At 38.4% G+C, this 72,089-nt stretch overlaps 5 protein-coding genes across 12 annotated transcripts in view; 4 read left to right on the forward strand and 1 right to left on the reverse strand.

The window, feature by feature from the left end:
* Positions 1-1,189, forward strand: part of LOC137036165 (fucolectin-5-like) — a 3,610-nt gene extending 2,421 nt beyond the window's left edge. For both annotated transcript variants that reach the window (XM_067410209.1, XM_067410206.1), the window contains 2 exons: positions 1-267; positions 485-1,189. The exon at positions 1-267 is cut by the window's left edge and continues 16 nt beyond it. In XM_067410209.1, coding sequence (XP_067266310.1) covers positions 1-267; positions 485-635 — 418 coding nt within the window. In that variant the 3' untranslated portion in view covers positions 636-1,189. The remainder of the gene's footprint in view (positions 268-484) is intronic.
* A 5,084-nt stretch (positions 1,190-6,273) lies between these two features.
* On the forward strand, positions 6,274-10,150 carry LOC137036185 (fucolectin-5-like). Its single transcript, XM_067410226.1, has 6 exons — positions 6,274-6,324; positions 6,565-6,641; positions 6,994-7,291; positions 7,390-7,544; positions 7,753-8,032; positions 8,247-10,150. The coding sequence occupies exons 2-6, from the start codon at positions 6,569-6,571 to the stop codon at positions 8,395-8,397; spliced, it is 957 nt and encodes a 318-aa protein (XP_067266327.1). The 5' UTR covers positions 6,274-6,324; positions 6,565-6,568; the 3' UTR covers positions 8,398-10,150.
* Positions 10,151-10,788: 638 nt separating this feature from the next.
* On the forward strand, positions 10,789-12,239 carry pkdc (protein kinase-like domain containing). The gene is made up of 2 exons (XM_067396439.1): positions 10,789-10,845; positions 11,155-12,239. Exon 2 carries the CDS (start codon positions 11,156-11,158, stop codon positions 12,128-12,130), a length of 975 nt encoding a protein of 324 aa, XP_067252540.1. The 5' UTR covers positions 10,789-10,845; position 11,155; the 3' UTR covers positions 12,131-12,239.
* A 1,518-nt stretch (positions 12,240-13,757) lies between these two features.
* On the forward strand, positions 13,758-22,164 carry herpud2 (HERPUD family member 2). Of its 6 annotated transcripts, none has more exons than XM_067410230.1 (9): positions 13,758-13,902; positions 14,638-14,992; positions 15,543-15,620; positions 17,106-17,207; positions 17,325-17,464; positions 17,525-17,671; positions 18,707-19,030; positions 19,128-19,254; positions 21,571-22,164. In XM_067410230.1, exons 2-9 carry the CDS (start codon positions 14,846-14,848, stop codon positions 21,745-21,747), a joined length of 1,242 nt encoding a protein of 413 aa, XP_067266331.1. In that variant the 5' UTR covers positions 13,758-13,902; positions 14,638-14,845; the 3' UTR covers positions 21,748-22,164. The 6 variants fall into 6 exon arrangements, with proteins under 6 accessions (XP_067266331.1, XP_067266347.1, XP_067266339.1 ...); XM_067410246.1 differs by having other exon boundaries at positions 19,152-19,254; XM_067410238.1 differs by having other exon boundaries at positions 17,546-17,671.
* Positions 22,165-27,559: 5,395 nt separating this feature from the next.
* On the reverse strand, positions 27,560-37,001 carry tbx20 (T-box transcription factor 20). Of its 2 annotated transcripts, none has more exons than XM_067396461.1 (8): positions 36,654-37,001; positions 35,473-35,710; positions 35,068-35,232; positions 34,587-34,695; positions 33,869-34,027; positions 33,492-33,568; positions 30,954-31,066; positions 27,560-29,684 (listed from the first exon to the last, which is right to left on the reverse strand). In XM_067396461.1, exons 1-8 carry the CDS (start codon positions 36,778-36,780, stop codon positions 29,344-29,346), a joined length of 1,329 nt encoding a protein of 442 aa, XP_067252562.1. In that variant the 5' UTR covers positions 36,781-37,001; the 3' UTR covers positions 27,560-29,343. The 2 variants fall into 2 exon arrangements, with proteins under 2 accessions (XP_067252562.1, XP_067252553.1); XM_067396452.1 differs by having other exon boundaries at positions 27,561-29,684; positions 30,954-31,069; positions 36,654-37,000.
* Positions 37,002-72,089: the final 35,088 nt, after the last annotated feature.

Here is a 72,089-nt window from a genome sequence, read left to right on the forward strand (position 1 = left end):
AGGAGGAGTAGCTACACAGAGTTCCCTTCATGGAAATGCTTTTGCATTCAATGCCATTGATGGGAACAAAGATGGTGTTTTCGGTCGTGGATCCTGTACACACACTAAAGCAGACCTCAATCCCTGGTGGAGACTGGACTTACTGAAAAAGCACAAAGTGTTTTCAGTGGTAATTACAAACACATTAGACAGTGTTCCTGGAAGACTAAATGGGGCAGAAATCAGAATTGGAAACAGTCTGGACAACAATGGCAATAATAATCCCAGGTAAATTAATTTATCTTAATATGGCTCTTTTGAGAAGAAGTTCTCTGGATTACTGCAGTCTGCAATGTGTCATATAACTTGGTACAGTGTCATTTGGATTTTGTACATTTTTGTTTATTTTGTTCATTTGCGTTTAACTAGTTTGACTTGATGCAGTCCTGAGTTTTGCTTTGACGGTTCAGAGTTTCTCAAGATGCTTTATTCACTCTTTCTTCAGGTGTGCTACGGTCTCTTCCATTTCTCCTGGTTTTTCCACCTCTTTTGATTGTGATGGGATGGAAGGACGTTACATTAATGTTGTTATTCCAGGACGGACAGAGTATCTTACACTGTGTGAGGTTGAAGTGTACGGATCACCACTGGATTGAGAAGCACTTAAACAACAGGATGTAAATAAAATAAATAAATAAATATTGGTGGCTGTAGGGCTTTACTTTAACCAGACATTTACTGTACCAGAGTTTGCAAAACACTGCATGTATTATTTTAAGCCTCTGTGCTTTAACACACTGCATGCTGCAGAAAGTATTAGACAGATTTGGGTGACTATTGATCAAACGACACTGGGAAATGGACAATATGGACACTTTTTTGTAATGTAATGCAGCTGTGAAAATTGTAAGTTTTAAAATGAATGATCCTTTTGTTATTAAGTCTGTAGTGTCTTGCAAATGCGTTTGTAAAATAAAATAAAAATAATTTAAATGCTTTTCTTGATGGTGATTTTAAATAAAACACTCTCTTTGAGCACAAAAGAATAGATAACACATGTGGCGACCAGTGCGGGCGAGAGCCGTGAGGGAACGGCGCGAGGCCGGTGACGCGAGTGGTAATGAGCGTCACCTGCGAGGCGTGCCGGCCTCGAGTCTCTCACGGAGGAGCTCCGGAGGCATAAAAGGAGGAGCGACGTCAGTGAAGGACGAGAGAGGACCAGGCCTGGACTTTATTTTATGTTTTATTATGTTTGTGTGGCCGGCAGACGTCAGCGAGGGTCTGCCGGCATTACTTTCGTTTTGTTCTTTGTTTATTTTACATTAAAAGTTACGTTGAATGTTCGCCGGTTTCCGCCTCCTTCTTCCCACAACTACTAACCGTGTTACATTGGTGCCGAAACCCGGGAGGAAGGAGGGACATGCTGTCGGAGAGCCCTCACTGCTGAGGGGGATCGCGGTGCTGCGGAGTTCAGGCAGCGCGGGAGTGAAGACCGCGAGAGGCTGCCCGAGGCGGTGGTGCTGGAGCCTAGTGAAAGGTGGGACGGAGAGCTCGAGGCCGTGCTCCTGGGACGAGGTGGGGTGGCTGCCGTCCAAGAGGGAGCGGAGGAGTCGCCGCCGTTCGCCGTGGGCCGGAGCCTGCTGCCGTCCGCCATAAAGGGGAGGAGCAGGGAACGGGGGACTCGCTGTCGGCTGCCCTCATTAGGAGGAGCCATCGCCGGCCGCCAGGAGGCGGTCGAGGATCGGGCCGTCCACCGAGCGTCCAGTGCCATCGCATGTGGCACCGCGAGGAAGAGCCTCTTGGCAGGCTGAGGACCGAGCGGCAGTGTGTCGGGGAACCGGACCAAGATTTTTCTTCTTTCTTTTTCCTCTCTCCCCTCTCTCGTCCTGACACTCCCCTTGCTTCCGTCTCCTTTCTCTCGTCTCGTCTGTCCTTACCCCCAGGTGCTGCGGCCGCCGAGACAGGCCCCGGGGGGGAGTAGAGCGCAGTCTCGGAGGTACCCCCCGGCCTGTGAGGGGCGATGGGGGTATGTGGCGACCAGGGCGGGCGAGAGCCGTGAGGGAACGGCGCGAGGACGGTGACGCAAGTGATAACAAGCATCACCTGGGAGGCGCACCGGCCTTGAGTCTCTCACGGAGGAGCTCCGGGAGCATAAAAGGAGGAGCGACGACCGTGGAGGACGAGAGAGGACCAGAGGACCATTTTATGTTATATTATGTTTGTGTGGCCGGCAGACGTCCGCGAGGGTCTGCCGGCATTACTTTAGTTTTGTTTGTTTATTTTGAGATTAAAGTTTTGTTGAATGTTCGCCGGTTCCCGCCTCCTTCTTCCCATATTTACGAACTGTGTTACAACACACATGACTGTAAACAACTGAAAGTACATATAAGCTGTATGTCACATTACAGTAGACTTTAACGTTTCAACATTGTTTGTAATTTGGCATTTTGGTGGGCTTTGTAAAGCTGTTGGTTTATTTTTTTCATGCATTTTTGCTTTAAGGTCACATGCAATAAATTGCTCAAATCTAGACTCAGAATGTGACACACAGAGCCAGAAGTTGCATATACTGTATGGAAGGGAAAGGTGGTGGATTCATGCACTGCAATAAAATGCACAGCACCTTTATGACTTAAATGAGCTGAAATGACCAAAAAAAAAAAAAAAGAGAGAGAGAGAGAGAGAGAGAGAGAGAGAGAGAGAGAGAGAGAGAGAGAGAGAGAGAGAGAGAGAGAGATAAATATATGCCTGGTTTCACAGACAAAGCTTAAGCCGGAGGGAGCCCTCACCCGAGTACTAACACATACTCACACTACATTTCCCATAAGCCCACATCTTGGACTAATTACTTCATCAGGTGTTCCATATAAACTGGACTATAAAACACTCAAACATCTCAGTCAATCGCGAAGTCTTGTATTGCCTCGGTGTACATTTCTGAGCATTGTCCCGTTTCTGACTGTCTGCCTTTTATTGAACCTGTTGCCTACCGCCTGTGATCCTCTGCTACCTATCCCTGACCTGTGCTTTGTATTCTGATCTGTGAGTGATATCTGCCTGTCCTGACCCTTGCCTGTATTCTGACCACGATTCTGTCTGCCCTCTGCTATTCCTGTTTACCCCTGCCTGACCCTGCCTGTATAATAACACTCCTTTATAATAAAGCATGCAAATGGATCCCAGCCTTTGTGACGAATCATTACAGAAGACTTTGCCAACACAAGATCCAGCTGCTTTCTCCCACCTGTGTGCAACCATGTCATCTCAAGCCAGCCAGCTCGCGCTCACCAGCATCAGCTTAATCGCCTCACATCACTCACTGAGGAACTGGTGAAAGTGCTGCAGGGTCTTCAAATACCTGTTCCTCCGGTACAACCTCTGCTCGCAGCGGCCACCATTACCCACGCGGCAGAGATGCCGCCACTGGGGAATCCACGCCTCTGTTACGTTGGTGTTGTAGAGATGAGGCGTTCACGGACTTCCACAGTAAATGGGTATTTATTAACATAAAGGAGCTAGAAACAACATCCAACACATCAAATAACATTTAGAACAGACAAGGAGTGAAGGGAGTGAGTCCATATATAAAGGGAGTGCAAACGAGGAAGTCCAGGTGATGACGATAAGTGATGATGGGGAGATGACGAGGGAAGTGAGTGCAGGTGTGGAGAACAGGAGGACTGTGGGAAATGGAGTCCGGGGAACACGGGAACTGTGACAGCCTATCCATGCCAGAGAAATTTGACGGCGATCCCTCGAAGTGCAAGGGCTTCATGTTACAGTGCTCTCTATACATCAATCAACAAGCCGCCCTGTACTCTAATGAAGCCGGTAAGATTGCCTTCGTTTGTTTGTTTACTGGCAAACCGCTTGAATGGATTACTGCTGTATGGCGAGATGATGGAACCGCTTTTCCCTCCTTTGAGTGTTTTATGCAGAGGTTTAAAGAAGTTTTCGATCACCCCAGTGATGGCAAGGGGGCTGTTGATCGTTTAATGGAGCTGAAACAAGGGCGTAAGACCGCTGCTGAATATGCTCTGGCATTCTGTACAATGGCGGCACAGACAAACTGGGTGAGTGACACACTAAAGACATGCTTTCGGAGAGGTTTATCTCATGAGTTCCGTGACGAAGGCAAGAGTCTGGATCAATTCATTGAACTCACCATCCAGATTGATGACCTCATTTGTTCCCACAAATCCAGTATGCGTTATTGTGTACATTATCAGTCGTGACGGGGTGGCGATGGATGATAAAAAGGTATCCACAATCCTCAATTGGCCACAATCCAAAACGCTCAAGGAGTTACAACGTTTCCTGGGATTCTCAAACTTCTACCGCCACTTTATATGTAACTTCAGCGCTACCGCCTGTCTGCTCACAAGCATGGTCAAGAAGGGAAGCAATCTTCTCAAGTGGTCTCCTCCTGCCATCCAAGCCTTCCAAGAATTAAAGAAGCACTTTACTACAGCCCCCATCTTGCATCACCCCGATCCTTCACTACCATTCACAGTGGAAGCACTGGTCTTGGGGCCGTACTCTCTCAAAGGCAAGGTAACCCACCTAAACTGTACCCATGTGCTTTCCATTCCAGAAAACTCACTGCAGCAGAACAAAACTTTGATGTCAGAGACCGAGAATTGCTTGCCATGAAAGCCGCATTCGAAGAATGGCGCCATTGGTTGGAAGGAGCGACTCATCCATTTACTGTACTGACAGACCATAAGAATCTCAAATACCTCAGAACTGCAAAGAGATTAAACCCTCGCCAGGCCCGCTGGTCATTGTTCTTCTCCCGCTTCCACTTTACTGTCACCTTCCGACCAGGTTCCAAAAATGTCAAAGTACACGTCCTCTCATGTCAGCACAAAGGTGAGCTCATCCAACATAACCCTGAAACTGACTTACCTGCATCTCTTGTCGTTGCACCCATACAATGGGACATCATGACAGAACTGGACGAAGCTAATGCCCAGACAGAGATCCCACCAAACTGCCCACCTGACAAGGTCTTCGTTCCTGAGAACTTCCGAGCCCGTGTGTTGGAAATGGTCCACAGTCTACCGGCTTCTGGTCACCTAGGGATAACTGCACACGATCCATCTCCTGCAAAATCGCTTCTGGTGGCCAACGCTGAACAAGGACACAGCCCAGTTTGTCAATCGCTGCACTTCCTGCAACATCCACAAACCATCACGTCAGTTACCTGCCGATCTGCTCCAGCCTTTACCTCTTTCTCAACGCCCCTGGTCCCACATGGCCATTGACTTCATAACCGACCTCCCTGTACCCGACAACCACACCACCACCCTCACGGTAATTGACCGCTTCTCCAAAGCTTGTCGCCTCATTCCATTGCCCAAAACTCCCAACCATGCAGACAGCTGAACAGCTTTCTAACTGGGTGTTCCGTATCTACGGCCTGCTGGAGGATATCGTCTCTGATCGTGGTCCCCAATTCACTTCTTGTCTCTGGTCAGCATTCTGTCAGGCCACATGTAATAACATGAACATTAACGTCTGTCTCACCTCCGGCTATCACCCACAATCCAACGGTCAATTCGAACGGCTTAACCAAGAGCTTACCCACTTCCTCCGCTCCTACTGCAACCGCCATCAGAATGACTGGTCCTGGTACCTTCTATGGGCAGAATATGTACAAAATTCTATCCGCAAACCCGCAACTGGACTAACTCCATTCCAATGCATCCTGGAATTTCAACCACCTTGGTTCCCCTGGTCCGGTTAACCCACCAATGTACCCACCGTTAATGATTGGATGAATTGTAGCGAAGCCACCTGGAACAGAGCCCATAATCACCTACAACACTCAGTACATCGGTTGAGACAACAAGCTGACTGTCATCGCCGCCCAGGTCCCGAGTACAGTCCCGGTACAGTGGGTATGGCTATCCAACAGGGACTTACGTCTCCGGATGCCCAGCAAGAATTTTAGTCCAAGGTATGTTGGCCCATTTCAGATCACTCAACAAATCACACCTGTTTTTTTTTTCTAAGGCATGTTTATTTATTAAAGATACTTAAATGTCCTAATTGAACTAAGGCCTAATCCTGGCCCTGCCAGTGAAACCAGGCCATAATCTGTTTCTGTAAAGTTATTTCAACCTCAACAAACAAACCATATATAGTTTATTACAATTGTGGGAAAGCACATTAATCTCAGATGACCTGTTTAGATAAAAAATCCCAGGCCTTTAAAGTTGCCGTGTATTTATTGCTGGTCCACTGATGTTTTTGATATTTAAAGGGCGATGAACCCTTTTTGCCCATAGAGTAAACTTCATCTTGGGAAGGAAACTTTTTTTTGTAGATTAGAAAATACAGGTGAGTGAACTGCTTATTTAAAAGAATCAAAAGAATGTCAGATTATGTTTTCACGTGCATGCTATTATTTAAATTATATAATTTACTTAATTGCCTTTCAAATTCAATAATACGAAAGTCCAATTACATGCTGTTAAATATTAAAACAAACTCACAGTAAATCCATTATAAAATCAGATTATGAACATAAAATTAACAACACTTATCAGATTTGTTATTTACTTATTTTGCTTCCCATAGGATAATGGAAATGCACATGTTTTTACTACTTTGGATTTTTGTGATGCCTTATTTTACAGACACAACAACAGCTAAAGGTAAAGTTCAAAATTACAGATAGTTTCAATTAAACAGACATTATAAACACTGATGACTGAACATGTCATATTTTTATCAAGGCAAGTTGTCACTTATATGTTGTACTTTTATACAATTCATTAGATGTCTTCTGGACAAAACTATGGTTTGATATTTTTGCATGTTCCCTTTTTTATTTTTTTAGGAAGTGTTTATTGCTGTCAAAAATATAAATACAAAAATTAATCTGGAGAAATAATCACTTAAGTCAAAAATTAAACATTATATGGTTAAATGTTTTTTAATTATTATTTTGATCTATCCATTTACTTGTTTTTATTACACATTTTGACTATGCTTTATCAATTTTAGGCAAAAATCTCGCTTTATATGGCAAGGCCACACAGTCAAACCTGGTTGGAAATCCTTGGGCGGCAAATGGTCATGCCAGTAATGCTATTGATGGAAATCGTGACTCAAATTATGAACACGGATCCTGTACTGCTACTGAAATGCAAGATGACCCATGGTGGAGGTTAGATTTACTAGACCAGTACATAGTGACCTCCATAACTATCACCAACAGAAAAGACTGCTGTCCTGAAAGGATTGATGGAGCCGAGATACACATTGGAAATTCTCTGCTGAACAACGGCAACAGCAATCCATTGTAAGAAAACCTTTCAAGAGGAGATTCTCTTAAAGAATAATGTGATGAGGTTATATGTATGAAATCAAATATTGTCCATATGCTGTCATTTTATACAGGGCGGGAAAGATTTCATCCATTCCAGGCGGAAGATCCCTCACTTTCAAATGGAAAAAAGGCATTTCAGGCCGTTACATCAATGTGATCATATATGGTCGGAATCGACTTCTTACTCTCTGTGAGCTTGAGGTTTACGGTTATCCAGCTCCTGATGGTGAGAATATGAACATTTATGATCAGGATTTGATCAGTTTGGCACTAATAAAAATAAACAATCCAAAGAGAGAAACACTCACTAATCTTTATAGTCAATAACAGAAATGTAATAAAACAACTTTATTCTTGAAAATCTTAATTTCTAGACTAAGACCAGTCATTTATCCAAAACTATGAATTGATGTGAAACCCATCTGTTGTTGTAGGTGAAAATGTGGCTTTAGGAGGAGTAGCTACACAGAGTTCCCTCCATGGAAATGGTTTTGCATTCAATGCTATTGATGGGAACAAAGATGGTGTTTACAGTCATGGATCCTGTACACACACTCAACATGTCCTCAATACCTGGTGGAGACTGGACTTACTAAAAAGGCACAAAGTGTTTTCAGTGGTAATTACAAACACAGACAGTGATCCTGCAAGACTAAATGGGGCAGAAATCAGAATTGGAAACAGTCTGGACAACAATGGCAATAATAATCCCAGGTAAATTAATTCTTAATATGGCTTTTTAAAGAATTTAGAAAAGTTCTCAGAATTACTGCAGTCTGCAATGAGACATATAACTTGACTTCAAATTGGTAGAATGTGATTTTGATTTTGTACATTTTTTGTTCTGTTCATTTGCATTTAACTAGTTTGACTTGATGCAGTCCTGAGTTTTGTGTTTCTTAAGATGCTTAATTCACTCTTTCTTCAGGTGTGCTACGATCTCTTCCATTCCTCCTGTTTTTTCCACCTCTTTTGAATGTGATGGGATGGAAGGACGTTATATTAATGTTGTTATTCCAGGACGGCAAGATTCTCTTACACTGTGTGAGGTTGAAGTGTACGGATCACCACTGGATTGAGAAGCACTTTAAAAATGATTAATCTGTGTAAAAGTTACCGAATCAAAGTTTCAATACTAATATTGTCTGGAGAACTTTCCTTTAATCAAACTCAGAATACTAACAAGCAGAGTATAAATAGTTAAATCTTAATCCTTAATATTTTATTTCTTAGTGTAACATGTATGTTTACGTTTTGATGTAGTTTTCATTGTGTTTTATCTAGTTGCAGTGTGTTTGATTGATTATCCCGTTCACCTGTTGTATTATTAATTAGCTCATTAGCTCTTTGTTTGCTCTGTGTATTTAGGCCCTCAGTTTGTTAGCTCTCTGTCCGGTATTGTTTGTATTAAAGGATTAGTTCACTTTCAAATTAAAATGTCCCGATAATTTACTCACCCCCATGTCATCCAAGAGGTTCATGTCTTTCTTTCTTCAGTCAAAAAGAAATTAAGGTTTTTGATGAAAACATTCCAGGATTATTCTCCTTATAGTGGACTTCAATAGAGCCCAAACTCAAAATTACAGTTTCATTGCAGCTTCAAAGCGTTCTATGCGATCCCAGACGAGAAATAAGGTTCTTATCTAGAGAAACCATCACTCATTTTCTAAAAAAAGATCTCTTCTCTATTTGAATTCCAGCAGTGTAGACAGTGCTGAGTGTATTACTGCCCTTCACAGGTCAAAAAATGAACTAAATTGTCATATACAATATGCTGGTGCAAGTATATAACAATTAGTTCAAACTTTGACCTGAGGAGGGCAGTAATACACTTATAGCACTGTCTACACTGCTGGAATTCAAATAGAGAAGAAGAAGAAGAGAGCTAGTTCAAGATGAGCATTTATGGTTAAAACGTACGTAATTTTATTTTATTTTTTTAGAAAATGAGCGATGGTTTCAGATAAGACCCTTATTTCTCGTTTGAGATCGTGTAGAACGCTTTGAAGCTGTACTAAAACTGCAATTTTGACCTTGAACCATTTGGAGGCCATTGAAGTCGTGTTTTCATCAAAAACCTTCATTTCTTTTTGAATGAAGAATGAAGGACATGGACATCTTGGAAGAGGATGAGTAAATTATCAGGAAATTTTAATTTGAAAGTGAACTAATCCTTTAAGTGTAGTTGTGATTCTGTTTCTCATGTGTTCATTAAGGCAGGAGTATCTTGCAAAATGTGAAAATATGTCACATAAGACATGATAAAAATAAGATATCATAATAATATTAATCATAATATAAAGTATTTTATAAATTATAATTGTTTGTGTAAATATGTTTTCTGAATTAAAATATCTGCATGTTTAATTCTTATTAAAGTAAAACAAAAAATATGTCAATAAAATCAAATAGATGCTTTCCAGACAAGTACTTTGCAGTGTCCTCATATGGTTTTAATGTATGAAATGTTATTGTACAATACAAATATAAGGGTGTAAAGATGGAGAAGGCAACCCGATCATCTCATGGACAGAATACTAAAGCCCAGACTGACCCCTAGTGGATGGTTGACCTGCAGAACACGTAAAATATCATGGCCACAGCCAATCAAGCCCAAGAAATGATTGATGGAGCTCAAGAAAATGATGGGTGTCATGATAAGTGAGTATTTCATGATATGTGCATATACCTAGTCTAATCACTAGATGTCAGTAGTGAAGTACTTACCTGTAGGTGTTGGTCCTACCTGAAGGAGACGCCTAGTCATGTTGTGAAGTTGCACCATGTGCGGACCGTTCTGTAAAATAAAAGATGTTTTGTTAGACACAGTTTCATTAATTGAACAACAAACATTACAATGGGAACAGCTAACCCACTGAAATATGCTATCAGTCGTGCTCACCTGATAAAATGTGATATTCCTTTGATGGACTGAAACTGTGCTATATAGCAGGCTACTCTCTGTCTCTGTCCGCTAACCTCATTCAATCTCACTAGACTCTCCATCTTTTACTCTTTTTCCAAATAAAAAAAATACAAAGAAAGCTAATTATATTCTTGAGCTAATCATATTGACTCTACAAAGCCATTATATTATTATGTTATTTTAGCTTCATTAATAATCTGAATTTCTCAAAACAATTATGGTTTTCTTACTCAGCTTTTAGAGGATTCCCAGCATTCTAGGTCATCGTAGATCGTAAAATGCCGTGTAGAAGTTAATTAGAAGCAACATGGACATTTTTCTACCCATCATTTCCACTCAGGGACTTAATAAAATTAGGCTATAGTTAGACTTAGGCTATTTTGTTCCTCCCTTTAATAACTATCCACCACACTTAGCAGAAGCCCTCTTGGTTAGCTTTTCTGAGAAATAATAATGAGAATAAAATTGTCAAAATAATAGCGAGGTTCAGAACATTCATCTAAAGACTACATTTCCCAGAATTCATTGTCCCGTATACCGGAAGGTCAACCTACATTCTCATCGTCCTTTTCCGAACACGTTTCGCTTCAAGATACAGAAGGTAAATGTAAACAAAGGTGTATTGTAAACTCAACAGCTAGCTAATTGTTCGATTCCTCCTTGAATTTATGATTTGAATTATGTTTTGTAATTTGAAGTTTATTTTTAATCATTCACTGAGCTGTAAATTACATATCGTACACTTAAATTATCTCTGTCAATTTAATCCCAAAATTGTTATGTGATTAAATGTTAATATCTGTCTTTTATTCCATTACTAGTCTATCTTAATAAATACTTCTTCACTGCTAACTTGACACTAGCCAATGATACATTATAATACAACTTTTCTGCTCATTTGAATCCCTAGAATGAAGCAGGAACACGAAGATCTCGTTTTGAAAGCATGTGGAGCAAAATCTCTGCAGATTGGTGCAAAGATTCAGACTTTGTGGAGCGGTTATGGTGAAATATTAAGAGTCCACTTGGAGGGATGTGACCGTCCCTCTGTGGTTGTAAAACATGTAATGTTTCCCCAAAACCAGAAACATCCAGGGGGCTGGAACACAGACATATCTCACCAGCGCAAAGTGCGGTCCTATCAAGTAGAAACTTATTGGTACCAAAACTACACTACAAATGAACACTGCAGAGTTCCCATTTGTCTTGCTGCCAAGTCATTTGGTGATGAACAGTTGATTGTTTTAGAGGACCTTGATGTTGCAGGATTCCCGGTGAGAAAAACCTATGTTAATGATGCTGAAATAAAGGCCTGCCTCAGCTGGATTGCCAACTTTCACGCCCTCTTCCTTGATGTCGTCCCGGAAGGACTTTGGCCTATAGGCACATATTGGCATTTAGAAACAAGACCTGAAGAGCTAGAAGCCATGTCAGATCAAAAACTCAAAGCAGCTGCTGCAGAGATAGACAGCATCCTCAACAACTGCCGCTTTAAGACAGTTCTGCATGGTGATGCAAAACTAGCAAATTTCTGCTTCTCCAAGGACGGTTTACAGGTTGCAGCGGTTGATTTTCAGTATGTTGGTGGAGGCTGTGGGATGAAGGATGTTATTTACTTTTTGGGCAGCTGTATGGATGAGAGAGAGTGTGAAAAGAGAGTGCCCGGCCTTCTGGATCACTATTTTTCAGAGCTACGGAAATCCTTGGACATGAAGACCAACTTTCAAGAGCTGGAGAAAGAATGGCGAAGCATGTTCGCTTTCGCTTGGACAGACTTTCATCGCTTTCTTCTTGGATGGATGCCTGGACATCACAAGATTAATAAGTATAGCAAAAGACTCACTCAGGAGGTTTTAAACAAACTGAAGCAATCTCAATCATTGTGAAACTCAGAGGAAGAAAGATTTTAAAGGATTAGTTCACTTTCACATAAAACATTCCTGATAATTTACTCACCCCCATGTCATCCAAGATGTTCATGTCTTTCTTTCTTCAGTCGAAAAGAAATCCAAGGTTTTTGATGAAAACATTCCAGGATTATTCTCCATATAGTGGACTTCAATGGACTCCAAACGGTTGAAGGTCAAAATTACAGTTTCATTGCAGCTTCAAAGGGCTTTAAATGTATTCTTCAAAAGGCTTATGCTGTATGTCCTACACCTTCCCTATTCTACTTACGGAAAAAAACGGATCTGGTGCCGCGTTCGTTCCGTAAGTTGAATAGGGAAGGTGTAGGACATACAGCGTAAGCTTTTTGAAGAATACGGAAAGCGTAAGCACGTGTATGGTGATCATTTGTGTTTACAAAGCATATACAGTTGTATTTTTTTTTAGAAAATGTCAGATAAGACACTTTTTCCTCACCTGGTATGATTTAAAGCCCTTTGAAGCTGCAACGAAACTGTAATTTTGACCTTCAATCGTTTGGGCTCCACTGAAGTCCACTATATGGAGAATAATCCTGGAATGTTTTCATCAAAAACCTTCATTTCTTTTCGACTGAAGAAAGAAAGACATGAACATCTTGGATGACATGGGGGTGAGTAAATTATCAGGAAAATTTTATTTGAAAGTGGACTAATCCTTTAATACTAAAATTACACTGGAGTTTAATGTACTGGAAGATTCAGAACTGTCTTTATTCTGAATGTAATGTAAACACTTGTTTGTGAGATTAAAAAAATACTTATTTCTATTTAATTTTTGTATTGTATATTGATTTTTAATGTTAAAGCATTCCAACACACTCATCTTTCATAGAAATATTTTGTAATTACATTAAAATGATAAAGGCATCATTAAGAACCTTCTTTAATGCAGTATAAAGAGTATGATTTCAGGTCATTTGAATCACTAATTTTGATTTTAAACAATTTGCATATAAAGTGGGGTGGGGGGGGATACTAAAATATGTGCAATTTACACAGGAGTGTACAGCAAGATTATTATTATTTCAGAACTAACTTTATTCAGTATGAAATGTTAACACTATTTTTTTGTATTTGTAAACTCAAACTGTTAATTTAGAATTTGTTATATTCTGTATTAAAAATGTGTATTAAACATTTAATTGTTTATGTTAAATTAACTCAACACACTCATTTTTCATAGAGACATTATATAATTAGATTACCATTCTAAAGGCTTCATCATGTAATATAAGCAGTATGACTTAATTTTGATCGATAAAAACATTTTTAAACAATGTATATAAAGTATTCAGTTTTTATCAACAAATTACCATGCGTTCCCTTTTTAACTTCATAATCCACTAAATACTTAGTTTAGCTACTAAGTTTGGCCGCATTTAATGTCATAAGTGACAATATAATATTTTATTAGCCATAAAGACAAAGGGTTGAAGAGTTATGTGGTATAATCTTTCCATGAACCGGCATTTGTCTTTTGGGAAGAATCCTCGCCTTCATGCTGAATTAGGAACAGCCAACAATACCCCATAGCTTCGTTCGAAAAGAGAATGAAATCGCAAAGCTGATCTGCGGTCAGTGCATACGTGCTCCTTTTATGTATGTGGAAACATCTCCAAATATACGGAACTGTCCGCTCTGTTCTGCTGAGCTGATGACGACATTTCCGGAGTTACGCCCGACTCCATTTTACACGAAAACAATCTTAGGGCAAGATATTTTTTACTCGGGTTCGTATAATTTTTGTTTTGCCTTCAAGATACTATATATTAATATTAATTCATATTAAACGTTGACAGCGTTGCTTTCTGTGGGATTAATGCTGAGTCTGTAGCTCACTGGCTAGCTAACTTAGCTGGTCATTATCGTCTGATGTTTGTTTGTTTTCTATGCATTTACTGTTAATATACGGGTAAACAATCATATTTAAGAGAAGACTTTTTGATCAAGCAAACCAACAGTTATCCTGAGGTCATTATATGTGATGTAGTGTTGTTTTTAGTTACCTAGTATTATTCATCTATCTGTTGGGACTTGGTAGCTGTCACGAACATAATTCATTTATTCTCTTTTTATAAATTATTTTATATTGTGTTGTTTTATATGATTTGATAATTTACTGAAAGGTTTCTCCCATCAACATATATGCAAATGTCAAATTATGAATAGTTTCACTATATGTAGGTGTAGATTTCATCTAACTGCTAGGATCATTTAGGCAAATTAATATTTTTATGTTGCTTTTGAACACATCTAACACACAAAATGAATATTTGACATTGCTGTCAGGTGTTAGAAAGAGTGTCATGTAAGATTTCTATCTAGCACATCTAGTGCATTCATGCCAGTATGTGGTGTATGATTTACCAGGCTTGTTTGCATGCAGGACAGGTATTTTATATAAAAGGAAGTGTCATGTTTTCATTTACGAGTAACATTTCTTCCCCCTCTGTTTTTCTTCATAGGCTGACTGTCTCTGCCACATTCCTCACTGAAGTTGTATGTCTAATGATAAGTGCTGAGACTGCCTGGAAAGCAACATGAAGGATACTTTCACAGTTTGTCAGCCATGAATCAAGTCTGAGGGAGGAAAATACACCTGCCCTTGAACAGGACAACCGGTTCTGTGCCATTTCCTCGTTTCAAAGCTCTAGAGCTGCTTTATTATGAAACATGGACCAGGGTACAGTTGACAGCCCTGTAACTCTTGTCATCAAGGCACCCAACCAGAAATATGATGACCAGACCATCAATTGTTTTTTGAATTGGACAGTAGAGAAATTGAAAAAACACATCTCCAACGTGTATCCTAGCAAGCCGGTGAGTTTATATTATCAAGATTATTGTTCTGTTTCAAAAATATCTCCAATCACCCATATTAGGAAAACATTTCATTTCTATGACCTAGTGTTTAGTATCTAACTAATCATTAGTGCAATATTTGAGCTATTTCCATAGATTTGAGATATTTTCATACCTAAGAATATACCTAAAATAAGCAGTTTAGTGTGTCATAATTCCTCTTTCTTGCTGTTGGGTTCAAGAAAGGTTTATTTATGGCTATAACAGAGATTTCTAGTGGTAAATCACAGAATTAACATTTTAGGCAAGGTTGTCATTGATTTGAAACACTTGTGTTTTGAAACATAGAAGAAGCCTATGAAATTGTGCGTTGACTTCAGGAGATGGCAGCTAGATGCCAAACATTCCTGTCGAGCAGGTGGCATCACTGGTATTTTGCCTCAGAGCCTGCAGATCTGAATGATTTTTTCCATTCCTTTCTGACATTTTAATGTGAGATTTCATTGAATGAAACTCTCAATGCCTTTCTTGCATTTAGACAATTCCATGTTTTTGTTTCCTCTTTCAGTCATCCAAGGACCAGAGACTTGTCTATTCTGGACGACTTCTGCAGGATCACTTGCAGTTGAGGGATGTGCTAAGAAAGGTAGGCTCCTGATCTGTGATTTCTTGAACATCAAATCAAATGCAACATGTACAAAAACAAGTCAAGTTTCTTAAAGAGAAGAGAAGTGCTTCAAACGGTTTATGAGTGTTTCTGATTATTGAGATTCTGAAACCGCCGTTTTACTTATAGATTCCTTTTTTTTTTTCTTTTTTTTTTGTATCTCACCATCATAATCTTATTAGGCTATTTCCCACCATCTTGGGGTGATTTTACTCTTAGAAGTTGCCCTGTATTAAAGTCGGCAAGAAATAGAAAATTCCCCCTATCTTTTTTCTCAATGCATCTATTGTGTTGTTTTGATTGTATTGTGAATGTTTCATTCATGTATGTTTCCTTTCTTTTTTAAAAAAAAGTTGGGCTTAAAATTTTTTATCACAATGCAAATGTAATTTATTCCGCTTAAACCCCGTCCCTTTCTTAAAATCACATGCAAACTTGCATTCAGATCAATTAACAATTTGGATAGAAGACTCTGCCCTATACATTTGTTTTTATTTTTCAATAATCTGTTTCACTCGGATGCATGTCACAATACAGAATAAAAGATCTGTCGCTACTTCCATTACTTGGCTTGGCATTTTAAGAACACAGAGATATGACACAGTGGCCAAGACATTTATTTGCTACATTTCTACATCCACCAGTAGTTAAAGGGTTAGTTCACCCAAAAATTAAAATTCTGTCATTAATTACTCACCCTCATGTCGTTCCACATCCATAAGACCTTCGTTCATCTTTGAATGAAGATATTTTTAATGAAATCCGAGAGCTTTCTGTTCCTCTTTATAGAGATCCAACGCAACCACATTCAAGGCCCAGAAAGGTAGGAAAGACATAATTTAAGTGGTACTCCAGTGGTTTAACCTCAATTTTATGAATCAACACGAGTGCTTTGTTTGCGCAAAACAACATAATTTATCCAAAGCGTGTTCAGGCAACGTCAGCTCTCACGTGAACGCGACACGCATGTATCGTCATGCTCTCACGAACAAGCATTGCAGATCAATATATTCGTAAATAAAGTGGTAAATTATTTAGTTATTTATTTGCGCACACAAAGCACTCGTGTCGCTTTATAAAATTGAGGTTAAACCACTGGAGTCACATGGAGTACTTTAATGATCTATTTTCTACCTTTCTGGACCGTGAAAGTGGTAGTTTTCTTGAATCTCTATGGAGGGACAGAAACCTCTCGGATTTCATTAAAAATGTCTTAATTTATGTTCCGAAGATGAACGAAGATCTTATGAGTGTGGAATGCCTTGGGTGTGAGTAATTAATGACAGAATTTTCATTTTTGGGTGAACTATCCCTTTAAAAATGGCACAAACTAAATGCAATAACTTGTACGGTGACCACATTTTTTTGTAATATAATGCAGTACTGTTTATATTGTATTCTTGTATTATTGTATAATAGTATTTGACCAAAGCTCTAATGACTGGATTTCTTCAACCCCAACAGCAAGATGAATACCACATGGTCCACCTGGTGTGTGCTTCACGAAGCCCCCCATCATCCCCCACTTTTGGCAGCCCCATTAGCACCACTGATTCCAGCTCTTCAGTGAGTGCCTTAGAAAACAATGCATGCATTTAATAAAAAAAAAGAAATGGATCATCACATGAAGAGCGGTTTCTTTCCTTGCTGTTTATTATGTCCATCGTTCCTACTTATTCCTAGACGTCAGACAGCGCTGGTCCATCCTCCTCATCTTCTACCCCTAGTCAGGAAACCCCAGCCAACTCTGATGGTCTACGGCACCGGGGGAACCCAGTGCAAACACATGGGCTCAATCCTGCCCCTACTGGTGTGATGCAGAGGTAAATGCACAAATAACACTCTTCCACTTAAGACAAAACATGCTGAGCTGAGTTTTTCAGGTCTTCTGTTGTCCCACTTAGGCCTGAAGGAATGCCTCTTCCCATGCAAGGTGGTCCCGCTGCTGGCTTCCCCGCCCACCCTATGTATATGCCGATGCAAATGTTTTGGTGGCAGCAGATGTATGCCCGTCATTATTATGTGCAATAGTAAGTTACTACAGCCCAGTTGTTATCAGACACTCGGTGTGGCCCTGAATAAATGTATTTGAGCCCTCTCAGACTTAGATTTCAAGAAATAAATCAATATAAACATACACTGGCTGTCAAAAGTTTGGAATATATATTTTTTATGTTTTTGAAAAAGATTTCATTTGCTCACCAAGGCTGCATTTATTTGATCAAATATGCAGTAAAAACAGCAACATTGTGAAATATTAGTACATTTTAAAATAACTTATCTAGTTTACTATTTTATTCCTGTGATCAAAGCTGAATTTTCAGCATCTTTTCTCCAGTCTTCAGTGTCACATGATCCTTCAGAAATCATTCTAATACGCCGATTTGCTGTTCAGGAAACATTTCATGTTATTATTATCAAAGAAAAAAAATGTTTTTGCTGCTTAATGTTTTTTTGGAAACTGATACACTACCATTCAAAACTTTGGGGCCAGTAAGAATTAGATGCATTAAATTGATCAAAAGTGACAGAAATGCCATTTAATGTTGCAAATTATTTCTATTTCAAATAAATTCTGTTCTTTTGAACTTTTTAGTTTCCACAAAAATATCAAGCAGAAACAATGTTTTCCACATTTATAATAATAAGAACCGTTATTACTATTTGAGCACCAATAATAATTGATAACAGTTGAGCACTAAATCAAAATATTACAATGATTTCTGAAGGATCATGTGACACTAAAGACTGAAGTAATGGTTGCTGAAAATTCAGCTTTGCATCACAGCAATAAATTACATTTAAAATATGATCAAATAGAAAAAATGTATTTTAAATTGTAATAATATTTCATAATATTGCTGTTTTAACTGTATTTTTAATCAAATACAGCTTTTGACAGGTAGTGTAAAATTTACATGGATATAGCTCACATTTTTTTTTCTATAAAGACAACATGAAATAAAAATTGACCCTTTATTATACTCTTTTTAAAAATGTCCCATTTTTTTATGTGCACAATTATTTTATTCCTAATCTTTCATTCTCAATCTTCTGTCTTTCAGTCAAGCAGCCATGGCAGCCTCCAGGGCGTCCAGCGCGGCCCCCTCTCCCGCTCCCATTGTTGGGCCTGCCACACAGCCGGCTCAGCCTAACGAACCTGCAGCCCCTATGGGGCCAAACCCCGCCCCTGAGGACCGCCCTGCCAACCCCAACATCCAGATGAACGCTCAGGGAGGAGCCATGTTGAACGACGATGAGCTCAACCGAGACTGGCTGGACTGGATGTACACAGTGTCACGCGCCGCCATCCTGCTCAGCATCGTCTATTTCTATTCCTCCTTCGGCCGCTTCGTCATGGTGATCGGTGCCATGCTGCTGGTTTATCTGTAGGTCACATACTAAACAGAAGCTTCCTGATGAACAGAAGTTGAATTGTTCTTTTAGGAAGTTTAACATTGTATTTGTACTTCATTGTCTTTATAGTTTGTCTGTGTTTGTGGACTTTAGGCACCAGGCTGGCTGGTTTCCCTTTAGAGCAGAGTTGCAGAATCCAAGAGCTGGAGAAGGTCCACAAGACGAGGCTGAGCAAAATCAGGATCTGCAAGAGATGGTTAGTAATAGTGGCCAATATTGTTGCAGATATCTAGAGAGCAAGGTTGCCGATATACAGACTGAACTCAAAAGTTTGGACACCTTTGACTGAATTTGTTTTCTATGATCATAAAAAAATATTGCCCTAAAAGATGAAAATAGTTTTGTAGATATGGAAATTGTGCCCATGTTTAAAGCAAAAATCGTATTTATTTAAAATGTTGGTCTTGCTATATTATTCCATTACTTCTATTTTGTGTTATTTTATATTTTTTTAATGAAATTTCTATTATTCTAAAATGTGGAAAATCATCATGATCATGGGTTTTGGTGTGTCTAAACTTCTTATGGGGGTGCATTTGTACATCTGATGCGATAATGTAATTTTATATTGGCAAATGAGAATTTACACTATTTATTTAATCAACATACTATGGAAGAGGATTAGGGCCCAACAATAATAAAAAAATAAAACCATCTCGAGATTAAAGTTGTTAAATTTCGAGAAGAAACTCATTAAATTTCGAGGAAAAAAGTCAAAATAAAATGTTGAGAATAAACTTTGTTAAATTTTGAGAAAAAAGTCGAGATAAAATGTTGCGAATAAACTCGTTAAATTACGAGAAAAATATCGTTAAATTATGAGAACAAATTCATTACGAATTTATTAGACAATTTAACGAATTTGTTCTCATAATCGAACGTCTTTTTTCTCGTAATTTATGACTTTATTCTCAACATTTCATCTCGACTTTTTTCTTGAAATTTAACAAGCTTTTTCTCATAATTTAACGAGTTTATTCTCAACATTTTATTTCGACTTTTTTCTCGAAATTTAACGAGTTTTTTCTCAATTTAACAACTTTAATCTCGAGATGGTTTTATTTTTTTAATATTGCTTGGCCCTAATCCTCTTCCGTAACATACACTACTATTCAAAAGTTTGGGGATTGTTTTTTTTTGTTTTTTGTTTTTTTTTAAAGAAGTCTCTAATGCTCACCAATGCTGCATTTATGTTAACAAATACAGTAAATACAGTAGTATTGTGAAGTGTTATTACAATTTAAAATAATTTTTAAATTGTATTTTATTTTAAAATTGAATTCATTCCTGTAATGCAAAGCTGAATTTTCAGCATCATTACTCCAGTCTTCAGTGTCACATGATCCTTCAAAAATCATTCTAATATGCTGATTTGAACGTTTCTTCTTATTAAACGGTTATGCTGCTTAATATTTTTCTGAAAACAAATTTAAACTAAGTTTGGTTTTTTTTTTCAGGATTCTTTAGGGCTTTTCATGCTGCACTTAACCCCGGGTTATCATCGTACTAAATACCGCTTTTAACCCTGGGTAAAAGAAAGTTTCACACTTGTAATTTAGAAGCGGTGTTAGCACCACTTTTGCTGTGTTAACCCTACATTTCGTTGCGAAACTTGTACAGTGTGAAACGATGCAGTGTTACATCTAAACGCTTAGCAACAGACAACCAATCGCATACTCATATTTGCCAGCTTTGGACAGTCACAGAAACACTGCGCATTGTATAAACAGTAAATTCAGCGTTTGAGAGGAAAAATGTCAAATACTGAGAGAAAACACAACAATTTGAGTGAAAAAAAGACTTAATTTAATTCTTACCTTTTATAGTCTGAAATGTCCATTCAGTATAAACTCGATAGTACAGACGGCAATACGAGGATGCGCAATGCTAAAGCTACGTAAACGGGTCATGTGCAGTGTTTATCCAGTCAATGACACTGACAACGCAAATATGCAAATAAGAACATTAACCCAGGGTTTAGGAATGTACAATGTGAAATGTCACTTTATGAATACCCAGGATTAATTGTTAACCCCGGGTAAATTATGAGCCGTGTGAAACGTGAAGCAAGATAACCCAGGATTCTGTTTACTCAGGGTTTAGAATGACCCAGGGTTAAATATTTGAATGTGAATAGAAAGTTCAAAGGAACAGCATTTCTTTGAAATAGAAATCTTTTGTAACATTAAATGTCTTTACTGTCACTTTTGATCAATTTAATGCATCCTTGCTTAATAAAAGTATTCATTTCTTAGAAAAAAAAACTCGAACCTTTTTGTGTTTTTAGTGGATATTATAGAGTAAAATATTTAAAAATAAATAAATAAAAGAAAATGCTCATTATATATTAAGCATGTGAGGAGTTTAAAACACATTTCACAATTATCAGCCGATACCAGTAACCTTAAAATGGTCACATATCATTCTCACACTAATTCGTTGTGAGACGTTCTTGTGAACCGAAACATAATAAACAAACTTAGCCATCACTTGTCTTATTGTTTTTCTGCAGGAGCGTATGATGGATGAGGGAATGGAGGATGATGAGGGGGACAGCGGGGAGGAAGGTCCTGAAGATCCCATGAACGCAGGCCCGCATCAGCCGGGCTTCCTGTCGGCCGCGTGGTCGTTCATCAGCACTTTCTTCACCTCTCTCATCCCCGAGGGACCCGCACACGCTGCCAACTGAACTCCGATGTCTCCACATTGTCTGTGGACAGTAGAGAGAAAAAAATGACAATAAACTTAAAAAATTATAATGAAATAGTACAACATGTTCTGCCATGTCCTGGCAAGTCTGTAATGCTGCTTCAATGGTGTTCAATTTCCCCCCTATGCCGCTTCTCTTCCCGCCTTTATCAATAAGTCGGGGTGAGGTTTCATGGATGTGCTGTCCATGTTGTTACAAAAAACTTTTTTCTCAAGACTGGTTGATAAACTCATAAGACCATAAGACTTAGTGAATCATGCAGTTACTTTAGTGCATAACTATTTTTCTCTTCCTTGTGTGTAAATAAATAGTAAATATTTACAGATATGAATATATGCATCTCATTGAAATAAGGTGTGTTTTTGAATAAAATCAGGATTTGGTTTCTTATCGTAACACGTGGTTTTCATTTCCTTCAGCTGATACACCACTAGTGGGCGCCACTGATTTAAAAACTGCACAACATCTACAAATTTTCGCAGATTTTAAAAATGCTTCTTCTCTTTTGTATATATACGCACTATGTTTTGCCTAATATTTTTTAATTAATGTATTGCAAAAACTATTATGTTCAAATATTCTACCTTAGGGTAGAATTTCTCATATATATATATTTTTTTTGTTTGTGTCATTCATGACTTCTATGTCATTGATAAGAGTATATGTATATCTGAATTTTTAGATTTTGAAACAAAAGCCAGAGGTCAGCCTTTACATCCCTCCGTCCAGTCATATACAGACACTGAGGTGAGATTGAGACAAAGTAGACCATCATGCACTTCAGTGCCTTCGGAAAACCTCTAATCAAATGAAGATGGATTTTGTACGGTTCATTGTAACAACACAATTAATTATGCATGACAGAGACATTTATTGGGCTCATTTCACCCGGACTCCACTAAGTAACTGGACAAATCGGGTTATAGTCCCTCTTCCCAAGGTAGGACAACTCTTATCAGGAGAGCAGATCTCCGAGGAGGGCTCTGTCTGTCAGACGATGATTTCATCACGACTCCATCCTTGCTTGGATAGACCTAGACAAATGCAGTTGTTGTTGAAATTATTTCACTTAAATTGAAGTGGATTTCTCCAGGAATACAAAAAAGAATAATAACGTGATTGATAACCGTATCAGTTACGGGAGACGGGGGCTAGTTGTCACATGGGTCAGTCAAAGGCTGTTTCTGAGTAGGTTTAGTGTTTTTGTATGTAGGTTTCAAACACCATGAATCAAATCATCTTAAATAGAAATAATTTTGTGAATCCTGTCCCCTGAACTAAACTTCGAATATCATCATATTTCTGTTATATTTGTTGGGCAAACAAAACAACAAATACGCAATGAAATACGTTCAGATAAAACTCAAGTACAAAGGAAGATTTGAACTCAAATGTTGGTTTAAATGTAATAATTACAATATTTGGTAAAATAACGTGTGGGTGTATGTATATGTTTTATTTAATTCACAACAGCTCTTCTATGTCATAGCTGTGAAAAAACCCTGTTGACACCTTTTATAGTTTTTCTCAATCGCTTTGGCTCAATTCTCGAATGAGATTTTTTTTTTTTTCTCAAAAGAATAAGTCAGATCTCAGAACAGTTTTTTGTTCACATCAGATTTGAATTTCTTATTGATTTAAGCAAATTGCATGTGTTTTGGTGCACGTGTGCAAAAGAGTAAGTGTAATTGTCTTCAATTTGCACAATAACAAATGCACATGATCAAAACTGATGAGCTGATTCTCAGTGAAATTGTCAAACTCTTCACAGCTTCTAAACATTCTTTCATCGTGTGAGCCATTACATGCAAAATAATCAATTTATTTATCAAAATCTGTTAGACATGCATGTATATTCAATAAATATCTGACATGCAATGATTGTAATGTCTGTTAAATTGGCAGATGGCCTGCCATTGTAATAAAATAGGAATCACAATCTTACCAATCAACCAATCAAGTTTGGAAGCATATATATATATATATATATATATATATATATATATATATATATATATATATATATATATATATATATATATATAGGCTATGGAGCCCAGCACAATCACTACCATTTTTGAACATGGAGGAACTGAAATGAAAATTCGCAATTGCGTGTAATGGAAGAGCAATATGAAGTCATGTAAAAATGTGTGGTGGTCATGTTAAAGGAATACAGAAAGAGTGTAAAAATGAACAAGCAGCTGTAATCTTCAGTGTACATGTAACATTTCTACAAAAATAAATGTACTGTATACAAATGTTCATTATCTTTTTGTAGCAAATTTTTACCTATGTTAAAATCTGTATCTGAGTCATTCCACGAAACCAGTACAATTTGAGTCTCTCTGAACTTTTTCAGTGTATTTTATCTATTGGGTCACCAAAATTAAAAGCTTTAATTAAAATGTCTCCTTTAATAATGTTTAAAAACATGACATACATTCCATCTTCATATTAGAAATTATTTCATTTTTTTTTTCAGTTGACACCACCTATTTTGTCGTGTCCCTCAAGGCCTTCTATGAAAGTGTACTTGGGATATGAATAATAAAATGAGAAAAAAGTCCATACATTTTGCTATTCCCATAAATATCCATCTGTGCTTTTTTGCTGGTAATATTTTTTTTAAAGTAAATTCATGATTATTCATTAAAATCATATGATTTAGTTTCCTACCTCAGTAACCTCTCAACCGCGTTACACAAACCATTCTCCCTCTACAAAAATAATGAACTGATACTTATGTGACATCTTTAATAGGAAGTGACATCATAGAATTCTTCTGAACAACACTGTGAGCAGACACAGGCAAGTTACCACCTCTAACTAAATTATGTTGTGAAATTGTGTTTGTCAAGCTTAACGACTCAACCCTGTTACATCAATTAAAGATAGAAAACTATTACTTGTGAAAATTATCTTTGTTATTTCAACATTATTCATGATTTCTTAATATCATGTATCTCCATTTATTCACTAGATTCAGAGCAGTGGCCAATTTGGGAAAAAAGTCACACAAAAAAAATGTTTGTTAAGTTTATGAAAAAGTATTTTAAAGTTAGTTGAACTCTGTCTGAAATGTTCAGAGCAATCATAAGAATACTGATTTTAGTTTAAATTCTGAAGTTAAACCTTTGATTAAAAAAATGATGAGGTTGTTTTCACAAAAAGTGCCCATTTCAGGCTTTAGTATAGCAAAAGTGTGAGATTTTATGTAACTTTTATATTTGCAATTACTGAATTAGTGTGAGGGACATCTGATTAATAGGAAAATGTTGATTTTTATCACAAATACATTTTATAATAATATTCAGAGAGCTCCCATAGTGTCCATAACTTAAAATAATGACCAATAATAATAGGGATTTGATGCCTGAGATGGGAAAATATGTTTTTCTGGAAGTTAAATAAGTCATTAATGTTGTGGGGTGTTCAGAAAAGTAATATATTTTGGTTAAAAATCTAAAAATGTGTAAGTCCAAATCGTACCAGTTTCATGGAATGACTCATCTAATACACAAGAGCATTCAGCTAGATAAAACTGACATTCTTGTAGTCAGTGTCAACAAAAATGTGCAAAAAACAAATTTTGCATGTTGAAAAAACATCTAAACATTTTGACCAGTATGGCTCACATGATGACAAAAACATGTTTTATTTTGGTGGCATTGGCCAATTACTGACACAATAACTAGGTTTTGAAGCATGAATTAATTGTTTTGGGTGAGTTACTACATTTTGCAGAAATGACGATTGCATTTATAGTTTAGAGAATGTTAAGACTGTTTTGAAAAAAGTACTAAAGCGATTGAGAAAAACTGTAATTGTGTATATGTACAGTATACCTCTGTTTAATGAACTGTTTTTTGTTTCATAATTGTTGCTGTTTAAATTTTGCTGAAAAGGCTGTTGCTATTTTCCATTGGGACAACTTACCCCATATAGTGATAATATTGGGGCATTTTGTTACAAAATGTAAACGTGTTCATTTAACTGTATATTGTTTATAATAGGCAATAATGGTGGATAGATAGATAGATAGATAGATAGATAGATAGATAGATAGATAGATAGATAGATAGATAGATAGATAGATAGATAGATAGATAGATAGATAGATAGATAGATAGATAGATAGATAGATTTTTTTACATAACATATAGGCCTATACATTTTTTTTTTCTTAATTAAATAGGAAATAGTGTATGTTACAAGCATTCACGAAAAAAGTGTTTTGTTTGACTCGGACTCTTGAAATTGAATTTACTATCTAAATATTTATGTATTTTTTCAAATAAAAGTAAGTGAAGCATCTATAAAACTCTTACTGAAATTGCCATGGTTTAATAGAGGCAATAAACAACGTGGACTGTATTGACAGGGATGTGGGTTAACCTTAATTCACTGGCAAAGACAGCAGACAGTTTTCCATTCCTGCTTATATCATTGAAATGCGCTCTTTTTGTCTTGCAGACAAATTAAAGAAACATGGCGGGGAGGGGGGAAAACATGCAAAATGGAATGAAATTACATTAGATTTAGCTGGCAGTCCTTGCTGTGTAAATTACACTCTTATTCCTTAAAATGGACTCCCTGGTGAACTGTTCCTTTCAATTTCTTTAGCCATACCTCACAACCCTCAGACCGCCCTTCCCCTATCTATTTAATCCAATCACGCTCTCACTGGATGTTATTTATTTGCTTATTTATTTATTTTCAAAGGATGTAACTGATTTTTATCAGAGGGTAGAAGTGCCTTTTCTTCCTGGTGAAACGGTGACTAACGACCTGCTATCGATTTGTTGGTTTGTCCATGATAGTGATGGCTGTGTGATAGAGAGGCCATCTTTATATTTAGAATTATGCTATAGATACCTTAGACATTTCCTGCTGTATAACACATGCAGAATAATAAATGATAATTGGTGTCACCTCTTGTATGATCAGTCAGAAACAGTCAGATAATTGTTGGGGATTTAGCAAGCAAATCCATTTATTTCAACTAATCAATAAATGCGCTGTTAAAAAGAATAGACCATAAAGATTAGGAAATTACAGAAAATTGGCTTCTGGTTGGTAAATTGTGTTCTTTTTTAATTAATAACCTAAAAAAAAAAAAAACACATTTTCTTTTTACAATTCCAGATAATAAAAAGGTTTTATATTAGTTTTGAAGCCTGTTCTTGGCGTCAAGCAGGCACGGTTTATGTTCGCTGATCAATTTTTATATGTGAATAAAAGCCTAAATTCAATCTGTACATCATATAAAGCGATCGTGTCTCTTCAGAAAATTTGTACTAAACCGCTCAAATCGTATTACGATCTCTTTATGAACTTTTTGAAGCGTCAAAATGTTAGTTGTGTGGAATGTCAATGGAGGGACAGAAATTTCATTATTTGTGTTTTGAACTTGAACAAAAATCTTATAGGTTTGGAACGACATGAGGGTGAGTAAATGATGAATGAAAAGTTTTTTTTTTCTTTTTTGGGTGATCTAACCCTTTAACTTCCTAAATGGCAACTCTCCCAGGCGTCAAAGAATTTATGATCATAAAATCATTCAATTACAATGATTCAGAGGAACAGAATCTGTCTGAAAGATCAGAGCAAACACTTTGTGTAATGTTGAGTATAAAGAGTGTTAAATAATTGCACATTCATGTATTTATGTTTTCTGTTCATCAGTTCATTTTCACAAAATGTTTCCACTTTAATGCAATGTCAAATGTAGTAACATTAAGTATATTTAATAAAAAGAAAGTAGATAAAAAGGTAGTTTTTGGCTTTTTTTAATTATATTAATTCATGTTAAATTAATGTTCCTCACATTTCAATCATATAAAAAAATAAATCAGCTTTCAATAAGATGTCATTTTACATTATTATAGATGCAGACTCACTGGTCAATTTTTTCCCCTCCCTGTTTTTTAAATGTACTATATATCAATTCTATACAAATTTCATAGTGTAAACCTAAAATGTAGATTAATTTCAGTATGGTATTGTATATATCATAATTACTTAATACAATGATTGTGAAGGCAGCATATAACAAAAATGCAAACGTAAAAATCACACTCTCACAACATTATTTTTGGGGTGATATAGTATATTTCTTTTTGCTTACAAATAACATCTATCATTGCTTCAAATATTACATTAGCCATATCTTTTCATAGCTGAAATAAATATATTGCACTTAAAAAAGGCATCAGAACAAAAATTGTCAGATGACTGACTCCTTATGAGTAGGATACATCTGACTTAAAAATACACACAAACAAACAAAAAAGGAAAACATTTGCTAATATATTGCAACTACATAACTGTTTGTACAGTCTGTTCATAACAAATCAAAGGCTTGAAAATGGTGGGCACATGTTTTTATCCCCTTTACCTCTGACGTCACGCTGAATCTGAATAAAACACCCTGAACCCTAAAATGCACAAAGATTTTGACTCATTATTTGCATTGTGTGGCTCTGTTTGGACGGTTGTGTATTTATGCTCATCTGTCCTGATTTGGTCAAATTTGAAGGATAAATAAAAGACAGTGCCATCATCATTAACTTCCTCACACACACACACCAGTTTCTCTTCATCTGGCTATTATGGCTAGCGCTGTTTCTCCGTGATTTGGTTACAGGATGCTGATGAATTGTCGTCGATGTGACTGTACAAATAGGACCACTTCAGCCACAAATCACCCACTTTCCCTCGTTCCCCTGGAGAAGACGAGCCTATTATTTAAAAATTAGCCCATTATTTACAGGTGTAGACTTCCTGCAAGCTGGCTGTCGGCAAGCAGCCTTGAGTGGCTATAGATCAGTTTTCTGAGTGTTCGCTCTTCTATTAGCCAGTTCCAAACCAGAAATATGTGCATTTTCCTCTGGATTTCTTGGTTGCGACTCAAAAGGGCCTCACAGCGTCTGCTAATTCATATCAGTTGCAGTTCACCCTCATCTTAACTGATCTGTTCATTTAGTTTTTCTTGCTGAGAACAGAATAGCAACTCAAATACGAAATACAATTAAATGCCTTAAAGAAGATACTTGATAAAACCAACCTGTCCAACAGTTTTGAGTCCACATATATAATGTTTCCATCCAGTATTGCTGTTTTCAGAAAGCACAGCGCCCTCTAGTGTTGACAATTTGAACAGGAGGGCTGAGTGGTTGGCAGATATCATATCATTACGAGGTGATGGATCATGGTGAATGAGAAACAGCAGTTGTCCAGTGTAACATTCAGCGAGTTACGTTCTCCCTCATTTGGCTCTGAGCGGCGATAAAGGCGTGAGATGAATCGTTACAGGTAGCATAAACATGTCAGAAAGATCTCCGAGTCTCTTATCAACGCTAAAAAGGCATCCTCAAAGTTATGAGAATCCGTGTCCGTTGGGCTCATTCGTTCACTTTTTCTCCAGCACAACTGCGAGAAGCAGCACGTCCGGGTCGTAAGGTAATGTCAATGTTATTTACATGTGGTTCTTCCATTCGTGTAAGCGTGTGTTTTGCGTGTGTCTTCGCATGCCGGCAATAGGGAAATCTTATCAGGCTGAAGTGGCAGGAATCATACGAACGGGGTCATGACTGTGGAAGAATGGCGCAGTCCCTGGATGGCAGCGTAGGGCCCTTGCTGGAAATAGTGGTGGTAGCGTGGCATGTGGAAGGAAGGGAAGGTAGGCCCGCTGCCCTGCATGGAGCCGGCCAGGGCGGACGGGGTGAGAGGCATGCCCAGTCGACTGTAAGGGGGTAGAGAGCCCTGGATGGGGTGAGGAAGAGGACTGGCCAGGGACGCCGTGCTGGTTCCGATGGCAGACAGAGACTGAGGGTGCTGAAAGCCCGAGAAACCAGATGTGGTCGTGACCCAAGAGCTGAGAGAGAGGTTGTCCGATGCAGTGAATGCAGAGCCTATACAGGAAAAGAAATGAATGCATAATTTGTACCATAAAATGTGCAGATTTACAGCATAACATATACAAATGTTAATATTTTTTGCTGCAGTAAAAAACTGTTAATTAGTTAACTGATACTTTAAAAATAAAGGTTTCAATAGAGCAACAATTCTCCCAAAAACATTCAGTGAACAGTTCCTAAAATAACCAATTTTCTTTCTTAGTGTGAAGAACATTTTAAAAATCTAAAGAACATTTTTTCCACTATAATGAACCTTTTGTGGAATGGAAAGGTTCCATGGATGTGAACGGTTCTTCATGGAACAATCAATGCCAATACAGAAATAAAATTTCTGTTATTAATTACTCAACCTCATGTAATTCCAAACCCCTAAGACTTTCGATATTTTTCGACTTTTAAGATATTTTTGATGAAATCCAAGAGCTTTTTGTCCTTCCATTGACAGCCTAAGCAACTACCACTTTCAATCCCCAGAAAGCTAGTCAAGACATCATTAAAGTAATCCATGTATATTTTGTAAATAAAGTGGTAAATTATGCTTTTTTTGCACAAACAAAGCACTCATATCGCTTCATAAAATTGAAGTTAAAGTCACATGGAGTACTTTAATGATGTCTTTACTACCTTTCTGAGTCTTGAACGTAGTTGCATAGGCTATCAATGGAGAGTTCGAAAGCTCTCAGATTTTATAAAAAATATCTTCATTTGTGTTCCAAAGATGAACAAAAGTCTTATGGGTTTGAAACGACATGAGGGCGAGTAATTGATGACAGAATTTTCATTTTAGGGTGAACTAACCCTTTAAGATTATACCATATATGCTGAAAAATACTTAACTGTTTGAAACTGTGATAATATTCTGTTAAGTCTTATTTTTTATATCAGTAAAGTATATTTTGTGTTACATTTTATATTATTTAGATAATGTTTAATGCATTATTTTAGTGTCATGAGCCATGTCAGGTGCTTTGTCTTTGTGTGTGTGTACCATTTATACGATGAACTTATTATACAGCTTTCTATTTTACCTGTATTATTCTAGTGGTTATCACTACATTTTAAGGTACAAAGCAGTAAATCGGTATACTAACATTATATCATTCGATGAAATATACGGATATAAAATATACAAGCACCAATAACACATCCTGTAATACTGGAAACATCATCACCTTATTTTTACAGTGAAATTCTGGCATCCACAGCTAAAGTAAATTTTAGCAGGATATATTTACGGTTTACTGTACAGGAGGATTTTCTTACTTCTACTGTGTGCCGAGTGTCCATCTTCACCCAATGTCTCCTCATCACCAGCATAAGTCCGAATGGGCGACCGCGCGTAAGAGTGCTTGTGGATCAAGCTCTCAACACTTTCCCTACAGCAGAACCAAAAGACAACAGCCCAAAATATATCTCTATATTCACAACTGCTTACACAAAATCACGTGATGTGCTTAAATATATCGCATTTTAATAGACTAAACCATTATTGTTCAAAGCATCACACAATATCTTCTCATTTAAAGGGATAGTTCATCCAAAAATTAACACAAATGAGCACATTTTAAACTCTTTTTGTTTATACAAAAAAGCCAATGGGGTCTAAAACAACATCGGACCCCACTGACTTTCATTGTATGTACAGAAGAAAGAAAGTCATACAGGTTTGGAACAACATGACCGTGAGTAAATGATGCCAGAATTTAAATTTTTAGGTGAACTAACACTTTTTGTGGCAGCAACAAACAAAGTGAGAAAAACGTTTATTTACTATTATAACGTTTTTAACCATTCATTATGATGTGAATATGCTAATTTGATGGTACAAATGACACATCCAACAGGTTTTGCGTTCACTGCATCAGTTCAAACTAGCTTGAACAAAAATATGTTAACACACAACAAGTGCGCAGAGAGAAGTGTGTCTGCTAGCCTTGCAGTAAGTGCATTAGCTCCTGTTAGATTAGACTCCTCAGACAGGCTGAGATGGTCTGCATCACAAGAGCCATGCGTCCACATTAGCCTCCCAATTAGGTTAGGAAAGTGCAATATCTGTCAGCAGCGCAATACAAATATGTGTGTTTTTATCTGCGATGCGCTCCCGAGGAGAGGGGCCTCGCAGCCCTACAACTTGGGTGGCTGTTTTCAATCAGTCACGGGGCCCAATTGAATTACGCTGTGTTTTAGTGCAGTGCCCGACTCCAGACTAATGCGATTTCTGCAGCTCCCTGAAGATCAATTGATCAGATCTAATTCACAGCCCTTCCAAAGAGAAGAAGAAATAGAGAGACGGAGAAAGAGAGAGAGAGAGAGAAAGAGAGCAGGATGCATTTTTGTGTGGTATTTTTGGCAGTCATTGACTTTCGCTTGTTCTTTCCTTGGGGTCTGAAATGGAACTTGCTGGCAAATGTTTAACTGGAATGCTAATTTGAGAGCGCATTGCCAAAATCGGTAATTTCCAGCATTTCTAGCTTTATCAAATTATTTTTGGGTCATTCAATTGCTTTGCTCGTGAATCTTGGGTCAGAAAAGTCAGTGATACTGACAATTTTTCTCGTGCATTTTGTATTTATATATGTTAATATTGACTTATTTAAAATGTATGATATTTAGAGATCATAGAACACATTTACTAGTGGGCAAAAATTGCTTTATTCATAAATGTATATAAAAGAAATACATTTAAAATAAAAAGTGGCAACCTACAACAATTACTTTTAGATGCTAGTTCCATGTGATCTAATCCTTATATTTATTTTTGTTGGTATAATTTGAGAGCACATTGCCAAAATTTGTCATTTCCAGCATTTCTACACTCTAAAAAAGGCTGGGTTAAATGTTTGCCCAACCTGCTGGACAGTTTTATTTAACTCAACTATTGTTTAAAAATTACTGTATTTCTTGCTTAAAATGAACCCAAAGTATGTTGGAAATGAACATTTATTAATATGTTTAATAAATGAACATTTATTAACAGGTTTAATGAACAATAATTAAACAATAAACATTTTTTAAATTGATTATTAATAAATGTTCACCTTTTGATTATTATTGTTGGCTCTATTAATTATGTGTCTGATTTTGGGTTCATTTCAAGCCATCCATATAGGCAATTTTAAAAAATAGTTGAGTTAAATAAAATTACCCAGCACATTAGGAAAACATTTAACCCAACCGCTGGGTTTGTCCATTTTCAACCCAACTTGGGTTGTTTTTAACCCAGCATTTTTTAGAGTGTAGTTTTATAAAATTATTTTTGGGTCATTCAATTGTTTTTGTTGTTGTTAATATTGATTTAATTAAAATATATTGTATGTAGAGATCATATAACATTCACTGGCGGGCAAAAAAATGCATTATTATTAAATAAATAAATAAATAAACAAACAGCCTATAATATAAAAACATGCAAACCTGCAAATGTTACCTTCAGATGCTATTTCTATCTGATCTAAATTTCATTTTGATTCAATTGATTCTGTGATGTTAAATAATATTTTTCACTTAAATAAACTGTATTTTATTATTAATTTATTAATTTTACCACATGAACCATACTTTTAATAACTTTTTTAAAGCTTATTTTCTCTTCCTTTCATTGAACCAACCCACCCACACACATCTAGGTCTAATGAGCCTCTAATGAAAAGCCACTTGTGCACCTGTTAATGAGTTTTGCTGAACGTTCCCCCACCACACACATGCTTCACTCCCCAGAGCAGCTGCTCCTCCCTCTGCAATCACTCACTGCTCTGAACACACGTCAGAAATCAACACGACTAGCAGCAGAATTCCTCATACCTCTCAATATCTGTGAGTCTGGAGGAGTCTCTGAAGCCTTTGGCAAAAGGGTTGCTGTCAATCTTCAGTTTGGTTATCTGTAGTGAAAATAGGAAACAACTAAATTAATCCAGAAGATCTTTTCCTCTCCCACATGTTGCCACAAGCATTACATAAAACATAAGTCCGGATGGAATGACTGATGTCTTCCAGTAAATTGTTCTGCTAAAAGTGAATCAGTTTTAAACTGTTGGCAACATATTAGTACTACTATAGTTTGCAGCAGAATAAAAATAGTCAGTGGGGGAAATACATAAAAACATCTAAGCATTCTTACATAAATATACTGTTGGCTTTTCCAGGTGCCTTACAAAGGAAACTGGTTGATTTGTACTCACCAGCTGGTTCTGGTAAGCAGTGACTGCAGTGAAAACTGTCTCAGTGAAGACGAATGTACGAAACTCCTCAGACTTTAGGTTAAGAAGTGACGCTGTGTGATCTTTCTTCTTGATGATATGAACTCGGGGTTGGTACTTGTGCATGGAGTTCAGGATGATCTGTTAAAGGAATATGAGAAAGAATTGTGATTTGCTATATATATATATTTACCTGACTGCATATTATATAATAGAGCATATTTCAATAAAAGCCCAAGAACAGTTTAATAAGAATTGTGCAAGAACTGTGTGTTGATATATTGCATAATTGATAAGGTAAAAGAAATGTCTAATCAGAGTTTGTGATATAAATAAATATAAAAAACAATATATTTAATATATTAATTAATTATACATTATAAATAGTATTTATATATTAAATATTTATTATTATTATTATTATGCATATTAAATATTATTATATTAAACCATTAAACATTATTATATTTTTACAAAAAGCACTATTATGCTTCATCAGCCCAATACAAGCTGTGTTGTATATCAAAATTGTATCATATATTGAGACAAATGAGAGAACTGGATTTCACAGGCAAAATATCTTCTGTGTAAAGCCACTTTATATTTAAGCACTATTTTTACTTATTTCATTATATAGGCTACACAGAATAAAACGTAAAGCAGCAAGTACACACTGATTATTTAAAGATTTTCGACTTACATGTCCGTGTTGGTCCAGTTCGTTGTTTGTAAGCTTCACTTTTTCGAAGGAAACCATCTGTTTCAATAGCTGTTCTCCTGTAAACGGCGAATCTGGATGCACGTACAACCTGTAAAATAAAAACAGAACAAAATCGTAGATCGCATTTTTATATATATGCATTATTAGATTTCTTTTTTTTTCAAATTCAGCCTACCTTTTATTCTAATATTTAGCCTACATTTCACAAAAAAATAAATAAACGCTTTTTACGTAAAAACAGAAAATAATAGAGCGCGTCTTACAAGCATCCATACACATTTAAAGCGATTTACCGCATAATCATAAAATCAACTGTTTCGTAATGATTTATTCCCTTTTCAGTTACAGCGGCCGTTCACAATATCATAATCATAAAGCAACTAATATTAAAATTAATTAAACAAAAAAACAGCAAAACAACGCATGGCCCACACGTAGGCTAATATGAAAAGATTCCTACCTGGCAGGTAAAGGTGGATCTGCCTTCCCCGCCACAAGCCATGAGGATCTGTGGTAGGCGTATCGATATCTTTTATTGTCCACTGGAACGATGTCCATTAGCACGATATATTTGGCATCAGGATCAACTCCGGAAAATGACACGCGAATTGTCGGAAACATTCGTCTGTTGAAGCAAAAGTGGGTGGCATTTGCGTGAGTAAACATGTTTTTTTTTTTTTTTTTAAAGAATAAAATGGTTCAATGTGAAACAGAAATGCAAAATAAATAAATGAACTAAACCTGAACAACAGCAATATGACTATTCTTTAAAAAATAATAGCCTATCCTAAAAAGCGAATAAATAACAGTTCGTCTCATAGGCTAAATTCGTTGGCTGGTTTAAAACTAACATCAGTTTTTTTACCTTCCAGATTTTGTGATAATCATTTCCGTGCCGAGCTCGTGGAATTTGTCCCACAGTTCTTTAGTCTCGAGGCTGCAGGAGATCTTGGCCATCTCCTCGCTGGGCACGCCGGGGGTCGTCGGAATGAGCGGCTCGGTACATAACGGAGCTCCGCCGCTGCCGCTGAAGTCGCCGTGGGTTTCCAGCGAAGGCAGGTCACCGAGGTTTGGGTGGCACGACGACTTTTCCACGAATTGTTCTAGAATTAAAATATATGTGTGCAAAAAAATTACTGCAATTGGTGTTACAGAATATATTAAAGCCTGGGAGTATACAGAGGTTTGTTTTTAATAAAATATCAAATACTCATATACAGGAACAGCATAATAACGTTTACATGATTTGCTTTAACACTGTATAGAATATACGATATGAAATGTAAAAATAATAGGCTATAGCATGTAAAAACAATTTCGCATTGCTATTCTTTATAAAATAACAAAATCAAACAATTCATAATGACCCGACAATAAATATATCCTTTTTAGAATATTTTTTATTTCTTATATATTTAATTATGGAAGTACTTTTATTTATTTATTTATTTTTTACATTTTAATGATTTATTATTGGTCTGAAATTTAAAAAAAACAAAACAAAAAAAACACCACTATTCATGTTTTTAAATCTTATATTTACGGATAGACTATTTAAGATTTCGTTATTATTTTGATTGTAATGTGTAAATGTGAAACAAACAGGTAACGTTATAAGCGTACGAGATGGTTTGTTATCTATGAAATTAAATCTATAGATTTTGATTTTACAGGAAAGTGTACAAAATATTTACAAAACAACACAAATTGGTCAAATACCAAATCGAGATTTTTTTCTTTTATAAGCCTATCTAATATTTTAAAAAGTTTAACGGAATTCCTCCTCATATTGACAGGTCACCAATTTACCCCATTTCCTAAGAATATTTCGGCACAATTTTGCGACCGCACTAAAATGTGCCTGTGTAAATATTTATGCAAGTTAGCCTAATTTATTTCTGCAATTATTTATTCGACTCACGATTTACATTGTCTTTAAATAAATACTAGTTTGACACTGATGATGTTACCTTACGCCTCACGTTCAAAACAAAACACGTAACGGTCGCCATCAAAACTTTCAACCGTCAAAGAGTCAGATCTTACCGAGCGGTTTGATGGTGTTTTCCTCCGACTCCTTGTCCTTCGATTTCCCACTTGACATGAGAGCGGCTATGGAGAAAGCATTCGCCCTAGAAGAGAGCTGTGGTTTTGGGGAAGAGGTGTACTCCATGGTGCGGGTGCTCAAAACTATTCTCAATAGCACAAATGTCCAGAGTAAGCCCCGAAATTACTTTAAATTGTAAGCTGATATTTTAGTCAGGATTAAGAAGATTGCAGCAGGCTGTTACTTCCAAAGCGGCTGGGACATTGTGTGTCGTGTCCTTCTAGTTCTCTTGCACAAGCAAGGTTTTCATTGTAAGAGTTGGGACACTTGCAGTCTCCTTAATTTCACTAGCCCCTCCGTCGTACACAGCCACGACCAATCGCTGAGTTGCTTCTAGTTCATTGGCTCTTCAACACTCTCCATTGTTTATTTACAAATCCTACTATGGTGAAGACTTGGTTCATGAATATTAATTTATTCCCGTAGCGTATGTCTTCCTGATTTGCTGAAAGAGTGACGTTAGTGAGAGGGCGTCGGTGAGCTGGCGAATCATAACGAATACTTTTAATATGTAGGCGTGGCTTGTGAATGTTTATTAACTTTTTGTGACTGGACGCATCAAGGTTACCATGCAACGTCAGAATGATGTTATTCATATTCATAAGTTGACTTCAATGAAAGCATCTGACTGAGAGAGCCGTCAAAATGCTAAATAAACTTCATCACAGTTTACACGTCACATCTGTCTACACAAAATGGCTGGCTATGTAGCTTCCATCATGCAGGAAAACCTAAATGTCCACATCTTGTGAGGGAATTCACAGACCTTCTTATTAAGAAGAGGAATGTTTTATCACTATAAATGTATTTATTTTAAATTTTTAAAATACGTTAATATAATTATTTTCTGTTAAAGTAAAAAAAAAAAAAATACTATAAGAATTTGCTATTAATTGATAAATTAATTTGACCAGAAAACAGTAAAACGAGTAAAAATAGTATTATTCCACATTATTATTATTATATTTTCTCTCTCTTTTTTTTTTTTTAGATTCGGTAACATCTGATTAGTAACAGTTACGTTTCTCTTATACATATATATATATATATATATATATATATATATATATATATATATATATATATATATATATATATATATATATATATAATTTTTTTTTTTTTTTTCAGCGTTATCCTTTTGAACTTCTGATAAGAACAAATCCTGTCTAGACGCCACCTCAAGCCACCGCTCTCCCTTGATGCCAAAATTGAGACACAGGCCCTTTGTCAAGTCAAACACTTAGTAAGCTTATGCCGATCAAGCTCGGTGAAATCATTACTGCAGATTTAAACCAACACGTTTCCCTCAGACAAAGCTGTCTGAGTTCAACTGGTCAGATCAGTTGATGAGACTCTTTGCACTCTTAAATTTTCATTTTAAAGATTCATGTCGAATTTGATTTCCATAGGCTATATATTAATATCACAATATCTGTTTTTGATTATTCCCTGTTAATTCACCATTGATCTGTGCTTTTGTAGTGTGCAGTTATATAAATATATATCCTAAAAGCGCTGACTCCTGTGTTTTTCACCTCATCCTCAATGTCACTCTCTCTGGAGAGACGCGAGAGCCCCAGATCTACAGCGTTTAAACCCATTAAGGCGACACTCAAATGCAAATCCAATGCTGCAGATATATTATAAGGGACCTTGGCTGGAAAAATTAGATTACTCTGCAATTGCCAGCGGATAATGTGCTAAAAGCTTTCCCACTTAGCGTAACTTCTTACTGAATATTATTCACACTTTCGGGGCCGATGTGCCAGCCGGCCAAAGGCGACTTTTAACGATACAGCAAACCCCCGAAACGTGCCCTTCAGGTGCAGTGTTGCCATGTCCGCATATTATAAGCGACTTTGGCCTTGCACAGTCATGGCTTTGCTGGAGCTTGGCAGAATGTGAACAGTTACCAAATATCTCCACCTGCTGTTGAAACCGCAATATATTATGCAATTATAGTTTAATTCTATCTATCTATCTATCTATCTATCTATCTATCTATCTATCTATCTATCTATCTATCTATCTATCTATCTATCTATCTATCTATCTATCTATCTATCTATCTATCTATCTATCTATCTATCTATCTATCTATCTATCTATCTATCTAATCATCTTTTTGTGTGTATTTAGATGATATAATTATTGAAATAAAATATTGTTTTTGTCATTTACAATGTAGCATTGTTTAATTTATGTTTTATGCATCTTTGTATTCTTTATGTTTTTTGATGGTGCAAATTTCTTTTTATGGCTTTTTTTTTTATGGTTAAAACAGCTCAAACATGCATTTAGTCTATAGCTTAAAGGGTTAGTTCACCCAAAAATGAAAATTATGTCATTTATTACGCATCCTCATGTCTTTCTATACCCGTAAGACCTTTGTTAACACAAATTAAGTATTTTTGATGAAATCTGATGGCTCAGTGAGGCCTCCATTGCCAGCAATGTCAATGAACCTCTCAAGATCCAGAAAGGTACTAAGACACATTTAAATATATATTTAAAACAGTTCATGTGAGTTCAGTGGTTCGGATCGTGTAAACGAAGCCTCGTTTACTGAAATCACGTGACTTTTGCACTCTGAACCACTGATTCGAAACAAAAGATTAGTAAAGCTTCGAAGCTTAATGAAGCAGTGTTTTTTTTTTTTTTTTTTGGTGCACAAAAAGTATTCTCATCACTTTATAAAATTAAGGTAGAACCACCTTAAAATACCTTTCTGGATCTTGAGAGGTTCATTGACATTGCTGGAAATGAAGGCCTCGCTGAGCCATCGGATTTCATCAAAAATATATTTTTTTTATTTGTATTCCGAAGATGAATGAAGGTCTCACGGGTGTAAAACTACATGAGGGTGAGTAATAAATTACATTATTTTCATTTTTGGGTGAACTAACCCTTTAAGCCTTGTCTGTGAAACTGGAAGTTTATATCCTAATTTAACTAGGGCCTGTATCAGTGCTCTTCAATGTAATGTGTTTTGAATGAAAAAAATGAAAATAGTATTAATATTGGTTGTATTCTTATATGCTGCTGACTCATTTTGATTTGTAAAATATTGTTAGGAATATTTTTAATTTCCAGATACAGTATTTTTGGGGCAGTTGTTAAATCACTTGACTTTTTGTGCTGTCAGATTATTTTAGATTTGGTGTTCATTTTGTTGGTGTTTAGAGACAGTATTGCTTTATCTTCAAAAAAAAAAAAAACAGGCATCAACAAAATATTTTGTTTATATTTATGCATAAGCACATTGTCTTTATTTTATAATTATCCCATGAAGTGTGAATTATATTGTCAGCATTAAAATTCCTGTTAGGCCTATATTAAGTGGATTAATTATATTGTGGATTAATCCAGAGGCGTGAAATACAACAATCATCCTTCATTCAGAGGCCTCAACAGGAAAAGTAAAACATTCGGTCAGCTGTACTAAGTTGCCATGGTTAGTAATGACCTTAAAATTCTAGGGCAGAGAAATAAGTCCTGTTGCATCAGGCTAGTTCTAAGAAAAGTAGAGAAGCTTTTCCAGTTTTCCCTTTCACTTCCAAGTGAAGGCATGCCCTTCCCAAGCTAGCCCGGGCTGACAGGCATGCATTGGCTGAGCCAGTGCCTCCGTTCATATGACTAATTAGACAAGCTTCACGCTGCGCTGTTCTTTTTGATGCTGAGCCCTGGTGCTAATTGCCACGTCCGTCTTGGGGCACATAGAGGTTAAGTTCAAATGCAGCGCCGGCTCACTGCACTCCTCCACCCCACCGTCTAAACGGCCCCTTCCCTCTACCCTTTTTTGCCCTGACCTGGGCCTGGACCGGAGCCTGTTGGGGACAGGCTTGGGATCAGGCGGTGTGTGTGCAGGGAGCACGGACTGTCGAGGATAAGTGTTCGGAGGAGAGGGAGGGGTAATGCGGAGAGAGTGTTAGATGTATCTCAGATTAGGCTCATTAAGGACTGAAAACGAATGAGGTGTCTTTGCTCAAGCAGGGATAAATCAACCCAGGAAGTTTGAGTCTGACCTCTCGCCGTCTCATCACCTCAGACCCCTCTGTACTTCCAGCTTGTATCAGGGCCCATCAGAGGGGGAAGGCGGCCCCAAGTAAGAGTGAAAATGGCTTAAAGTCATTAGTCTTGTGTGAGTGAGTGAGAACTTGTCAGAGTGCTGCTCATAGTTTGGTTAGCGCTGGGTGCTATGTTGCAGTGTGCCAATAATACTGATGGATGTGGCTTCGACTTCTTGAGGGTGACCTTTAACACTAATTTGTCTTCAGTTTACACCACTCTTACTTTCTGCTGTGGTCATTGTTGTAGTTTTGAGTTACAGCTATTTAAATAATTTATTAGAGGATAACACTAATGTCCCAAATATTTTGGATTTAGATATTTGGATTTTATTTGGATTTAATTTTCTAAAACATCATTCTTCTTTCACAGTTACCATAACATAGTGGTTCTCAAACTATTGTCTATTGAGAGTGATTGGCAAGATGATTGGCTGATTTATATTTAAAAAAAATTAAAATTAAAATTATAATCAAACTGATTAATCAATAATAATAAATGTATTTTGCATGTTGTATGTAATATTCAGTTTTTCCATTTTTAGGGCCCAAGCGAAAATTCGCGCAGGGCCCTCTTGTTCTTCTAAGGATTATTAGGGCCCAAGCGAATTAAGCGCGCAGGGCCCTCTTGTTCTTCTAAGGATTATTAGGGCCCAAGCGAAAATTCGCGCAGGGCCCTCTTGTTCTTCTAAGGATTATTTTTTTTTATTTTTTTTATTTTTTTTTTTTTCGTCTTCCGGGGCTTTTTGGGGGCCTTAACATGCTCAAAAACTCTTGAAAATTGGCACACACATTGGAATCCGCGGCCATTAGGACGCCGGAGAGGCTGGTACCCGGGCGTGGCAGGGGGGCTCGACAGCGCCCCCTTGAAAAAAGTCTGAAAATTTGGTCCATATATTAAACATGCTTGCACGTATTAGTATGAAACTCGGTACACATATAGACCTCATCGGGCCGAACAACTTTCGCGCTCTAAGTTAATCGCCACGCCATCAGGAAGTCAGCTATTAAGGGTTGTTTGAAAAACGCATGCTCTGGAATTTGATATACTCCTCCTAGACGATTAATCCAAACTCGGTCAGCATGAAGTCAAGACACTGATGATTAAAAATTGCCAGGGGATTTTTGATATCTCGAACGGTTTGGCCGTGGCGAGGCAACGAATTTATGGCGAGAAAAAGGAAACAGGAAATGTGTTATAACGTCTTAATACATATATTGATCTTTATGAAACTTCAGGAGTGTGTTCGTTATAGGAGTCTGATCACATGGATGTGACTATTGTGAGTCAAAGTTATAGCGCCACCAACTGGCAGCAGGAAGTGTATCACTTTTTGAAATGTTTTGAGATCACCCTCTTATTTTTACCTGATTTGCTTCAAACTTCATCAGTGTAATGTCAATACACAGCAGATGTAGACCTATGACAGGATTTTTGATATTTGAAATATTGTTGCCATGGCAACAGGTCAAACTGTAATAATATTCTTGAGTGTTTTTGAGGCTCTTAACATGCTTCAAATTGCATGAAACTCGACACACACATCAATATTGTCAACCAGTAGACATGGACAAAGCCATAGAAATGGGCGTGGTGGAGGGGCTCAGTAGCGCCACCTTTTGACAAAAGTGGGGGGGTTAGTTTTTCCTACAGTCACCAAACTCGGTACATATATTATTCTCATCAAGCCGGACAATTTTCTAATTTACATTCATTAGCTCCGACCAACAGGAAGTCAGCTATTTTGGTTTGAATGTTAATTTTTTGAAAAAACAGGCTATGAATTTTATACTACTACTCCTACAGGGTTTATCCAATTTACACCAAGCTTTTTTTAACTTGTTGCTAACACATTGAAGTTGTTTAATTGCAAACGGATTTTGGATATCTCAAACGGTTTGGCCGTGGCGAGGCAACAAATTTATGGCGAGAAAAGGGAAACAAAGTGTTATAACTTCTGCATACATTAATTGATTTTGATGAAACTTTGGCTTAGTCTTCGTTGTACAAGGCTGATCACATGGATTTGACTATTGTGATTCAAAGTCATAGCGCCACCAACTGGAAGCAGAAAATGTGTCACTTTCAGCATACATTGAGATCACCCTCTTATTTTTACCTGATTTGCTTCAAAATTCATCAGAATAATGTTAAAACTTGGCACATGTAATCCTTTGAAAATGGCCAGGGAGGAGGGGCTCTATAACGGCACCTTGTAGTGCAGTAAATGTGGAGTGAATTTGACATAGTCCTTTGATGTTTAACCGTTTTAAGTGCCTATTGCCCGCTGTGCACAGTTGCCCTGAAGCCACCGGGGTGGCGGTGCCACCGGGCTTGGGCCCGCCATCGCTGCTCGCAGCTATATATTTTTTTTTTTTTTTTCCGTCTTCCGGGGCTTTTTGGGGGCCTTAACATGCTCAAAAACTCTTGAAAATTGGCACACACATTGGAATCCGCGGCCATTAGGACGCCGGAGAGGCTGGTACCCGGGCGTGGCAGGGGGGCTCGACAGCGCCCCCTTGAAAAAGGTCTGAAAATTTGGTCCATATATTAAACACGCTTGCACGTATTAGTATGAAACTCGGTACACATATAGACCTCATCGGGCCGAACAACTTTCGCGCTCTAAGTTAATCGCCACGCCAACAGGAAGTCAGCTATTAAGGGTTGTTTGAAAAACGCATGCTCTGGAATTTGATATACTCCTCCTAGACGATTAATCCGATCGCCACCAAACTCGGTCAGCATGAAGTCAAGACACTGATGATTAAAAATTGCCAGGGGATTTTTGATATCTCGAACGGTTTGGCCGTGGCGAGGCAACGAATTTATGGCGAGAAAAAGGAAACAGGAAATGTGTTATAACGTCTTAATACATATATTGATCTTTATGAAACTTCACGAGTGTGTTCGTTATAGGAGTCTGATCACATGGATGTGACTATTGTGAGTCAAAGTTATAGCGCCACCAACTGGCAGCAGGAAGTGTATCACTTTTTGAAATGTTTTGAGATCACCCTCTTATTTTTACCTGATTTGCTTCAAACTTCATCAGTGTAATGTCAATACACAGCAGATGTAGACCTATGACAGGATTTTGATATTTGAAATATTGTTGCCATGGCAACAGGTCAAACTGTAATAATATTCTTGAGTGTTTTTGAGGCTCTTAACATGCTTCAAATTGCATGAAACTCGACACACACATCAATATTGTCAACCAGTAGACATGGACAAAGCCATAGAAATGGGCGTGGTGGAGGGGCTCAGTAGCGCCACCTTTTGACAAAAGTGGGGGGGTTAGTTTTTCCTACAGTCACCAAACTCGGTACACATATTATTCTCATCAAGCCGGACAATTTTCTAATTTACATTCATTAGCTCCGACCAACAGGAAGTCAGCTATTTTGGTTTGAATGTTAATTTTTTGAAAAAACAGGCTATGAATTTTATACTACTACTCCTACAGGGTTTATCCAATTTACACCAAGCTTTTTTTAACTTGTTGCGAACACATTGAAGTTGTTTAATTGCAAACGGATTTTGGATATCTCAAACGGTTTGGCCGTGGCGAGGCAACGAATTTATGGCGAGAAAAGGGAAACAGGAAATGTGTTATAACTTCTGCATACATTGATTGATGTTTATGAAACTTCAGGAGTGTGTTGGTTGTAGTAGTCTGATCACATGGATGTAACTATTGTGAGTCAAAGTTATAGCGCCACCAAATGGCAGCAAGAAGTGTATCACTTTTAAAATGCTTTGAGATCACCCTCTTATTTTTACCTGATTTGCTTCAAACTTCATCAGTGTAATGTCAATACACAGCAGATGTAGACCTATGACAGGATTTTTGATATTTGAAATATTGTTGCCATGGCAACAGGTCAAACTGTAATAATATTCTTGAGTGTTTTTGAGGCTCTTAACATGCTTCAAATTGCATGAAACTCGACACACACATCAATATTGTCAACCAGTAGACATGGACAAAGCCATAGAAATGGGCGTGGTGGAGGGGCTCAGTAGCGCCACCTTTTGACAAAAGTGGGGGGGTTAGTTTTTCCTACAGTCACCAAACTCGGTACACATATTATTCTCATCAAGCCGGACAATTTTCTAATTTACATTCATTAGCTCCGACCAACAGGAAGTCAGCTATTTTGGTTTGAATGTTAATTTTTTGAAAAAACAGGCTATGAATTTTATACTACTACTCCTAGAAGGTTTATCCAATTTACACCAAGCTTTTTTGAATTTGACATAGTCCTTTGATGTTTAACCGTTTTAAGTGCCTATTGCCCGCTGTGCACAGTTGCCCTGAAGCCACCGGGGTGGCGGTGCCACCGGGCTTGGGCCCGCCATCGCTGCTCGCAGCTATATTTAATTTTATTTTTACACAGAAAATATATAATTAAATAAATAATTAAATAATTGATCAAAAGTGATAGTAAAGACTTTTATAATTTTACAAAAGGTTTCCATTTCTATTTCAAGATCTGTTCTTTTGAACTTTCTATCTTGAAAAACTATATATCACTGTTTGCACAAATTTATTAAAAGGATAGTTCACCCAAAAATGAATATTATCCAATGATTTACTCACTCTCAATCCATCATAGGTGTATATGACTTTCTTCTTTCAGACAAACACAATCAGAGTTATATTTAAAAATATCCTGACTCTTTCAAGCTTTATAATGGTAGTGAATAGCATGATTTTGAAGCACAAAAAAGTGCATCCATCCACCATAAAAGTAATCCATATGGCTCCAGGGGGGGTTATAAAGGCCTTCTGAAGCAAAGCAATGGGTTTTTATAAGGAAATAACCATATTTAAAACTTTATAAACTGTAACAACTAGCTTCCGGCAATTGGCTGTATGCATGGAGTTGCGGTGGTTTACTTTTATAATGGATGGATGAACTTTTTTGGGCTTCAAAATCGTGAGAATCACTGCCATACTAATCTAAAGGGTTAGTTCAACAAAAAATTTAAATTCTTTCATTAATTTCTCATGTCGTTCCAAACCCATAAGACTTTAGTTCATCTTTGAAACACAAATGATGATATTTTAATTGTATTTGAGAGATTTCTGTCCCTCCACTGACAGTCCATGTTACTACCACTTTGTTGCTTCAAAAAGTTCATAAAGAGATCGTAAAACGAATCCATATGAATTGAGTCCAAATTTTCTGAAGAAATACGATCACTTTATATGATGGACAGATTTAATTTAAAACATTGATCAACTCACACATCAGACATGGTAAACAAGCTCAAGCATGTTCGTTTGACGTGTGTGAGCCAATCAGGTTCATTCTCGTGTTACGCAGCACGTTTGAGCTTCCTCAAGAGGTTTGTTCTCGCGCGTCCTTTCGGTTGAGCTTGTGTTTATGTTCGCTGATCAATGTTTATATGTGAATAAAAGCCTAAATTAAAACTGTTCATCAACAATCTTGTCTCTTCAGAAAATTTGTTGACTAAATCACTGTCCATATGGATTAGTTTTACCATCTCATTATGAACTTTTTGAAGCGTAAACGTTGTAGTTGTGTAGACTATCAATAGAGAGACAGAAATCTCTCAAATTTCATTAAAATAACTTCATTTGTGTTCTGAAGATGAACAAAAGTCTTACCGGTTTGGAACGACATGAGGGTGAGTAAATAATGACAGAATTTTCACTTTTGGGTGAACTAACCCTTTAGTTACTATAGTAATCATGCCTGAATGAACCATCCAATATCTGCCCACGTCAGTGTCCTTCCAGAGAGTGTTTGTTTGATGTGGGTGAGTGTGTGATAAAAGCGTTGGCATGGGCAGCCTAGTCTCTCCATGGTCACACCGGTCAGCATGTGCTCCCCACAACCTTCAAAGGTCCCCATCAGAGATGTGATTGAATCTCTCTCACTGCCTTTGTCTTTCAGCTCTCTTTATCTCTTTTCCTCCCTCTCTCACATTGGCAATAGGAAGCTGCAGGAAAAAGGCGACAGCGTCTGTCCTTCCCCTCCCCTCCGCTCATTTTCTCTGAGATGCTCTCCTGTCCGTACATGACTATCGGACATTCTCCTGGTCAAACAAGTGTAAAGTCTTTAAATGGGAATGTTTGACTTTGCCACAGCCATGAATAATAGAGAAGCCTGGTGGTTAAAAACTGTACTAATGTGGTTTAACACACTTGCGAAGGAAGAATATGAGCAGCCCATCCCACGGGAGAAAGGGTGTGACAGAGAATGGTGGGGAGAGAGGATGTCTGTGACGGTGAAAGCCTTTTTGCAGCATCACACCGATGTTGCTGGGGTTTTAGCGGCGAGCGTGCAGTGATAAAAGCCACAAAGAGTAGCAGGTCTCCAGTAATACAACACTGCAAACTGCAGAGGGACCGGTGCCTACAAACATCTCTTTAAGGAGCACTTTAATTGTGCTTCTACTCGGCCACTTCTATCCCATCCCCCTTGTGTCTCTCCAGCGGTGATCACATTTCCAAAAAGGACTGAAGTGGTAATCGTACTTGACGCTCTGAACTGTGGGCGTTGACTTAGTGTCCTTTCTTTACTTTGACCTTTGCTTCTGATCTTCTCTCTTAACTTCTACAGATTTTCACTAGCACACACCAAAGAACCTTTTACCACTGCTAACTGGAGTGTGCAAACTGTATTTAAAGGGTTAGTTTACTTAAAAATTAATTTTTTGCCATTATTTTTATTCTTTCAAACTGTTTGAATTTTTTTTTCTTCTGTGGAACACAAAAGAAATAATATTGAAAAATGTTTTAAATGTGCTATATTCCCAGTGTTTTGAGTTTTTGAAATGCATGAACAGGCCAAAGTCTTTATTTACTAAAAATCTTTCCGCCAACCATAGTTCTGAAATCTAATTTGCATATTCCAATATGCCACATGAATTTTTGATATTTGATGTGAATGATGCTGAACACCATTGGTTTTTCATCTAATATTTATATTGTATTTTATTTCATATTTATTTCAAATAACAAAAATTCCATTAATAGCTAGTTAATGATATATATATATATATATATTTTTTTTTTCAATTACAACCAAAGTTTTAATATGCAAATGAGGCCCTGTACACACAAACACGGGTACACGCAGCTCTTTCTATGTGGTTTGGCCGTTCGTACAAACGCAGTATCTAGTCACCGAAACCGAACAAATCACAGAAGCTCAGTTCTGCATCGTAGCGACATTAATTAAAATACAGAACATATTAGAGGCAGAATTAGTCTAAACATTATTTTTCTCAACTGTGCCCTGCTGCTCAATATAACTCATTCTGAAGATGGAGGGCAAAGAGGAGTATTTGTGAGGAGCATGTGAACAGGGGCCATGGTGCTAATATTCAGCCCAGCTCAGGCCAAGGCGCTGCATGTGCAAAGAGCTTCTGTTAGTATTTCTGCCTTTAACCTTTGCTCTGTTTAAACACTCCTGCTGCGCCTCTCCTGGGCCTTTCCCTCCTATCCCTCACAGCCTTCTGCTGTGGTTCAGGAACTGTCTCCAGGTTGCACTGCTTCAGGACTCTAGATTATACATTGTTGCAAAAAAATATATATTTCAAATATATGCTATAACTTTCTACTCCTCAAAGAATCCTGAAAAAAAAAAAAAAAAATCACGATTTCCCCAAAAACAAAATACAATTACACAGCATGTTCACTATTAAAGGAACACTCCACTTTTTTTGAAAATAGGCTCATTTTCCAGCTCCCCTAGAGTTAAACAGTTGAGTTTTACCGTTTTCGAATCCATTCAGCCGATCTCCGGTTCTGGCGGTACCACTTTTAGCATAACTTAGCATAGTTCATTGAATCTGATTAGACCGTTAGCATCGCGCTTAAAAATGACCAAAGAGTTTTGATAGTTTTCCTATTTAAAACTTGACTCTTCTGTAGTTAAATCGTGTACTAAGACCGACAGAAAATTAAAAGTTGTGATTTTCTAGGCTGATATGGCTAGGAACTATACTCTCATTCAGGTGTAATAATCAAGGAACTTTGCTGCCGTATCATGGCTGCAGCAGTGCAATGATATTACGCAGCGTCTCTCACATACGTCTCCATGGTTGCAAGGCACGTTCCCTGTGCAAGCAGGGGCTCACGGGCGCTGCGTAATATCTTTGCACTGCGGCAGCCATGGAACGGCAGCAAAGTTCCTTGATTATTACGCCTGAATGAGAGTATAGTTCCTAGCCATATCGGCCTAGAAAATCGCAACTTTTTATTTTCCGTCGGTCTTAGTACACGATTTAACTACAGAAGAGTCAAGTATTAAATAGGAAAAATATCAAAACTCTTTGGTCATTTTTAAGCGCGATGCTAACGGTCTAATCAGATTCAATGAACTATGCTAAGCTATGCTAAAAGTGGTACCGCCAGAACCGGAGAATGGCTGAATGGATTCGAAAACGGTAAAACTCAACTGTTTAACTCTAGGGGAGTTGGAAAATGAGCCTATTTTCAAAAAAAGTGGAGTGTTCCTTTAACATTGATGATGATAATAGTAAATGTTTCTTCAGCATTATGTGGTCACTTTAGATGTGAAGGTATGTGATTAGTAATTAGTCTTAGGGGCCGTTTACACAACACTATTTTCAAATAAATATGGAAAATCTATGGTAACCTGAAAATGCAAGCTTTTGAAACCGGGTTTAAAATTGAAAACGATACCGTTATCGTCTCCATGTCAACAACAAAAACTTGAATTTGCGAAAATGGTGACGTCATGCACATGCATTACATTACATGTTCAGTATGTAAGCGCATAGTGTATCTTTAAAAAGTGACATCAACAGCTACTGGCCTAGCAGCATAATACAGTGTTTTCAGTCGTTTTTGACAGCGTTGACGCCTGTACGTAAAAAACGCGAAGGAAAAACGTTTACATTTTTAGTACATCGTTGTCGTGTAAACATACCATTAAAAGGTTAGTTCACCCAAAAATGAAAATTACTCACCCTCATGTCGTTCCACACCCGTAAGACCTTCGTTCATCTCCGAGAACACAATTTAAGATATTTTTGATGAAATCCGAGGGGAATTTGACTCGTCCATAGACAGCAATTTAATGGCCACTTTCAAGGTCCAGAAAGGTAGTAAAGACATCGTTAAAATAGCCCATGTGACTACAGTGGTTCTACCTTCATTTTAAGAAGTGACGAGAATACTTTTTATGCGCAAAAATGGAACAAAAATAACAAAGATCTTCTCTTCTTTGTCATTCTAATACATTGTTTACGTCCAGCAATTCCAGGTTCTACGCCTGAACGCCAGATCCTGCATCAGCATCACACGCATGCATCATGCTGCTCACGTGTGCATTCGGCATTCGGATGTTAACACGGAAGCCTTCACTGTGCTTCCTGCGTCACCTGCGTAAGGATAATGACAGGGAAGAGAAGAGATTGTTGAATAAAGTCGTTATTTTTGTTTCGTTTTTGCGCACAAAATACATTCTCGTGGCTTCATTACATTAAGGTTGAACCACTGCAGTCAAGTTGACTGTTACCTTTCTAGACCTTGAAAGTGGTGTTTATATGGACGAGTCATATACCTCTCGGATTTCATCAAAATATCTTAATTTGTGTTCTGAAGATGAACGAAGGTCTTACATTGAACGACATGAGGGTGAGTAATTAATGACAGAATTTTAATTTTTGGGTGAACTAACCTTTTAACATAGTTGCTAAGTTTATGGGCCCAGGCTGTTTGTCCCAAACACAACCCATAAAAGTAGTCCATCTGTCGTCTTGTGTTTTGAACCGACTAAAATCTACAAAATATCTCCTTTTGTGTTTCACAGAAGAAATACATGTTTGCAACAGCATGAAGGTGAGTAAAGGATGCACAGTTTTCATTTTGGGGTGAACTGTCTCTTTAAATCATTATTAAGGCAACGTGACTTGTTTGAAAAGACAAAAATGGAAAGAATTTACAAAGAGTGAAATGTATTTATCTGGCTCAGTTTATGTGGGCTGATTTCACATACTCTCTCACACATGAACTGTATTAGTTTAAGAGCTGTGAGGTTTAATCAAGCTCAGTCTGGATTTATGTAGGATTTTTCAGGCTGTCGGATTTAGCCGCTACATAGCATAGCCACCATATGCATAAAAAGTGGAATTAGTCATGACACTAACATAACATTTTAAGAAACTGTAGCTCAGTGGGATGCCAATAAAGGCCCATTGTTTCCCTGTGTTGTTACCCCTATAATCTAACCAATGTCAGTCTCATGCAGAAGCCCTTTCCTAAGTATTTAGCAGAGATTTTCTCAGAGATTTGCCCTAATACACTTTACGGGGTCAAATACAGCACAATGTGAGTGTTGATGGGACAAAAACTATTTCAGGCGTTTGAAGGTATTAGCACAGCTTGTGAACTTCTGCTACTCTGTTCAGGGTGTTCAGAGGCAGATGTTGCTCTACAAAAAATAATTTCTACGAATTATAATACTTGTTATATTTTATTTTTATCCTTCAGCAAACTATTATAGCACTTCTTTTAATTTTAATGTGAGAGACAGTCTGTCCGTTTTTAAATTTGTTTTAAAAAAAAAAGTAATGTTTTTTTTTTTTTTAAATTTTGGTACATTTCAGTTAGTGTAACCTCAGTTCCTTTGTAGTCTGTCAAGTGTATGGGTGAGACTAAGAGTGAAGGTGTGAAACAGACAATGCACTGGTATTCATCACCCCATGACTGACATGTGAGGTCAAGCCTCTGTTACCATGATGAAATGTTCTCTTTAGTTTAAATATACGCTCAATTAAAATACTGCTAGAAGGGTGTAGGGAAGTGCGGCGTTGAGCCCATTTCCCCTTGAAATGCCCCTGCTGGGTGCTCTCTCTGGAGGGGAAATCTTGCTGATTAGTCAATGATTGAGTTTTTTGTGAGGAGGGACAGAAACAAAAACTTAGAGGATAAGACAAGTGGTGGGAGAGAGGGTGCCAAGGGGGACGTGAAGACAGGGAGGAGGGGAGGTGAGGCCGAGGTACAGGAGGGCTTCCTCGTGCCTCCAGTGGAGCTGAAAATCTCTCTGAAATTGGTTAACGTGCAGACGGCCTTCATCTGTCGTGGCAGGGGGTCATTGCAAAATCTCAAAGCCCCCCCCCCCCCCCCCCACCCTTTACGTGCCCGCCACCCCCTGGGCAGCGTCCATTACCACCGCTGTTTGTCAGGCACATGGGGCTGAGAGCACCACTGCTTCCCTGATGTCCCAAGTGTGGCTCATTTAGCTGTCAAATGCTCCGGTTGCATTAGCACTCCATGAAAGGCGTGAAGTAAACACAGACGGGGACATTCACACCATTACAAACTGCTAGATGTCTCCTTTGCTCGTCCTGTTGATCTCTGACAAAATATGAGCAGAATAAGAGTAGAAAATTATACTTAGTTGCGGTAAGGTCTGTGAGTTGTATTTTTACAACTTGTGCACATATCTTGTATCTTCAAGTAGCATGATGTCAAGTGAACGGGATTAGGACCTCACATGATGAGGATGGAACATAACAAAGAACCTTAAGACAGTGAATTGTACCTGTAATTTATTGTTAAAGGGAAAGTTCACTCTTTTACTCAACTTCATGTCATTTGAAACATGTGATATATACAGCTATGGAAAAAATTAAGAGACCACTCCTAGTTCAGAATTCAATGTTAAGTGGTCTCTTAATTTTTTCCATAGCTGTATATATATATAATATATAATATATAAATAGTTTTTTTTTTTATATTTTTTATTTTATTTATATATACTTGAAACCTGTATGTATTTTTATAAAACCGCATTGGACCCCATTGACTTTCAATGTATGGATAAAACAGACAAAATAATCAATAATATAATGTTTCATATAAGAAAGAAAGTTGTAGAGGTTTGCAATGACATGAGGTTGAGTAAATGATGACTTTTTTTTTTTTTTTTTTTTGAGTAGGCAACCAATCAAAACTCCATAGCAATGCCTTAGCAACCACTCAAGTCACCTATAAGGCGCTTAATACAATAAAGCAGCTTTACAATGATAACAGGAAAATGATTCAATAATGCAAACAGTTCATTTCCACTGTACAGCAGCTCTAAAAGAAAAATAGTGTCGTTGTTCAGCTGAAGTCAGCTTCGGTGTTAATTTATTTCCATTGTAAAGATCATCAATTATTATATTATATATGTTGTCGTCCAGCTCAGTTCAGTTCTCATCGAATAGTGTCAATGCAGTCAAATCAATAATATTGTTGAAATATTAAGTGTCCACATCTAAGCAAGCCAAAGGTGACAGTGGCAAGGAACCCAAACTCCATCAGGTCACCGAAATGGAGAAAAAAACCTTGGGAAAAATCAGGCCAGTTCTCCTCTGGCCAACGAATGAACACAGAGAGATTCAGGCTTCATCACAAATCAGAAACCAGATTGTGGATCGGTAGCAATCAAGTATTTCATCCAGTTCCTTTTCATTGAAGATCGGATTCAGTATGGAGACGAAGCTGGCCATAGGTCCATGCAGAGGACTTGTCTGGTTCTTGTGGTCTTTGGGGATCTGTGCCAATGGCTGTCACCAAGTTTTTGCAGTGAAATCAGTATGTTATAATCACATTTGTGATAAAGTCTGAAGGTTGTATGATGTCCTGAAACATCAAGATCCGACTATCTGATCACTGTGGTTATTCTGACCTTCATCTGCTTCCCATCAGACCTCCTTGGAGTCATCGTGTGAGGGTTCTCCTTATCTTTCCAGGTCTGATGATGAATGTACAGATAGATGTCTCTGAGACCTTAACCTTTGGGTCCTTTTATACCACAGCATTGGGGTCTCTGGACTGGAAGTGTTATCAGACTGTGGATTTGAACTCTTTTCTCAGAACCTTGAACTTTAGACCCAGTGTACATGTGTTGGGGTCAGGCAGGGGGAGGAGGGCTGGAAGCTTGCAGTCTGTCAAGGGGTTAATCCTGCTCTCCTTAACCGTTCAGAAAAACCCCAATTACCACCTCCCTCACCGGAGCATAACAACTGACCACATGAAAATAGTTCAAACAGAAATTTGCACCCGCAGAACATAGTGTTACGTATCCCCAAAGTCTTGTGTGTTTGATACTAGATATTTTGGTTACTCTCTGTTCCATTTCACACATTTTACCATGTTAAATTAATTCAGAATCCGCCTTCCTTTCAATTTAAAAATTCTATATAATATATATATATATATATATATATATATATATATATATATATATATATATATATATATATATATATAATATACAATCAAACAACATATAAATGGTCTTTAAAAGTTTTGCAGCCTATCCTCAATCACAGGCTCTACTCTTCACCACAATGGAAACCCTACAAAACTAACATAACAGAACCCCCTGTAAATCCCAATATTAAACACTAACTTATGTCTCCCTATTTTAATCTTGTGCAAAAACACACAAAATAACACTTAGTTTCAACATTTATTTATACAGTCTGACGCAAAGCATGCTGAGAATTAGAAATCTGCTGCAACTCAACTCAATCATATTAAGTTCAGCTTGCTACAATAAAAAGTTTGAGTTCACACAGCTTTTTTCTTTTAAGTACATTGAACTTTCATTATTATTTGAGTGAAACAAATTCATTTCACCATTCCGTTTAACAGTGAATAAATTACATTTCAAAATATGTTCAAATAGAAAAGTTATTTGTTGAGCATAAAAGACTTCTTTCAAAAATATTAAAAACTCTTAACGACCCCAAACTTTTACATTGTTGTAGCTATGATGCATTGTTAGTGCATTGTTAATATGGAATTGTTACTGACAAGATTAACACTGGCCTGTACTGGCTTATATATCTTGATATGTAACGTCTTCTCCTGTTACATTGGCTTGACCACTGGAGGTATAGATAAAATGCTGGAGCTTTGCTTCTGAACGTTTCCTAAGTGAGTGTCCGAATGATATCAGGCCACAAGGCTGGTGCTGACAATTCCTGCAATCACTATATTTGTAGACAGTTAGCTTCTCAAGATGCCGTCAGGCTGAGGCGATAAGAGATGAGCTGACCGGCTGCATCTCTGTATGTGTGCGAGATACATAGGGTCACATGTAGCCCACAGACGCCCCAGCAGATGATAGCGCCACAGGATCAGAGACAGCAAACCAGTGGAAGGATGCTCTAACGGCCTGGGTCCCACAGATTACAGGAGGAAATGGCCCCCAGGAGATGCGGAGGCTCCTTGGCTCTCCTCCCTGCCTGTCAATGCCCTCTGCGAATGATGGACTTTCTCCTCAATATCACGGTGCATTTCTTATCCTGGAAGGTAATGAAATCAGGCCTGACAGCACACAGTGACATTCTGCAGTGCCGCAGCATTATTGGCTAATAAACTCCCTCTTTTCTCTGTAGTCATGAGTCAGACAGGAAATACATTACGCGATGCTAATTTTATGAAAAGCACCACCATAAAGTTAGAGCTTGCTGAATGGCCCGAAGGTATAACGGAGAAATGACAACACTGAAATGGCTTCACCAGTGTATTAATAGCAGAATACGGGAATACTTTGTAATGGTTGGTTAACCTATTTACTCGCAATCCCATTTCCTTTAGTTAAACTTTCCTTTTTCCTAAGCTCTGTCATATAAGATGGATTCTTCACTTACATGGTTCATTGATTTGGCTTCGGAATGACCGGATACATATTGCGCGAATCTGTGCGTGGATTTCCGAAACATTCTTAATTTGATGTGAACTATAAGGAGATGCTACGAAACGGGAACTTCTCTCTCACATACAATTCCTGCTTTGTGTTATTGTCATTTTGGTAATCATGTGACAATAGATATATGATGTCATATGGATAGTATGCGACAACTAACTTAACTACTACCATAGTGTATTGACTGCATGCCAAAACAACTGTATATGATACAAAATACCATATAGATAGTATATCATAACTGTATACCGTTCAAAAGTTTGGGATCAGTAAGATTATTTGGGGGGTCCTTGACTATGATTTCACTTTTTTAACTTTAGTTAGTGTGTAATGTTGCTGCTTGAGCATAACATAAGTTATGACGCTAAAAGTTCAATACAAAGGTAGATATTTCCTTTTACAGAAACTTTTTGCTTTTTAAGGACTACAACAAACAGCTGGTAGGGACTACAACAAGCTTCTTCCCGGGTTGGTGCCATCACTAACCCTAAAATTTACATAATGCTAGATGATGAATCGAATCAACTCCACAGCAACTACATAAATTTATCCACTAACCATTCAGAAATGTCCAGTTGAAGTCTAAAAGTTGTAACTTCTTTCTGAGTCCTCCATCAGTGTCCGACTCCAGTTTGAACAATGTACGGCTGAACACCGTTACTGACAATCATCATTTTGGCTGCGTGAGATTCTCCAGCTTTGTTGTTTGTGAGCTATTAAAGCTCGGCCCTCTTCTGGAAAGCGGGCCGGGAGCAGCAGCTCATTTGCATTTAAAGGAACACACACAAAAAACGACGTGTTTTTGCTCACACCCAAAAGGGGCAAATTTGACAAGCTTTAATAAATGATATGTGGGGTATTTTGAGATGAAACTTCACAAACACATTCTGGGGACACCAGAGACTTATATTACATCTTGTAAAAGGGGCATTGCATTATAGGTCCCCTTTAATGCTTTTGAAGTCTTTTATGCTCACCAAGGCTGCATTTATTTGATCAAAAATACAGTAAAATTGTGAAATTGTATTACAATTTAAAATAACTGCTTTCTATTATAATCTGTTTTAAAATGTAATTTATTCTTGTGATGGCAAAGCTGAATTTTCAGCATCATTAGTCCAGTCTTCAGTGTCACATGATCAATCAGACTAATATGCCGATTTTGATTGTTGAAAACAGTTGTGCTGCTTAATATTTTTGTGGAAACTATAAGCGGACACTACGAAATGGGAACTACTCTCACTCTCACACTCCCTGCTTTGTGTTATCAGTATTTTTTTGGGATGGTGGGTGGGGGCGCTCAGGCCTGGTGTGTAGACGCTGTCGGCCCACTCCCCCTCAAATGGAGCCAGGCTTGGCTGATAAGCCGCATCCCAGGCCTAGCAGGGAGCCAGGCCTATCTGAGCCCCCTGAGTGACTGGGTGACACGCTCTTCCTTGGCCTAGACAGATAGACAGGGCAAAGGCACATTGAGGAAGAGGAAGGAGGGGATAAGAATGGAGCCATCGTCAGCACCGCTAGGAATAATCAGCAATTTCCCAAAACTCTATGGATTTGATTAGTTGTGCAGAATGGCAAATGGTCAGTCATGTGCTGATAATTAAAGGGATAGTTTATCCAAAAATGCAAAGTTTGTCATCGTTTAGTTGTTCCAAGCCTGTATGACTTTCTTTTCTGGAACACAAAAGATGATATTTTGAAGAATGTCAGGGTCCAAAACAACATTGGACCTTTTGACTTTTTTTAAAACTTTTTTTTTTTCCACAGAAGAAAGTCAAACTCGTGACAGAACTTTCAATTTTGACCAGACCAAAACACAATTTAAATTCTGTAATATAGTAAATTTTAATAGTAAAACTTTAATTTATGATATAATCTGTATAGATGCCATATTTATTGTCTGCCAAAACTACTCTATAGCGGTTATCAGACTTTTTGATGCCAAGGATCCCAAATATGATAATCTTGTGAGGGACTCCCTCCCTAAATGTAAATATATTTTAGTTTATGCATTGTGTGAAAACAGTAAACAAGATATTATAAAGACGGCATGCTGTTTGATAAATTACATCATTTTGGTAATCAGAATATCTGGAATATATATATATATATATATATATATATATATATATATATATATATATATAATATACTTTTTTTTTTTTTCCTGAAATTGTCCACGGACCCCACTTGTGGCCCTCTGGGGGTCCCTGGAACCCATTTTGGAAAAAAAAAAAAAAAGAAGCCACATTTGCTGATAGTGTCACAATACAGTAGTTTTGATATCATATAAATAGTATGCTACAACTCCAGCAGTCATTACTACAGTAGAATGATCCTTCAGAAATCATTCTAATTTGCTGATTTTGTAATGTTGATAACAGTGCTGCTTTATAATTTTGTGGAAACCCCGCATGATAAATTTTTTTCATGAATCTTGAATAGTCAAAAGAACAGTAGAAACATTTCGTAACATTAAATGTATTTACTGTCACTTGATCAATTTAATGCGTTCTTGCAGAATAAAAGTATTAAGACTTTTTTTCTTTTCTTTTTTAAAGAAATTATCCCACAACTACAGTGCTGTATAGATGATATGCTGCAACATTATTTTGTATATGACTAATATATTATTATGGGGGTTAAAAATGGTGTCCCTATCAATGATGAGCTACAAATATACAAGAGATTAGTCTCCGTTTTAGGTTTGCTATACTATCTTGGAACTATCTGAACAGAAGCAGGGTGGTCCACAGACATGTACATCAGTTTGTTTCTCACACATTTGAAGTGCAGAGCAGAACAGAGCTCCCACACTCACGACGTGACGTAACGCAGGAAGATGACAGCTCAACGCTGACTGAGGCGATGCATGGCAGCTCTCGTCTGTTGGCCGAGCTTGTTTCGGGGAGGGAATGTGGGTGGTCAAAGGGACGTTTGTGTGTCCTTTTGTGTGTGTAAGCAAAATCAAACCAGACTGGGTGAAATTCAAAAGGATCTCGTCACTCCGAAGGTATCCGTGGAAGACCACACAATTCTGTCAGGGTGACCAAAACAGTTTTGTCTGTTCTGTGACAAGAAGTGAGATTGCTTTGGATTGGTTACAGAGTACTGATAAAGTCTCCTGCTTTCGTTTATTTGGATGAAACATATGTGTTAAATAATGCTACCGCCTTTCTTTGTAGATATGTGTATAACTCAAGTGGTTTTAAAATGTTTTTCTTTGTTAATATGTGTAATAGTATGTGCATATGTGAGCGAAAACACTACATCGTTCAACATTTTGCGGATGGTTTAATGTACTGTGAACTAACATGACCAATCAAATAAAAAAATATATTTTTGCTAATATTAACAAAGATTAATAAATGCAATAAAAATATATATCGCTCACAAATATATTTGTGATATAAAAATGTATCAGTTTTCTACTGATAAAATAATAATAATAAATGTTTATTGAACACCAAATCAGCATATTAGAATGATTTCTGAAGAATCATAAATAAATAAAATATAAAACTATACTAAAATAGAACTTATTTTAAATTGTAATAATATCTCAATATTTCTGTAATAATAATACAATATTTCTGTATTTTTTATCAAATAAGTTGCTTGTTATTCATGTCATGTATTTTTGAAAGTCTCTTCTGCCTCACCAAGGCTGCATTTATTGGATCAAAAATACCATAAAATCAGTAATATTGTGAAATATTATTACAATTTTAAATAACTGTGTTCTATTTGAATATATTTTAAAATGTAATTTATTCCTGTGATCAAAGCTGGATTTTCAGCATTACTCCAGTCTTCAGTGTCACATGATCCTTCAGAAATCATTCTAATATGCTGATTTGCTGCTCAAGAAACATTTCTTATTATTATCAATGTTGAAAACAGTGCAGCTTAATATTTTTGTGGAAACTCTGAATCCATGAATAAAGTTCAAAAGAACAACATTTATTTGAAATAGAAATATTTATAATTTTTAGTAGAAACTGGTATAGTATATTTGTGTATGTGCGCACACTTCCAGCTCTGAGACACTGTGCAGAGCCACAGCGCTCCCTCACACTCCGATAGTGCGGCACGGACACCAGGCCAATCCCGAGAGAGGCTATGAAAAGCCAAAGAGTGGACGAGAGCTTTACTGCAGTGTTATGCTGTACTAGAGTGGGGCAGCAGACAAAAGAAAAAGAAATATTCCAGAGAGAGCGAGAGAGAGAGAGAGAGAATGCGGAGTGGTAGACGGTTAGAGAATGGCTGCAGCAGGGTTTGATAGGAGCCGGCAGGGGGAGGTCTGTTCTGATAAGAGGGAGACAGGCAGGCTGGAGAGGGAAGCAGCACCACTGATAGAAGGAAACTTTCCTTCATCAGGCTCTCACACCCAGGCCAACGTGGGCACCATTTAGGTTTGATTCAGAAACAAATTAATTAGAAAACATGGCAAACAATTGAAGCTGTGTCACAGTGGTTAAAGCATGTGTTCCCTCCAGATATGTTAATCCATAGTGATCATTAAGAAAATGAAGGTTGGAATATGGTCTGCATTGTGATCTAATTTCCACCCCAATTTCCTCTCTGTGTTCTGTCTGTTTAAAGTAACACAAATGCCAACAAACAAAGCAGTTATGTTGTGAAAAATATGTTTTCAGGGTGTCTGTAAGAATCTATGGAATTAATATATCAATTGTCAGTTTATTCATCACATGCAGGGACCTCATCAGTCTTGCATCCTTTTTGCATATTTATGCAAATGTGGCACTCAACATTTGTGATTGGCATGATAAAGTAAGATCAAGCCTTCTTTAATGTTACATGTTATTTTACAGGGAATGGTTTATACATTATTTCTAAAGGTATAATAATGTTACACCCTTATTTAAAAATGAAGATGATGGGTGAGATTTTGCGTATTATGTATTTCCTTGCTGAAAAGACTTACTAGACTAACATACACTACTGTTCACAAGGTTTTTTTTCTTTAAATAAATATGTTTCATATATTTTTACTCGGCAAGTACGCATTACATTGATTAAAAAAAAGTGACTGTGAAGACTTTTACATTTGTTATAAAAAATATTTCAAATAAATGTTGTTCTTTTGAACTTTCTATTCATCAAAGAATCCTGAAAAAAATGTCAGTTTCCACAAAAATATTAAGCAGCACAACAGTTTTCATCATTAATAATATAATAATAAATGTTTCTTGAGCATCAAATCAGCATATTAGAATGATTTCTGAAGGATCATGTGACTCTGAAGACTGGAGTAATGATGCTGAAAATTCAAGTTTGCATCACAGGAATAAATTACATTTTAAAATATATTAACATTGAAAACATTAAAGTTCCTTTAAATTGTATTATTATTTAACAATTTTGCTGTTTTTAATTAAATAAACGCAGGTGAGCATAAGAGACTTCTTTCAAAAACATAAACAAATCTTACTGACTGCAAACTTTTAAACAATAGTGTATTTATAATTTTTGTTTATCATTTTAATTTTATCATCATATTTATGCATCTTGGGCTATGATCTGTCCTGTGATGGACTTGTTTGGCTTAAAGGGTTAGTTCACCCAAAAATGAAAATTCTGTCATTAATTACTCACCTTCATGTCGTTCCACACCCGTAAGACCTTTGTTCATCTTCGGAACACAAATTAAGATATTTTTTGATGAAATCCGATGGCTCAGTGAGGCCTGCATCGCCAGCAATGGTACTTCCTTTCTCAAAATCTATAAAGGTACTAAAAACATATTTAAATCAGTTCATGTGAGTACAGTCGATCTACCTTAATATTATAAAGCAACGAGAATATTTTTGTGCACCAAAAAAACAAAACGACTTTTTAACAGTATCTAGTGATTTCAAAACACTGTTTCGGAGCTTTATGAATTTTTTGTATCGATTCAGTGATTTGGATCACGTGTCAAACTGTCTGTTGAAATCATGTGACTGTGGTGCTCCGAACCACTGATTTGATTCATAAAGCTCAGAAGCAGTGTTTTGAAATTAGCCATATTGTTAAAAAGTCTTTTTTTTTTTTTTTTTTTTTTGGCACACAAAAAATATTCTTGTTGCTTTATAATATTACGGTAGAACCACTGTATTTAAATATGTTTTTAGTACCTTTATAGATTTTGAGAAAGGAAGTACCATTGCTGGCAATGCAGGCCTCACTGAGCCATCGGATTTCAACTAAAATATCTTAATTTGTGTTCCGAAGATGAACGAAGGTCTTACGGGTGTAGAACGACATGAGGGTGAGTAATAAATGACAGAATTTTAATTTTTGGATGAACTAACCCTTTAACTATGCTTCAATTTAGAGTAAACAAAGTGTGAAAATGTACTCTTTTGCCATTTTTCTCAGTTCCAGTGTTGGACAATTAACCTTAAAAAAATGTCACTGCTTGTTACAAAAAGCAATCTGGCTTAGGTAACCCATGCTGCTCGTAACAGGCTGCAGCCAACACAGAATGATGGTGGCAGTTTCACAAAGCTGGTTTTCATGAGGCCGTGTGAAGGTCAATCTCAGCTCACATTCATTATCCTCTGTCTTCTGTCAAGTCAGTCAAATTTCTCTTTATCTCCTCACATCATAGTGAAAGGGGTTTCAAGAGCTCCTATTCACCAAATTAGTCTGCAACTCCAGATAAGAAATATGACGTGTACTGCCAGCTTTTGTGCACCGTAATGATCAGTATTATGTCTGCTATTCTTTTGTCAGATAGATAGATAGATAGATAGATAGATAGATAGATAGATAGATAGATAGATAGATAGATAGATAGATAGATAGATAGATAGATAGATAGATAGATAGATAGATAGATAGATAGATAGATAGATAGATAGATAGATAGGTAGGTAGGTAGGTTGCTTGCTTGATTGATAGGTTGATTGATTGATTGATAGGTCGATTGATTGATTGATTGATTGCAATAGCAGACAATGTTATATTAAGTAATTCACCAATTTTTTCTTTATAGGCCTATAAACATGTTGTCTGACATGACCCTTCATTTTACCCAAAGCTGCCATGAGCAGGACTAAATGTATTTATTTATTAACAGATGTTTTTATTCAAACAAAAATAATACTTTTTTTTTTAAGTTTGGATATGTGTTTTTTCTTTAGTATCATATTTGATTCATTAGGCGCATATAGTATGATATAGGAAAATATAGAGCTCATACATTCTGATCATACATTTTTGGGGGGAAACACCTCAGTGTTATTCAGAGGCCCAAAGTTGCTGATATTTAGATGGACCAAAATTTTTTGTCAACATTTTGTCTCAAATGTTTCATGGGATCATCACCTTGTGGCCCCCTGGAACCCAGTTTGAAAACCCCTGCTTTAGAGCAACCCTCCAGAAAAGAAGACCAGCTTGTTCCAGCACATGGGTTTAATTAAAACAAAAAGATGAAATTGATGTGATATACTGAGCGTTTGTTAATACACAGAGCATTTGTTGGTCTTTTTAGCAAGGAAATACCCCATAATACCCATAAGTCTCCTTTAACATCTTCATTAAAAACAGACCTAGCTTTAACAAAAGCACTGTTGATTGTGATATTCTACAGTAAAGCCCTAAGGGCCGTGACACCCTTTCTGTCCAAAACAAACAGGCAGACCCAGTTCTTGCAGAACTCTCTCTGATAGCTGCACCTGCTCATCCAACCGGCCGTCTGCACCGCTGCCGCATAAACTCACAGGATGGGGTTGCTGATTGTGCGTCATTGACAGAACCAGGCTTGGTGTGTATGAGGACCAGGAGTGTCTGCTGTGGCCGTGGACCCATTATCCAGTCACTAATTGCTAACAGTTAAGAGAAGAGATAACAGTTTTGGCCTGTGAAGGAAACAGCTATGCGTTATTAAAAGCAATTGTCAAAAACAAGAAATCAGACAGGTGGTGTGGTGTAGCAGCTAAAATTCAAGTTGTTATTTAATAAAAACTTATTAAAAACCTTATAAAAATAAGTATTTTCCAGATAATATTCTAACAACGAGAAGCGTAGGAGACTGACAAATTTGTTGAATAAAGTTATTTTTGTTTTGTTTTTGCGCACAAAAGTTTTCTCATCACTTCATAAAATTAAAGGGTTAGTTCACCCAAAAATGATTAATAAAAAATAAATTGTCATTTATTACTCACCTTCATGTCGATCTACACCCGTAAGACACAAATTAAGATATTTTTGATGAAATCCAATGGCTCAGTGAGGCCTCCATTGCCAGCAATGTCACCAAACCTCTCAAAATCCAGAAAGCTACAAAAACAGTTCATGTGACTATACAGTGGTTCTACCTTAATATTATAAAGCGACGAGAATATGTTTTGTGTGCCATAAAAAATAAAAATAACTTTTCAACAATATCTAGTGATGGCTGAATTCAAAACACTGATTCATGAAGCTTTGAAGCTTTATGAATCTATTGTTTCTAATCCATAATTCGGATTGCTTATCAAACTGCCAAAGTCACATGAACAATTGAAATGTAAAACACTTATGATGCAACAAAGCCTCATTTACTGAAATCACGTGACTTTGGTGCTCTAAACCACTGATTCGAAAAGCAGTGTTTTGAAATCGCCCATCACTAGAAATTGTTGAAAAGTCGTTATTTAGTTTTTTTTGGTGCACAAAAAGTATTCTCTTCCCTTTATAATATTAAGGTTGAACCAAAGACTATAGAATAACACAACACATGTCACTCATATTGTTTTGAATGGGAGAAAGTGTAACGCGCAATATGGCGGAATAAGTCCCGCCTTCAAAATAAAAGCCAATCGCCGACTGGTAAAGTCATCGCGTCACTGCAGCGGCCGTTAGAAGCACTGGTTTCTATAGAAACAGTCAGACGCGCGCCTCCGAAATGAGGCACAAGAGACACGCATTTAGGTCTGCACATGCGCATTAGCTTGATCCAGCCTAAAAAATACAGTTTTTTTTGTCATGATTCGAGCGTTTGAAAAAAAAAATGAGACGGTTGTTGTCAGAATTCATTGTTGATTTCAAATATGAAATTTAATTGAAAGCTTGGCAAACAGCTCATTTCCATTCAAAGAGATGCCCGAGAGGTGTTTCAAAGATGGCCGCCGAGTGAAATGACTTGTCTTAAATGGACTTTGGTTGAACAACTGAAGTCACATGAACTGTTTTAAGTATGTATTTTCTGGATCTTGTGAGGTTCAGTGACATTGGTGGTAATGCAGGCCTCACTGAGCCATCGGATTTCATCAAAAATATCCTAATTTGTGTTCTGAAGATGAACGAAGGTCTTACGGGTGTGGAACAACACAAGGGTGAGTATATGACATTATTTTAATTTTTGGGTGAACGAACCCTTTAAATGCATGACAGAATGGCTCTTTCAGCGTTATCCTGAACTTTGTATATTTCAGGAGGAGAGGCTCTCGGGGTGTGCGTAAACATCACATCCTTTGGACAAAAACATCCAGAATTCAGAAATTTAAGTTTTGTTACAAGCTGTTCACACATTTGCAATAAAAAAGCGATTAATATATGACAACATATTTAGTTGTTTATATTGCCCTTAATATTTGTCTCACACAGAATAAACATTTTTATATTTTAGGAAGATGGTCTCTTGCAAGCGGATTGTCATATTTATGGGTCCTTGCCATCAAAAAGTTAAAAAATCTCTGTCTCTAAAGAACATACACATGTTGACAATGATTGCCAGGAGAAGAATGCATCTGTGTCAGGGGGAATGATGGATAAAAGACAACGTGATGATTTTTCCCTTTGCTCTGTGGTGCTACTGTGGTGAAAAGGCTTTGAGTTCGGAATGTCTTGTTTAGGTTTAGGGTGATTTAGGGCTATGGAGATGAGTGCTGAGGATGCTCTTTACTGCTCTGTCATATGTCAGTGAGTGGAGGGAGAGAGAGACAAAACCATGGTACATTACCTCTGCCCAGCTCAACTTTAGAGATCCTGATGAGAGCCAGGGATTAACTTTGGCTCCTGACTCCAGATTCCACTGGCTGGGGGTTTGGGGGTCTGGGGTCACTGACTGATTGGATGAGACTTGGTGTCTGCTCTTGACCGATCTCTGACAGGGTAACACTAAAGGGTGAAGTCACTAAATAGTTGCACCACTTTAATGCATAGAATTTCAGTGCAAAAATCGTCTCATTCACAACCCAGTTTAGGCATACGCTAAATGCACTGAAATTGCTCTGCGCAAAATATTTTTTATTAAGTTATTATCTTTTCAGCACAATCACTGCTGTTCTATGTATATTTGGTTTGCTGGTTCTCTACAACATACACCATCATTTCCCAGCAAAAGTAATATGGTTGTCTTTTAGTTTTCTGAATAATGCATAATATGAAATACATAATTTCTACCTATTTTAGCAAATTTCAAAGAGAAGACTTAATATTTGATTATTAAAAAAAAAATGTTAAATAATAATTGTAAGATTAAATACATATATAAAATTATAAATTTAAATTAAAATGATTTTAAAATGTATATATTTGGGCTATTCTTGACAGGGCGAGTAGAAATCTATGCAAACTAAAACTACAGCATGTCATTTCATCGGCAGATTTTCATAAACCAGCAGGTCATGTCAGACAAAGTGGTGCATTAAAAATGACTTCTCTCTACATGTCTCTTTAATTTGCGGAAACCTTCGTGACTCTGAACATCTTCCCTTACTGTAGCTCAGCGAGATCAAAAGAGCATGCAGGGCGATGATGAATGTACGAGCGCTGCAGACTCTAATCCCTGTCCAGCCTCTCTGCCCACAAATACCCTACATTGAAGAAGAAAGAGGCCTAGAGGAGAAAGAAAAGCACGGGAGACAGAGAAAGTGGAAACAGGCTTGCTTTCCCAGACTGTGGCGATAGACTTATCTGCTACAGGACAGTTGGGCAGGCCAGCCTCAGCTTATAGGTTCTCATCAGGAGCAGCCAGCCAATAAAAGATAAGTCTGAGAGGAGCCAGCCAATAAAAGATAAGACTGTAAGTGTATCTGTGATTTCCTTAGTGGAGAGTATACTGATGTTCTCGCTGCAGAGATTAATTATGGCACAAATACTCTCTGTGCCACTAGGTCCCATATATGCTCTTCCTTTTCCTAACGTACAACTGGGAACCAAGAACCAATTCTTATTCGGAATTGTTTCCATTTTTGAATGTTTGTTTCTGTGAGCGGTTCTCATGTTTACATTCTTCCATGATGCGGAAACAGCACTGCAACATCTCTACTGAATCTATAGCGTTTGTAAAAAGACAGCACCTGCAAGATGATAAAAAATAGTAGTGCCCAAGTCATTACAATTATTAATGATAATAATAATCACAATAATGTTTTTTTCCACCAAGCTATAGTTCATTAGTCTAACTGTGGTGATAGATATTGATATTAGTATTAGTATTCAATTGATGTTCAGCCACAAATGTGTTTATCAAATATTTCACTGTGATTCTGAATGTGCAACTCATCCACTCTGCTGTCTTAACATCTGGTTTGTTGGTCTGTTGGCTAGTTTAAAAACAGCTAGTATATAGTCTGTTTCCTGCATGGGTTGCCAAGTTGGGCTACTTTTAAACTGTTGGCACCAACCCGATCTCACGGCAATTCGTACGTATTTTACGAGGTGGCTAAATCGTATGAATTCATACGACCTCACTCGTACTAATTCATACGTTTTTTGCTAAATCGTATGTATTTTACGAGTTGACAAATTCGTATGAATTCATACGAATGACCTACCCCAAACCCCGCCCCTAAACCTAACCGTCACTGGGGTTTAGACAAATCGTACGAATTCGCACGAGTGAGGTCGTATGAATTTATACGAAATAGCCACCTCGTAGAATAAGTACGAATTGGTCGTGAGATAGCGTTGGTTGGCACGGGTTGATTTTTCTCCCTGTGGGTTAAAGGCACAATATGTAATATTTTGGATTAAAATATCCAAAAACCACTAGAACAATGTTATATATTTTATTTGTCTTGTGTACTTACATTATCTCAAATGTTTCCAAGAATGTTTAAATACAGAGAAATAAGCAATTTTAACCAGGACATGTCCGTGCGTCGCCTACCAATGACTAGGGATGTAACGATTCACTCAACTCACGATCCGATACGATTCACGATCGTACTCGGTTACTAACGTAACCTCGGTTCCCTGAGATACGGAACGAGTACTGCGTATGGGGAAAGGTCTCCCTTTTTCCCCGCTGCTGAAGCCTTTTTCAATAACGCAGTGTAACTGCACCGTCATTGGTTCACTCATAGACAAGTTGTTGAACCAATGACGGCGCGGCATAGCTGCGCGGCCTATGGCGACAAAGCGCGCGAATATTCCCGCCGAAATGGGCGGGGTTAAGGGCTATATAAGCAGGCGTTTCGCCATAGGATTTCAGTGTCATTCGACTGAAGCGACGACCCTGAGCCGCAGCCTCGTGGCACGGCAAGTATCGCAGTACTCGTTCCGTATCTCAGGGAACCGAGGTTACGTTAGTAACCGAGTACGTTCTTTCGATACTTCACTCGTACTGCGTATGGGAACGAATTCAACCACGCCGTGCCACGGCTGGGAACGATATAGCTTGAAGCTTGGACACCTGAGAGGGGCCAAAGACAAGCGAGAGGGCAAGCCCTTACCGAACCCTTGCGTTACACTTAGAGGAAATTTATTTCCATGATAGCGTGAGCGGAGCTCATCTGAGGCCGATAATCACACTGAAAGGACTCGAGCCTGTAAGGTAGGTAAATAGAGATGGTAAAACCTGACAAAGGTGGACGGCGAAGACCAGCCGGCCGCCACACAGATGTCTTGGATGGAAACTCCGTTGGACCAAGCCCATGAGGAGGCCATCCCTCTAGTGGAGTGGGCTCTGACTGCTATGGGGCATTTGGCTCCCAGTGAGGAGTAGCACAGCGTAATAGCGTCCACTATCCAACGAGAAATGCGCTGTTTTGAGACCGGAGATCCTTTGGTGCGGCCTCCAAAACAGACAAAGAGCTGATCTGACTGTCTGAAAGACTGCGATCGCTCTATGTAGGTCCTCAATGCCCTGACAGGCAGAGGTAACTCCAGCCCTTGCTCTTCCGTCGAAGGGGGCAGAGCAGAGAGCGAGATGACCTGAGCTCTAAACGGCGTTGAGAGCACCTTAGGGACGTAGCCATGCCTGGGTTTCAGAACGACCTTAGAGTCTCCAGGCCCGAATTCGAGGCATGCAGGGCTCACAGAGAGGGCCTGCAAATCGCCAACACGCTTAACCGAGGCCAGTGCTAACAGCAAGGTGGTTTTTAGCGTCAATGGCCTGAGGTCGACTGAGCCCATTGGTTCAAATGGGGCTCCTTTTAAGGCCCTGAGGACCAAAGACAGGTCCCAGGAGGGAACGGTGAGGGGGCGAGGAGGATTCAATCGCCTAGCGCCCCTCAGGAAACGGATGACAAGTCCGTTTCGTCCCACTGATTGGCCAGCAATAGGAGCATGGAACGCTCAATGGCTGCTACGTAAACCTTGAGCGTGGAAGGGGTGCGCCCCATTTCCAAGCGTTCTTGGAGGAAAGACAGTATAGAAGATACGTCACTCTCCATTGGGTCTATGTTGCGTGACGAACACCAGTCAGCAAAGACCGACCATTTCTGGTCGTAGAGGCGTCTCGTGGACGGCGCTCTAGCCTGAGAAATGGTATTTAGGACGTCCCTGGGGAGGTTAGTAGGCTCCCATCGAGGGACCAGAGGTGCAGAGCCCAGAGCTCCGGCTGTGGGTGCCAGATTGCCCTGTTCGCCTGAGAGAGGAGGTCCCGTCTCAGGGGGATCGGCCACGGGGCTCTCAGAGAGCTTGAACAGCTCCGAGGACCAAATCTGGTTCCTCCAGAGCGGGGCCACTAGAAGGACTCTGTGTTGGTCTTCTCTGATGCGCCTGATGACCTGAGGGATCAGGGCGATCGGAGGAAAAGCTTAAAGGAGCGTGCTGGGCCATGAATGGGCCAGAGCGTCGACCTCCTTCGAGAAAAATGTTGGGCAATGAGAGTTGTCTTCTGAGGCGAAGAGGTCTATCTTTGCCTTCCCGAAGAGCTCCCAAATCCTGAGGACAACCTGGGGATGGAGCGTCCACTCGTCGGAGGGGACGTTGCTCCGTGACAGCATATCTGCACCCAGATTGTTCCTGCCAGGAACATGAGTCGCTCTGAGCGACTGAAGCCTCGGAAGAGCCCATTCCAGTAGACGTTTCGCCAGAGCGCATAAGCGGCTGGACGAGAGACCGCCCTGGTGGTTTAAATATGACACCACTGTCATACTGTCCGATTGGACTAGAACGTGACGCCCTGTCAAATGAGCCTGAAAGAACTGAAGGGCCTTCATCACTGCTAGCATCTCTAGACAGTTGATGTGCAGAAGGCTTTCCTCTTGGCTCCATGAGCCGAAGGCCGGTCTGCCGTCGCACACAGCGCCCCAACCCGAGTTGGAGGCGTCTGTTGCTAGCACCGTCCTTCGTGAGACCGCCTGTAAGGGCACTCCGCGCTTGAACCATACAGGGTTCGTCCAAGGTTTCAGGGCTAGAAGACAGGCCTGATTGACCTTGAGGCGAAGGCGGCCGTGCCGCCAAGCGCTGGGAGGAACCCGGAACTTCAACCAGTACTGAAGAGGCCGCATCCGAAGAAGGCCGAGCTGTAGTACCGGAGAGGCGGAAGCCATTAGCCCTAGCAGCCTCTGAAAAACTTCAGAGGGAGGCAGGCTCTGTTCTTGACTGAGGCTGTGAGCTGCTGAATCGTCAGAGCGCGCTCTGGCGAGACTACTGCCGTCATATGGACTGAGTCGAAAACTGCTCCCAGAAACGATATTCGTTGAGTGGGGCACAGCAAGCTCTTGGTTGCGTTGACCCTGAGACCCAGGCATTGTAAATGGCTGAGGAGCACGGATCTGTGGTGTTCCAGCTCGACTCGCGAACGGGCTAGAATGAGCCAGTCGTCGAGATAATTCAGGACTCGGATTCCCGCCTGTCTGAGAGGGGAAAGTGCCGCGTCCATGCACTTGGTGAAAGTGCGAGGAGCCAGAGACAGCCCGAAGGGCAGGACCGTATATTGGTATGCCACTCCCTCGTATGCGAATCTCAAGAATCGTCTGTGACGAGGGGCTATCTGGATGTGAAAATACACATCCTTCAGGTCCAGCGAGCAGAACCAGTCCTCGGGGCAGATGTGCGCGAGGATCTGTTTCAGTGTCAGCATTTTGAACTTCCGTCTCATGAGGGAATGATTCAAAAGTCTGAGATCCAGGATGGGTCTGAGACCACCATCTTTCTTGGGGACCAGAAAATAGCGGCTGTAGAAGCCTGACTCGCTTTCCGCGGGGGGAACTATTTCCACAGCTCCTTTTCTTAGCAACGTCATGACTTTGGCTCGGAGGACATGGGCGTCGTCCGGATTGACCAAAGTTTGAAGCACCCCGCCGAAGCGAGGGGGCCGGCGTGCAAACTGGAGCGAGTAACCCTGAGTTACGATCCCCATGACCCAATCTGACACATCGGGGATGGCCTGCCAAGCCTCGGCCCGAGTGGCAAGGGGTTGAATGATATCGTGTGACAGACCGCCGCTGAGGGGGTTGTACACCGAGAGTAGCGGAAGAGGAAATTTGCTCTCTTTTAGATGATATAAAAATTTGTTCGCCGTGAAAACGGCGTTTGGAGTGGGCGCAACAGTTGTGGGCCCAGTTGTCACTTGAAACATGTTTCCCACGCCCGGATTTAAACGAGGCAGAGGGGAAAATGTTCGTGGGAGCTTTTGGGGTGGTCCGGTCGCGACGGGACGATTCCCCATCCTCTTCCTTCCTGGCAGATCAGGATGACTTCGGAGGCACCGGGTCCAGCACAATCTTGGGCCGGGGTCCCTGGCGTCTCGGGAAGGGATGGCGCTTGGCAGAGCGCGAGCGCTGGGCGTTGCTCCTTAGGTGGCGCTGACTGCGGTGCTGCAGGTGGAGCGGGCTTGTGCTGCTGAGCCGACGCAGTCCTGGGGCGGCTGGAAGCAGAGCTGGAGCGCTTGGGCAGGAAATGTCTCATGGCCTGAGACGATTTCTGTGCCGCTGTGAAGCGTTCAGTGAAGCCATCCACTGCAGGGCCGAAGAGACCAGAGGGAGAGACCGGGGCGTCTAAGAAGGCCGTCTTGTCATTGTCCTTGATCTCCGTCAAGTTAAGCCACAGGTGGCGCTCCAACACTACCAGGCTGGCCATGGAACGGCCGATGGCCTGAGCCGTAGCCTTCGTGGCTCGTAGGGCAAGGTCAGTAGCGCTGCGAAGGTCCTTGAAAGCCGGCGCGTCAATCCCAGACTCGTCCAGAGAGCGGAGGAGTTTGGCCTGGAAGACTTGGAATATGGCCATGGAGTGTAGCGCAGAAGCGGCCTGTCCTGCCGAAGTGTAAGCTCGACCAGCTAAGGTGGAAGTAGTCCGGCAGGGCTTGGAAGGGAGTGACCTCTTAGCTTTCCATCCCACAGCCGCGGGAGGGCAGAGGTGAGCAGCCACTGCTTCGTCAAGGGGTGGCAGGTGCTCGTATCCCTTTTCCTTGGCGCCGTC

This window comes from Chanodichthys erythropterus, chromosome 2 (assembly GCF_024489055.1).
Source record: "Chanodichthys erythropterus isolate Z2021 chromosome 2, ASM2448905v1, whole genome shotgun sequence".
NCBI classification, from domain to species: Eukaryota; Metazoa; Chordata; class Actinopteri; order Cypriniformes; family Xenocyprididae; genus Chanodichthys; species Chanodichthys erythropterus.

Coding starts and splice junctions, on each gene's coding strand:
- LOC137036185 (XM_067410226.1), top strand. CDS start 6,569: ATGGAAATGCACATGTTTTTACTACTTTGGATTTTTGTGATGCCTTAT. Junction 6,642..6,993: donor AGACACAACAACAGCTAAAG/GTAAAGTTCAAA, acceptor TATCAATTTTAG/GCAAAAATCTCGCTTTATAT. Junction 7,292..7,389: donor AACGGCAACAGCAATCCATT/GTAAGAAAACCT, acceptor CATTTTATACAG/GGCGGGAAAGATTTCATCCA.
- pkdc (XM_067396439.1), top strand. CDS start 11,156: ATGAAGCAGGAACACGAAGATCTCGTTTTGAAAGCATGTGGAGCAAAA.
- herpud2 (XM_067410230.1), top strand. CDS start 14,846: ATGGACCAGGGTACAGTTGACAGCCCTGTAACTCTTGTCATCAAGGCA. Junction 15,621..17,105: donor TGAGGGATGTGCTAAGAAAG/GTAGGCTCCTGA, acceptor CAACCCCAACAG/CAAGATGAATACCACATGGT. Junction 19,031..19,127: donor GCCATGCTGCTGGTTTATCT/GTAGGTCACATA, acceptor TTGTCTTTATAG/TTTGTCTGTGTTTGTGGACT.
- tbx20 (XM_067396452.1), bottom strand. CDS start 36,780: ATGGAGTACACCTCTTCCCCAAAACCACAGCTCTCTTCTAGGGCGAAT. Junction 34,696..35,067: donor GATCCACCTTTACCTGCCAG/GTAGGAATCTTT, acceptor TTTATTTTACAG/GTTGTACGTGCATCCAGATT. Junction 31,070..33,491: donor AGACTCACAGATATTGAGAG/GTATGAGGAATT, acceptor TTGGTTCTGCTG/TAGGGAAAGTGTTGAGAGCT.